Consider the following 72,089-nt stretch of genomic DNA (forward strand, 5'->3'; position numbering starts at 1 on the left):
GGGCCAGGTAGCCTGGAGACACCGTGCCGAACGGAAGTGTGTCTCCGTCAGCAAAGCACTACAGCGGAAAGATATGTTTGACTTTTGAAGTACCGGGTGATCAAAAAGTCAGTATAAATTTGAAAACTTAATAAACCACGGAATAATGTAGATGGAGAGGTAAAAATTGACACACATGCTTGGAATGACATGGGGTTTTATTAGAACCACCCCATATTGCTAGACGCGTGAAAAATCTCTTGCATGTGTCGTTTGGTGATGATCGTGTTCTCTTTCGTTATGCTTGGCCTCCGAGGTCCCCAGACCTCAGTCCGTGTGATTATTGGCTTTGGGGTTACCTGACGTCGCAAGTGTATCTTGATCGACCGACATCTCTAGGGTTGCTGAAAGACAACATCCGACGCCAATGCCTCACCATAACTCTGGACATGCTTTACAGGGCTGTTTACAACATTATTCCTCGACTACAGCTGTTGTTGAGGAATGATGGTGGACATATTGAGCATTTCCTGTAAAGATCATCATCTTTGCGTAGTCTTACTTTGTTATGCTAATTATTGCTATTCTGAACAGATGAAGCTCCATCTGTCGGACATTTTTTGTTTTGTATTTTTTTGGTTCTTATGAAACCCCATGTCATTCCAAGCATGTGTGTCAAATTGTACCTCTCTATCTACATTATTCCGTGATTTATTCAGTTTTCAAATTTATACTGTCTTTTTGATCACCCAGTACTATGGAATAGCACCTTGTACATTACGGAATAAAATATTTTTACTTAACAACTTGTATTCCGTGATTGTGCAGAGGAACGGAGGAGGGCAGTGACTCCTCTCGCACTACACAAACAAAACACCATCCCAAAAGACCCTGAAGACCCAACGGCGCCGACCGGCCGCCGTATCATCCTCAGACCTTAGGCACTACCGGATGCGGATACGGAGGGTCGCGTAGCCAGCACAACGCTCTTCCGACCGTTGTCGGTTTTCGTGACCTTTGCCCTCACTTCTCAGTCAAGTAGCTCTTTAATTGGCCTCACAAGGACCGAGCGCAGCCCCCTTGCCAACAGCACTTGGGAGACCCGGACAGTGACCCATCCGAGTGCGTGGCAAGCAATACAGCACTTAATTTCGGTGATCCGACAGGAACCGGTGTTATACTACGGCGGCAAGGTGGTGGTGGTGGTTAGTGTTTAACGTCCCGTCGACTACGAGGTCATTAGAGACGGAGCGCAAGCTCGGGTTAGGGAAGGATTGGGAAGGAAATCGGCCGTGCCCTTTCAAAGGAACCATCCCGGCATTTGCCTGAAACGATTTAGGGAAATCACGGAAAACCTAAATCAGGATGGCTGTAGACGGGATTGAACCGTCGTCCTCCCGAATGCGAGTCCAGTGTGCTACCACTGCACGGCGGCAAGGCCATTGGCATATGCGTACTACACACTGGAAACTTAAATATACGAATGAGTGACCAGAGGCTTGCAAGCGAACCGCGTAAGGATGCGTTGTTGAGAAAATGGTTCCCAGTCCGCAGGCCAGTGAATGCGAGCACGTAGTGGCTTTCGCCATCATTGTCTGACGTAATCCCCCCCCCCTCCCAACACCAACATAGCTCGTTTTTGTTTTAACTTGTGACTAAATATACAGAAAAATATGCATCGTCTGAAGAAAAAAGAATGTTCCAGATGAAAAGTTAATACACTCACGGAAATAAAATGCAACATCAGGAAATAATTAATACAGAGTAATGAAAATTCGGAAATGCGTTTCTCTAGATAGCAAATTTAAATAATTAACGTTGCAGCTTCACAGGTTAATGCAACCACGAGCAAAGCCGCTGCAGATGTGAAGCGCTGGTACATAACAGCTAATATAATCGCCAGAATGATGAAAGCATGCAAACATACATGCATTGCTTCATGCAGGGCGGCCGCGGTGGCCGAACGGTTCTACATGCTTCAGTCCGGAACCGCGCGACTGCTACGGTCGTAGGTTCGAATCCTGCCTCGGGCATGGATGTGTGTGATGTCGTTAGGTTAGTTAGTTTTAAGTAGTTCTACGTTCTAGGAGAGTGATGACCTCAGATGTTAAGTCCCATAGTGCTCAGAGCCATTGCTTGATGCAATAATTTACCAACAGCCGTATGTATTGTAGAAATTTATTTTATGAACTTCTTATATGCTCCCAGTTTCGGCATTACATTGATGCCATCTTCAGGTCCCACACGTCATAGTCGTAAAGTAGCTATACACGGAAGGAGCCATATAACTGGGTCAGTGAATCAAATCGCTTTGCAACAGCGATACGCCAAATTTGCACCTGTTGGCCAAAATTGGAACTAATTGTTTTCCGGCTTAAATCTGATACACATTAATGCATTAGAATATCTACCAATTTGTGGTGCCAAACGATAATTGCAACCTTCACTGGACAACCATGAGCAGCCGCAACTTAATTACAACCACCCGGAACTACACAACATATTAGTTACGAGGCTGAAGCGAAAAAATGCACAGCTACAGGAATTTAACACAATTCACTAGTTCTTCAGGATCTGCAACGAGGAACTGCAAGTTTCTGGGGCTACTGGACCTGGTTTATTGTTACATGCATGTATGCACGTTATGATACGCCGAAATCGTTGTATCCTTGTTTCAGCTGTTGGAGGACAATGAACGTCTTGTTGCACAGGGGAAGAAGAAACGAAAAATTGACAGTTGGCAATCGCCAATAGACACCTGTCACTGCATCAGGCCAGATTGCGGTTGGTTGCCTGCAACCGATACCGCTTCTCTCTACCGACCTACTAAGCGACTCCTCGACCTCCGGGAATGATCATATTTCTACCACGCGAGCAGTTCACCGAACCCAGTGTATTCTGAGGCGGAGGCAGCTTTCGAAACCGAATCGCTTTCTTTCACGTCCTCTGGGAAGCCACAAGCGTTGAAGCTGAGGACCTAGCGTCTCGAAAAGGCCAGGGTCAAACTCCGACGGAAGTGTCAACTGCCAACGAGGCCGGGCAGAGACGAACAGCCTCTAATTGCCGATGTCTCTCCGTGTTTGCTCTGCTGGAATTGGATCAATAAGCTGCAATTGGAGTTCATAATCTCGGTGACGCTACGGCGAAACAGGGACGATAGTGCGATGTGACCTACAAACATGACATCTCTGTCGGGAAAAGCTGTATTTGCTCTTACTTGCCGATAGTCGTCGCTGGGTATCCTCGTGCGACGATGAGCGCTGTAAACTATATGATCACAATTTTTTGCTTACGTTCATTCCTCTTTATTTTCATTCCCCTTAAGATGTCAGTACTTCTTCTAAAGTTCAAATTTTCCTTGCAATTTACTTCGTGTCTTGTATTATTAAAAATGTACGGTGGTCTTCGTATATTTAAGACGGTGAAACACGAAAGGAAGTTTAACGTGAGGCATCATATGCTGAAAAGAACTTTTACCTTCAAAGTTTAACTGATTGTGGGCACAGAGGGAATACTAACAATCAAAGTCTACCTCACCATCTCAGTTACAATGACAAACCACTCTTAAAAGTCATGAGCTGGAACATAAGGATTTGTCAGTCGCAAGCACCTGTGAACCTCGGTGACAATTTTGATGATTTTTTCAGAGGAGAAAAATATTTACTATCCCGTGGGCGACGTGGTCATTAGAAATTTAACATGCTGGCAATCAGCAAAAAGCAGCATCTGATTCACACACAGAAAGATATAAAGAGGTTAAAGCTATAGTCTTTAAAAGCAAGGTTTGACGACTCCAACGTCATTTACATGAATGGGTAAAGAAGTTTGCCTAAGAATGCACTACGTAAAAACGTATGTGTTATATATTTTACATTGCAGAATATACTCGTAAATTTGTATCGTTTTGGTGTTCACTCTACACTAATTATCTTTATTTGTTAATTTACTAAACTGTAGACTAGTTCGATGCGGCCCACCATCATTCCCATCTTTTTCCAATCTTTCGAATTTTCGTAACTACTAAACTTTATATTCTGATTTGCGTTTTCCATTCTGTCTGCTCCTACTATGTTTCCCCTCCACTGCTCCTTCCAGGGCCGGTTCACTGTGCTTGGATGGTGCAGCAGATGTCCGACAAGCCTGCCCCTTTCCTGGTACGAGTCCTCCATAAATTATTCCATGTGTTTTTTTTTTTTTCATACTTCTTCATTTCGTATTGTCCACGTAATTTTTAACATTTTTCGGTACAACCACATGTCAAAAGGCTCCAGTTTCTTCTTCTCCGAGTTCGAGATGGTCCACATTTTATTACAATTCAACACTGCCCAGCTGTTTTACTCTTCTACTAACTTCCTCATCGTTCCCACACTACTGTCTGTTATCAGCAGCGCTTTTTTTCCTTTTCTTTTTTTCCAAGGAAGCTTTCTTCGGCTGTGCAAGTCTACTTCGCTTCTGCCATCGTGTGTCATTTCCTTCGAGACAGAAGTACTTTTTTCCTTCTTCAAAGGCGTTGCTCCCTAATTTGATGTTAAGCAAATCGTTATTCACATTTCTAATATCCGCCATCATATTCGTCTTTGATCTGTTTATTCTTAAGCCATATTATCTGTCACGTATATTCTGCGTCCCTCTGGACAGGTCTAGCTCTAAGTCACATTCGGCCTAAGGACAATGGCGTTTTTCGAAGCGGCAGGACCTTCTCATGAAATTTCGGTCAGAGTGTGAAGGTAGTTTGTTGGCGTCCACCAACATGGGGTGAAATGATAACCACAGTAAAATAGGAGGAATCAGAGCTCGCACAGGCAGATTTACGTGCTTGCTTTTCTGGCGCGGTGTTCGAGAGTGTTCGAGAAGTAGCTTAAAGGTAGTTGTGGAACTTACTTGTAAACTGCAGAGTAATCACATGGTTGCAGATGTCGTCTACGAATCTAAGCAGTTGTTTCTCTCACCCTTTTACATTTTTTCCAAATTTATTTTCACAGCCTTCGTTCATTCTTGAACATACAGGTTGAAAAAACAATGGTGATAACCTGCAAACATGCCTTATACAGGTTAAAAAAAAAAACAGAAAATATTACAGGCACTCTAAGACAGGCAATCCAACGGCCTGAGGGGCAGATAAGTTGCGTTGGGTTGCCTGCATGAAATATTTTCCGGGTCAGTTTATTTCGCCCACCTTGTACTAGTCGTAACCAGCCTCTCTCTACCTACCACTTTTGTTTTGTTGATGTTGTGGACCTATCTGCCTGTCTCTGCATTTTACCCTCTGTTGTACATGACGAAATAACACTCCTCAAAACAGTGCTGGGTTTATAGCTTTACTCCTGGAGCGACCTATATTATACTACAACACTTAGATCACATCCAGAATGAAATTTTTCACTCTGCAGCCTAGTGGGCACTTACGTGAAACTTCTTGGTAGTTCAAAACTGTGTGCCTGACCGAGACTCGAACTTGGGACTTTTGTCTTTCGCGGGAAAGTGCTCTACCGATGACTCACGACGCATCCTCGCAGCCTTACTCCTGTTAGTACCTCGTCTCCTACCTTCCACACTTCACCGTGGTTGGGTAGTTCAGTAGGTAGAGCCCTTGCTCGCGAAAGGCAAAGCTCCCTAATTCGAGTCTTGGTTCGGCACACAGTTATTAGATTTGTTTATTACAACTTGAACAAGATGAAATACTTAGCTTTGTTACAGTGGGTGTCCACGGGAATGTCATGAATATTTGTACTAACACAGAACATTGATGTATCACTAGACAATAGTCTCTCTTCGTAAATACAGCTGACTATGAATTTTTATGCAGAGGTCTGTCTAATACAATTGCGCTGCTGGGTCCGTAGGCAGACGATGCTATAGCCTTCGGCGATGATGGTTGACTGGACTGAGAGGCACTGCGGTCAGACGTAATGAACCAAGCTGATGCGGTGGTGTATGGGAATTTTTCTTGGAGTCTCTCATTCGTCGTTTCTTCTGGCACCGCCTAAGTTTAGTCGTGGTTTCATGGCGAGGTACCGACCATAGCATGGTACGTCGTTCTTCCGACGACACAGCATAAACCTGATGATCGTGAACATAATATTCCTCCTTAGATCGACGCAAACTTTCTCTAGGTCCACAAATCCTTCTTCAGCCTACCTTCCACAACGAAGTTCAATGTCATAATTTTTTCTGCGGTACTTCTTCCCCTCCCTGATATCAAACTGATCTTTTTCCAGTGAGTCTTCAACTTTTCCTTATACGTGGGCGGTTCAGAAAGTAACCTCCGATTGGTCACAGTGCGGGTTGTGGGGGGAGTAGCGACGCCATCTGTGCGTTCACGCACTCAACAGGTCAGTCGGCATCAAGCCGTGGTCGAGTGAACGTCGTACCTGCGCTAGTTTAGTTCAAATGGTTCAAATGGCTCTGAGCACTATGGGACTCAACTGCTGTGGTCATAAGTCCCCTAGAACTTAGAACTACTTAAACCTAACTAACCTAAGGACAGCACACAACACCCAGCCATCACGAGGCAGAGAAAATCCCTGACCCCGCCGGGAATCGAACCCGGGCGTGGGAAGCGAGAACGCTACCGCACGACCACGAGATGCGGGCGCTAGTTTAGTTTTTGTGGCAGTTTGAAATGTGTGCTGCAATAGAAAACCCCGCCAAATGTGAAGTGCGTGCTGTCATAAGGTTTTTTACAGCCAAGGATATTCTGCAGCAGCTATTCATCGTGAGCTTTGTGCCGTGTACGGACCAAGAGTTATGAGTGAAGGAGTTGTCCGTGAATGGGTACGTTTATTTAAAAGTGGACGAGACAACGTTCATGATGAAGAGAGGAGTGGTAGACCATCATTGGTGACTGATGAACTCGTTCAGACAGTTGATGCAAAAGTTCGTGAAAATCGACGTTTCTCAATGTCGGAGTTGTCTACTGGTTTTCCACAGATTTCTAAGACTCTCTTGTACGAGATAGTGACAGCAAGATTGGGTTACCGTAAGTTCTGTGCACGATGGGTGCCCAAAATTCTTACCGACCACCACAAAACTCAAAGAATGGCCTCTGCATTAGACTTTCTGTCACGTTATGAGGACGAAGGAGAACCATTGTTAAACAGAATCGTGACCGGTGACGAAACCTGGATTAAGTACGTGAACCCTGAGACAAAAGAACAATCAAAGATGTGGGCACATTCAAATTCGCCTACCAAACCAAGAAAAGCCTCGCAAGATTTTTCTGCCAGAAAACTGATGGCAACGGTGTTTTGGGATGCCAAAGGGGTGTTGTTGGTTGAATTCATGGAACGTGGTACGACCATTAATCAAGACGTGTACTGTGAAACAATAAAAAAGTTACGACGGGCTATACAGAACAAACGCCGTGGTATGCTGACTTCCGGTATCGTTTTTTTGCACGATAACGCCCGTCCTCACTCTGCTCGCAGGACAACGGCCCTTCTTGAGTCCTTCAAGTGGGAAGTTATCAACCATCCACCTTACAGCCCAGACCTGGCGCCAAGTGATTATCACCTCTACATGCATTTGAAGAAATGGCTCGGGTCACAGCGGTTTGATGACGACGAAGAGCTCAAAGATGCGGTCACAGGCTGGCTCCAGGCACAAGCGGGTGATTTTTATGCAGAAGGAATTTCAAAGCTTGTGAAGAGATACGATAAGTGCCTCAATCGCTATGGAGACTATGTAGAAAAATAGTGCAAAGATGTAGTTGTAAGATGTATATATTAAAATATTTTTATTTAACTTGGTGTATTTTTTTAAATCAACCGGAGGTTACTTTCTGAACGGCCGTCGTATTTATTATCTTCGTCAGTTGCCTACAACCAGGACTTGTCAGACCCACTACCGATTTAGTCTCAACATTTGGCTTCTCTGCGGATCGTCGTTTCTCTGAATGTCGGGAAGAATTCTCGAGCACACTGTACCTCTCGTAGGTTGCAGAGATAAATTTCGGAGTCTGGAAATTCCGTGAGCAGAGAGGGCCGAGCTGCGCTGTATGTGCTGTGTGGGGTTTAGCATGGTGGTGGTGGTGGTGGTGGTCGTGGTGGTGGCGGCGCGGGCAGACCCCGGCCTAAGCCGCGTCCACTCTGCTAATTGCTGGCCCTGCCGGCGGCTTACCGGTACCAGTTCGCCCATCCAACGCCGCCGCCGACTAATCAAGCGCGCTCCTAAGCCCGGCGCCGGGTGGAGGTGTTTTTCTCGTGTTCCCCACCGTGCGGTTCTCCCTCATCGCGTTCACTGCAGTGCTAAATCCCTAGAGCAGCAGCTACGACCAGCCTTAAAAGCGAGGTTTACGAACGTCCACAACTCTTGGAAAATAATCGAAGGTTTATTTCCACGTTCTCGTTTTTTGCAATGAAAGGTACCTGGTAATTAAAACTGCGCCGTCGCAAAAAGTTTTGTAAAGTACTTAAATTTGTCGTTTACAGACAAGGACACTTTAGAGCGGACCAATCCTTTTTATTGCCAATGTGGTGGCCTAATCGTTCTGGGCTGACGAGTCGAGCGGAGAAGACTCAGAGAAGACCCACTAAATTTCGACCGTACAACCGCAGAGACCCTATTTCTTCTTCTGATATTTCTGCTGTTTACCTTTCGGCCATCTTGTGAATAAGCCGACTAACTGAAACTACAGCACTCTCTCCTTCCTTGTTAACGAGCGGACGGCACCTCTGCGACTGCGCCACGGGTACACAAGCGCCACGGTCGTCGTTAGGCGGCAAATAATCGTGGAGGTATAAGAACGGGAGAGTACACGGCGAGCTACTACGGACGATAAATACCCATTTGCGACGTGCTACGGTCTCTCTCTATGCGCGAGATCGGGAGAAACACACTGGTTGAACTGGGTGATCACAATAATTTCACTGGGCAACAACCAAAAAAACGTCATGGGTTTCTCAGCTGATTTAGACTAATTTTGGTGTTCTGAGTCCGAATATCACATTGATTTTGCTCTATCAGGTCAACTTTTTGAGATACAGCCATAGGCCTACATGACCATTTTTCCCTGAAATGTAAGCCTTTTTATAGGCTTCAATATGCTAATATTAGGGGTTTTAAGGGGATTATTCAGGACATATGAAAACAAAAGAAGCCTTTAAGATTGTAACAGTTAATCATTCCAATAGATGCCTTTTTTTCTTACTATAGTATAAAATTTATTCTAATTTTTATTGTCTGACAGTCAACTGCATATTGCTATTACTATTTCAGATTGATATGGCTTCTGCGCGACGTTCATGCATGAATAATCCAGACGTTTTCTGCTACATCTGCGGAGAATACACGCTTTCAGTGGACAGGAAGAACATCACGGGATTTGTGAAGAACGCCTACCAGACTTACTTTCATGTCAAGCTGGGTGACCAAGATAAGCCCTGGGCACCGCACACGGTCTGCAAGAAGTGCGTGGAATACCTCCGGCGGTGCACGAAGGGCACGAAAACTTCACTGAAGTTTGGGATTCCGATGGTTTGGAGGGAGCCCTTTGACCATGCATCGGATTGTTACTTCTGCGCCATCAATACTACTGGCATCAACCGGAAGAATCGGCACAGCCTCCAGTACCCCGACCTTCCATCTGCCCGCCGTCCAGTTGCTCACTGCGAAGAAATTCCTGTACCAGCGTTCACAGAGCTTCCTAACATCGACGACGAGGCCACCACTGCAGACGAGGGAGGATATATAGCAGACGAGGAGTATGAAGCACAAGATGGTCGGCAGCTCTTTTCACAATGTGAGCTTAATGATCTTGTTCGGGATCTCAGCTTGTCGAAGACTTCATCCGAGCTGTTGGTCTCCAGACTCAAAGAGAAAAATCTACTTGGCGAGGACGCGCGTATCACTTTCTTTCGTAGAAGGCATGAGGACTACATGGGCTACTTCTGCCAGGAGGAAGACCTAGTGTACTGCCGAGATGTCGCCGGTCTTCTTGTAAAACTCGGGGCTCCTACATACGATCCGAGAGATTGGCGACTCTTTATTGACAGCTGCAAGCGCTCTTTGAAGTGTGTGCTCCTCCACAACGGGAACGAGTTCGCCTCAATCCCTCTTGCTCACTCCACAACTCTCGTAGAGAAATATGAAGCAGTGAAGTACGTGCTCGACAAAATCCAATATGAGCAGCACCAATGGATCATCTGCGTCGACTTCAAGATGGTGAACTTTCTACCCATGCTTTATATGTACGTGGGACAGTCGAGACAGAGCCCAGCACTATGTAAAGAAAGTGTGGCCGCCACGAGAGCAGTTAGTACCTGGTGCGAGAAACATCATAAACGAACCTCTTGTTGACCGGGAGAAGATATTGATCCCACCGCTACACATGAAGCTTGGGTTAATGAAACAGTTCACGCGTGCTCTGGACAAGGATGGGAGGTGCTTCCACTACCTGTGCCGAGCCTTTCCGCGACTGACCATTGAGAAGCTGAAGGCCGGCATTTTCGATGGGCCACAGATACGGCAGCTCATAAAGGACACAGAGTTCGAAAACTCCATGAACACGTTAGAGTGCGCCGCGTGGAAATCGTTTGTGCAGGTGGTGAACAACTTCCTGGGGAACACGAAGGCAGCAAACCACGCCAGACTCATCAGCAGCATGATAGAGGCCTTTCAAAAGCTCGGGTGTTTGATGAGTATAAAGATGCACTTCCTGTACTCACACATGGAGAAGTTTCCTGAAAACCTTGGGGCGATGAGCGACGAGCAGGGAGAAAGGTTCCATCAGGACATGCGCCAAATGGAGGATAGGTACCAGGGGAGGTGGGACGCAGTCATGATGGCGGACTACTGCTGGATGCTGAAGAGAGACAACCCAGCAGCTGCTCACAAACGGGAATCGAAGAAACGCCGATTCATGCCGTGAACTCTGAACTTTTGTGTCACGTAACGCTCATTGTTATACTAATATTATGATAAATATGCTTATTTAATTTGATGGAGTAAATAAAAACTTAATGAATTTGCATACGTTGACTTTTATTTCTTGAGGAAAACGGAAAAAATCTTCCGGGGTTTCTCAGCAGATGATACAAAGAAATTTGTTTTTTTACGGAAAATCGATTTTTAAAAATTTCTGTAGCAAAAAATCCTGACCTGATAGAACAAAACCAAGGTCATTTTCGGACTCAGGGCATCAAAATTAGTCTAATTCAGCGGGAAAACCCTAGACTTTTTTTAAAAAAATCTTTTTTTGTTGCCCAGTGTTTTAGTTCAAAGTCAGTTATCTAGTAAAACTAGATGGCTCGAGCCCCCACGTGCTTCTGCACGAAAAAATAAAATAAAAAAAAAACAATCATCACCCAAGCACCTACATAGCATGCATCCCATTGGGATTCCGTAAAATGTGGTGGGACTTAGGCTACGTTAGGTATGAGGGGTGCCAACCACATCCGCTGCACTATCCCCAGTAATTTTAAATTAATGTCAAGTTTATAAAAACAAATGTTAGCAGACAGGAATAATTTTTAGTCAACACGACACAGTTTAAGTTAATTGGAGTTTATTTTAACTTGTTCACGGCAGATATGACTGAAATACTGTTGAGTGTTCTTCATTTTACCTCAGATATTTACCGAGTTAGTTTAACAGTGCCACTCAAATATTAATCACAATCATTCAGCAATTATTCATTTAATATTTCTTTTAAAATAGCTGAAACCCCAAGATGAACAAAGTTCCGAGCGGAGAATACTTCTCGAAAAATAATAATAAACCAAACACAATCCGAAGTCCAACCGCAAGCTGAAATCACTGTTCCACAGCGGTTCTTCAGAGTTAAAGTTCGACACGACTTCGCGGTACGAAAATATTCTAAGGTCAACTGGTGCTCGAAATTTTCTACAAGTCTCACAAACGCACCACAGAGAATTCTTCGAAGTCCAGCAGCATCCAACTGCTAAAAGTCACAAGTTCCACGCGACTTCGCGGTACGAAAATATTCTAAGTCCAATTCGTGCACGGACTTTTGCCAGTCACACGTGCTACCCCTTCCAACTCAACTAAAGGACTGCCCCGTACCACAGAAAATGCTTGCCCTTAAAAGCCCTCGGTCTGAACACTCCTAAGTCAAATCAAGTTTGTCTGCTCATAAAATTTATTTTTGCACTTAATACAGAAAGAATAAAATGCATGTAACACTTCAGACGGAAATTTTGCGCTGAATTCAGATTCATCATCAGAATTTCTGTATGGGACCTTATTCTCATATTATTAAAATTTATGTGTTCTTCATATAGAACTTTTCATTATTTCAAATACTTTCAATGCATAAATAACTGATATTATTATTGTATTACCTATTTCCTTATGTCTACTTTTCTGTACTACCGCTATCTTCATAGATATTATTTTTTATTTATCTCAATTCATCATTTTTAATCACGAAAACAGCATTCTGGCTCCTCATTTGAATTTTTAAAACATGTAAGAAAAGTTCCATAAATGTCTTAATACTACTCATTCAGGCATTTCATTTGACACCTCGTTCGTAAAATTTTATAAGCCTCTCCAAGATGTCCAATTTACAGTCTTACTTAGTTATTAAAATATTCAATTTATTATAATTCAAAAACTATCAGGGCGACTGGAAGCGCGTTTATAAGAGCACAACTGGCTAATTTTCTGTTTTAAAATGAGCCTACAAGCTCCTTTTTGGCACATTGGGAACAGTTTTTAATTATTTCTACGTCATACATTCACTTTAGCTCTTTGCTAAAAGCGGACCGGAGAAAGCCCGCCATTAGCCAGCGTGCCGGCCGTTGAGTTTCCCCGTCACGTGGCTGGACGCCAAACAGACCGTACTCATTTTAAAGTACTGCCATCTGTCGGTCAGTGCCGAAGCTAGGACGATTCTGCTGCTGTCAAGACGGCTGACACATACCCATCTTAGATGTAAACACGCCAGATTCTCGACTGCCACTTTGCCGCGATTTTTACTACAGAAACTGCGGTCTTCACATCCGCCCCCCAAAGCCTGTCACATCACAACACTACCAACGAACTAACATTTCAGAGAGTGGCTACACGTCCGCCATCTTTGAAGCAGAATTCAGCCATTTTTGCTTTATTCAAGAGTATCGTCTGAATTTGACTGGAATACTCTCTTTCAAATTCTAAAGGTGGCAGGGGTAAAATACAGGGAGCGAAAGGCTATTTACAATTTGTACAGCAACCAGATGGCAGTTATAAGACTCGAGGGACATGAAAGAGAAGCAGTGGTTGGGAAGGGAGTGAGACAGGGTTGTAGCTTCTCCCCGAGGTCATTCAATCTCTATATTGAGCAAGCAGTAAACGAAACAAAAGAAAAATTCGGAGTAGGTATTAAAATCCGTGGAGAAGAAATAAAAACTTTGAGGTTCGCCGAGGACATTGTAATGCTGTTAGAGACAGCAAAGGACCTGGAAGAGCAACTGAACGGAATGGACAGTGTCTTGAAAGGAGGATATAAGATGAATATCAACAAAAGCAAAACAAGGATGATGGAATGTAGTCGTATTAAATCGGGTGATGCTGCGGAATTAGATTAGGAAAAGAGACACTTAAAGTAGTATAGGAGTTTTGCTATTTGGGGAGCAAAATAACTGATGATGGTCGAAGTAGAGAGGATATAAAATGTAGACTGACAATGGCAGGGAAAGCGTTTCTGAAGAAGAGAAATTTGTTAACATCGAGTATAGATTTAAGTGTCAGGAAGTCGTTTCTGAAAGTATTTGTATGGAGTGTAGCCACCTATGGAAGTGCAACATGGACGATGAATAGTTTAGACAAGAAGAGAATAGAAGCTTTTGAAATGTGGTGCTGCAGAAGAATGCTGAAGATTAGATGGGTAGATCACATAAGTAATGAGGAGGTATTGAATAGAATTGGGGAGAAGAGGAGTTTGTAGCACAACTTGACAAGAAGAAGGGACCGGTTGGTAGGACATGTTCTGAGGCATCAAGGGATCACAAATTTAGCATTGGAGGGCAGCGTGGAGGGTAAAAATCGTAGAGGGAGACCAAGAGATGAATACACTAAGCAGATTCAAAAGGATGTAGGTTGCAGTAAGTACTGGGAGATGAAGAAGCTTGCACAGGATAGAGTAACATGGAGAGCTGCATCAAACCAGTCTCTGGACTGATGACCACAACAACAACATCGTCTGAATTGTTATGCTCCTTGAATTATTTATTTCTCAAAAGAAAGGAACAATAAACATCTATGATTTCTTTGCACACTGGCAGGAACAAGTAAAGCTTTCAAAGCAGCTAAAACTGCAAGATGACTCAAAACATATTCCTCTACTCATTATAACTTCCAGGAGCTCGCAATCTGAACGAAAATCAAAGCAGTTTCAGCGGTCGCCACCTAATGATTATGTAGTAAATTTCGGAACACCCTATGGTTGCCTAATAGAAACGGTGAGTAGCGCACAAATTCTGTATTTTTGTTTGTATTTTAAGCATACAGTGACAGCCTCATAAACCAGTTCACTATGGACGAATATATTTTAAAAAATTCTGTTACAACTACCTGACACAGGTAGTTCAATAATAATGATGATGATAATGATGATGATGACTTACTAGACAGTAAAACGACTTACTGCCATTTCATTTTTACAATCTTTTATTACCATTTCACTTCTAAAATGTTTTCATGGGCATTTCATTTTTATATTGTTTCCATTTATAAGGAGGCAGAATAAATGAAGGTCAATTCTGCATCTTACATAAAAGTTTAATGCATCGTAATGAGAAGGTGAATATGACACCTAACTTCCTTCGGTGGTAATGCACAGAGTGTAACGTAAAAGGCATGACACCTTATCGACGGTATTAACATACAACACCTATATAATACATGTCAATGAGCACAAGGTGAAACAAGCAGCGAGAGGAAACGTTTTGTGTGGAAACCAGCATGGGCAGATGCAGAGGCACTACAGACAGCTCTTAAGGGGGGTGTCTCACAGTGGGAGTCAGCGATCGAACAGGTGACACATACTGCAGAGCGAGTATCGGGCCACAAGAAATAGGACAGAAAGAAGCTTTAGAAAACTGTGTTTCGGAATTCCAAATGGACATGAACAAAACCAGTGACGCAGTTGATCACATGAGCAGCGAATGCTACACATGTGAGAGGGCACGAAACGTCCGACTGGGGGAAACGAACTAGGAAAGAGTAAAGTGCTGAGATTTCGACGCAGTTCAAAGGTAGGGCCCTTGCGATTGGTGGAGCGAGTTTCCACGTAATAAGAGGAACGCTCCTATTGGTCGAAAATAGCCGTGACGTGGAGAACGAAAGAACCCAGGTGGGGAGGGAGTTCGGCTACGCAAAAGACGAGAGCGAAAATTTTGGTGGACTCTCCTCTGAACTGGCGTCAAGTGCAGAACGGGGCGCCTAACTCTCTGTACGAAGCAGAGGAGAAATTTGTGTAAATACTGCGTTCACTGCGGCTAACACTGAGCTAGTTATTAGCTGAGGCGTCATTGAGCTCCTACTGTGGAGAAACGAACCAGCCAGTTAGTTAATTGTCCTTGCGAGGGCTGAGAGGGCATTTCAATACGCACGGTGCTCCAGCCATGTGCGTGCATATCGCCATATTCCAAGACTATGGATGAGTGCATGTTTTCTCGCATAACGAGAAACATAGGGAAAGTTTCAACTGGGAAAATCAGTAGAGGCTTAATTAGTTTTTATAGGAATTTCAATGGGCGAGAGCAGCCATGCAGACAATAGCACATCGCAGCTAAGGTAAATAACGCCCACAGAGGCGTAAACTTGTTGGTTCATCAGCTTGCGTCCACTGTAAACTCGAGCGGCCTTGGGTAATCTTTTGCTCAACTTGTTACAAAACTAACCATCCTCCACAGACTTGATTGTCATCGTAAACGGTACCGAGCTTTGAACCGGAATCGGATGATTGATCGTGGTACTGGCCAACATCATGACGTAGTCGTAAGAATAATTTTCTAAAGAAACTTCTAGTTAAAATTTACCATTGTTGTGTTTAGGATGATTTCACTTTCTGAGGACGAGATGTGTTCGTTTGACAACTGTCGTAACATCGTCACATTGTCAACTGTGTAGACGCGAGTATTTCTGTGATAAGCTTGCAACATTAAACCAAAGTTCATTACAGCTTATACAGCCGTTGTTGATCATACACGAACCATACACATTGACAATCTATTTTTGTTATTTTTCATCGACTTTTAAAAGAAACAAGCTTGGCATGTAGTTGTCTTGCAACTGTCTGATCAAAAGATTTAGATTTACAAAAATGATTTATTCTATAGATAAAGTAACTTTTGAGGTGCAGATTTATATTTCATATAACGCGCTTCTTCCCCAAATTCAGCTGCTGTAAAAGCTGGCTATTGTTCATAAATAAAGAACTTCTCAGTAATTGCAATGAAGTGTTCTTGGTTGAGATAATTTCCCAAACTTTCGAAAGTAGCTACATGCCTTATCGGAATAAAAATATACGGTCAGATCCCACTTCCTTATTTTCTGAGAATATTGTGACACTTAACCAATAGCTTGAAGTTCCAAAGCTCCTTCAACGGATCCGTTATGTTTTCACTATTTAACATATAAAAACATGAATTACATAGTTTTTTCCTTCAAACCAGAAACTCAAATTTGTAACTGCGCTATTGCTCATTTGTGTCGCGCACTATGTTGCTTCATATGCTTCTTCAGTACCACATTCTCTGCTTTTACTGTCATATTGTGCTTTCAGCTTTTTTAGGACTTGGAAGACCCTAACTGTGATAATCGTAAACAGGTGAACTACGCACCAAAAGAATAAGTTACATCATAAGATTGTAACTCCCTGGGCTCCTCTTGCTGTTCTGATCACCGTGGAAATGGCGGCCGAGTTAACTCTGGTGTCCGCAAAGAGCGATGTAACTCACGTGTTTACCACTCTATGAAATTCTAACTCGTTGGGCTCTATGAGTGACGCTGTAAATTGGTTTAAAGCCGACGATGCCACACTGGATGCCCCTAAACATTAACAGACTACTGTTTGCGACTGTTTCTTGTTCTTTATTTCTGTCATGTGCACACACCACTTGTTTTATAGTAAATGATACGTAGTTCTAGTCTTAAATGCAAATTTGATCAAGTAATTCAACGCATATAGCTTCGTCTGTGTAAGTGTGGCTTTGGTATACGTTTAGAATAAACCAGGAGAGAAGTATGTAATGAGAGAAAGTCGATTTCGCAACGTTGTGATGACGAGTTTAGTGTTAGTTTGTGTGACGCCAGGTTCTACGAAATGTCAAAATTCTCACATTTTCTGAAAAAAATAAATCAAGAAGTGATGTCATTGTGTAGGAGGCAGTCAAATGAAAACTAGACAGATAGAAAATAAGTGAGGAAACAGTTTACTATGTCAAAAGTAATTCCCGTAATTGTTAATACATTTATCCCACGGTGAGGCAAAGAGGTCGATGCGTTCATGGAAAAATGACTGCGGTCGTCTACGGAAAAATTATCGAACCCAGGCGTGCAGTTCTTGGTCCGAAGCAAACCGACCGCCACCACTGTCTTTCTTCAGAGCTCCAAAAATATGGAAATCGCATGGGGAGTGATGGATGGGGACTTGATGGAGGATGTGTAAGGGCTTCCCAGTCAAACTTCTGCAGCATAGTCAAAACAACCTTCTCAACTTGTGGGTCGGCTCATCCTCCATACAATCCCGATATCTCCAATGCTGTAATGTCCCAGAAAGTGTCCTGTCAACCGATCCCTTCTTTTAGTCATATTGCGCCAGAGATTCCTTTTTTTAGCAGTTCGGTTCAGTACCTCCCCATTGGTTAAGTGATCTACCCGTCTAACTTTCATTATCCTTCTATAGCAGTACATTTCAAAATCTTCTGTTCTCTTCCCATTTGCACTGCTTATTGCCCAGTTTCACTTCCATACAAGATCACACTCCAGACAAATAGCTCCAGAAATACTTCCTAACACTTAAATTTATGTTAGATAAAGAATTACTCCTTTTCACAAGTGATTTCACTTGTTACAGGTGCCCCACATTTCATATCCTCTGAACTTCGACCATAATCAGTTACTTTCCTGTCAGCACCAGTTTTCTTTGGAATTCGAATTATTCTTCTTGAAGTCTGAGGGTATTTCGTCCGTCTCATGTATATTACGGATACTAATAGATCTGTCATTACCAAGTGTCTTAATGACTCTGAGGAAATGTTGTCTACTTCAGGGGTCTTGTTTCAACTTAGCTTTTCAGTGCTCTGTCAAATTGTTTTCGCAGAATCATATCTCCTATGTCATCTTCATCTACTTTCTATTCCTTTTCTATTGCGTTTAACCCTAGCTTATTAAACCCTCGTATAATTTACGACTGCAGTACGGTACAAAAAAAGGACATTTTGCATGTAATTTGGTATGTAACATACCACTGGAGATCTGATAATTGTAACTAATTAATAGGAAACTTATACATTACGTCCTTTTTTGAATAAAAGTTGTAGTACTGTTTACGGCCGTTAATACAAGGTGAGGCAAATAAAAGTAGTTCGGACGTTTTGAAACCATTTGTGGCAACATTAAAGGAGGAGGAAATGAGCAACAGTTACTTTGGAAATTTGTGGTCTTATGGGACCAAACTGTTGAGGTCATGGGCCCCTAGGCCCACACACAACCTAACTTAAAATAACTTACGCTATGGACAACACACACACCCATGCCCGAGGGGGGACCCGAACTCCGACGGGGGGAACCGCACGGAAAATGACAAGGCGCCTAAGACCGCGCGGCTACCCCGAGTGTCAAACAGTTACTTCGAGCATGATGGAGCAACTGCCCATACAGCCGGTCGAGCCTTGGAGCACATTTACACAATATTCGTTCCTGAAAGAGTTGTTAGCAGAGGTCAGTCTGGTCGCAGCCCTCGCTGGCCAGAAATGGCTCTAAGCACTACGGGACTTAACATCTGAGGTCATCAGACTCCTAGACTTAGAACTACTTAAACCTAACTAACCTAAGGACATCACACACAGCCATGCCCGAGGCAGGATTCGAACCCGCGACCGTAGCAGCAGCGCGGTTCCGGACTGAAGCGCCTAGACCCACTCGGCCACAGCGGCCGGCTCCTAGCTGGCCACCGAGGTCAGCTGATCTATCAATGTGCGGTTACTTGTGTGAGGAGTCCTCAAGTCTAAGGTGTTTCGCAGCAACCCTCATTGTCTTCGAGAACTGCTGCAGAACACTTGGGATGAGACTCCAACAATGCCAGCAGTCCAGCTTCAATTCGTCTTCAGCAGCTTGTTGCTCAGGACCAGAAAGTGCCAGGAGATGAATGGTGGTCACTTTCAACTTTGCTATATTCCGGTTAGTACTCTATTTCCTTTCCTCTGGTTGGTTTCTTTGTAGCCTGGAACCATGTTCTCAGGCCACTTTTATATGCTCCACCCGGTAGCGGTGTAACCCCCCCCCCCCCCCCCCCCCTCTTTAGCGATCTAGACTTCATTTCCCTTGTGGAATCCTATATATTCGTCCCGCCTTTCAGCTTTCACTTCATTTTCTTAGTACTGGCTTGCTGTGTGAACTCTCGATGTTCATAAGCTGCTCCTCTCTTGTCCAAGTGTCTCTTTAACCTTCCTGTAGGTGGTATCTATCTTCCCCCTAGTCATGTATGGCTCTACGCCCTTCCAGCTTTCCTCTACAGATTCAGGCTTGGTCATTTGCACTTTCTGTCAATCTCATTTCTTGACTGTGTCTCATTTTTTAGACTATCTTGCAATTCCTGTCGAACATTTCTGTGTATGTTACATGCTTTGTCGTTACATTGATTTGAGTCCCATCTAAGATACAGGAGACTGGCAGTAACAGAACACAAAACAAGGAAAGCAAGATCCTTTCTAGTTTGGGTGTTCTTTTTCGGATAGGAGCGTTGGTCTTGAATAATTCAAAGTAAAGTGCGGCGAATGTTCAACAGAATGATGAAGTTATACGTTTGATAAAAGCAGTAAAAGGGAAGTAGACGTGAACGGAACATCTTGTTCTACTTCGTCTGAGAATGAACAAGCCTGACAGGAAACGAAGCATCTGGCCAGATGATGAGAACCGGCTGAGACGGTGGGGGCAGTGTTGCAGTAGCAGAAGGGACACAGCAGGCCGCAAGACTTCTTGTTGGCCTCTGGTTCTTCCTCTGGTGTTACCTTCCCAAAATATTTATGTCTAAAGCCCCTTTTATTTATCTTCTTCCTGCACTGTTTTCAAGAATTCTGGAACATCAAAAATTTTCAAATGTGTGTGAAATCTTATGGTACTTAACTGCTAAGGTTATCAGTCCCTAAGCTTACACACTACTTAACGTAAATTATCCTAATGACAAACACACACACACACCCATGCCCGAGGGAGGACTCGAACCTCCGCCGGGACCAGCCGCACAGTCTGGAATATCTTTTTTTATTTAATAAAGTACATTGGTATCCAGAATTAAAGCAACAAACAGAAATTTTGCAGAGTTGCTTTTATTTTGCCACAAAGAAGTATAAACAGTTGATACTAAAGTAGAAACAGTGTAAAGAACACAGAACGTAAACAACTGCAACATGCATAACAGTAGACAAAACTGGTCTATATTTTTCCAACACAGCGTCTTTGCACATACACATTCCGACAACTTTTGACAGTGCTCATTATTGGGTGTGACCACTTCTGACAGCAATACAGGCCTGACAACGATGGGACATGCTGTGAATTATGTCATCAACCTCATCTTGAGGCAATAACGCCGATACTTACTGCAGAGCTGCCCGCAAGTCTTAGAGAGTGGTTGGTGGATTCTGACGTAATGCAACACGTCCCCCCCCCCCCCCCCCCGAGTGCATCCGTGCATCCCAGACAGGCTCTATGGGATTGAAATCGGGAAAGCGTGAAGGCCACGCCATGTGTGCAATATCTTCCGTTTCCAAGAAAACATCACCACCCGTACTCTGTAAGGTCGAGCACTTTCGTCCATCAGTATGACGACTGGCCCCACAGCACACCGCAAAAACAACACATGAGGTCGCAAGATCTCGTCACGATACCTGACAACAGTTCAACCTTGCCGATTTACCCGTACAGTTTCCTGAAGAGGTGTTCGAGTGACCAGCGTAATCCCTGTCCACACCGTTAGGAATTCTCTTAGATATCGCCGGCAGGAGTGGCCGTGCGGTTCTAGGCGCTACAGTCTGGAACCGAGCGACCGCTAGGGTCGCAGGTTCGAATCCTGCCTCGGGCATGGGTGTGTGGAGGAGGAGGAGGAGATTACTGTTTAACGTCCCGTCGACAACGAGGTCATTAGAGACAGAGCACAAGCTCGTATTAGGGAAGGATGAGGAAGGAAATCGGCCGTGCCCTTTCTGAGGAACCATCCCGGAATTTGCCTGAAGCGATTTAGGGAAATCACGGAAAACCTAAATCAGGATGGCCGGACGCGGGAATGGATATGTGTCCTGTCTTTAGGTTAGTTAGGTTTAATTAGTTCTAAGTTCTAGACCTCTGAAGTTCAGTCGCATAGTGCTCAGAGCCATTTGATCCATCTCTTGATATCGGTCTCTTTCAGCAATGTTTGGGTTCCGAAATCGTGTTTCACGTTCCCTCCAGGTACGAATCGGTCGAGAATCACTCTCCAGGCCAAATCGGCAATCATCTATGGTTCAAATGGCTCTGAGCACTATGGGACTCAACTGCTGAACTTAGAACTACTTAAACCTAACTAACCTAAGGACATCACAAACATCCATGCCCGAGGCAGGATTCGAACCTGCGACCGTAGCGGTCTTGCGGTTCCAGACTGCAGCGCCTTTAACCGCACGGCCACTTCGGCCGGCAATCATCTGTGCAAAGAACATTGGCGCACTGTCCGACTGTCCAGGTGGCATGTTGACGACTCCACTCTAGACATTCCCTTTGTGAAGACGCATCAGAGGTATATATACAGAAGGTCTCCGACAATAAAGGCCATTCTGCCGAAACCTTCTGTACACCGTCTGCTTCGATACAACGCGTCCAGTGGATGCTGCGAGGTCAGATGCCACTTGCCGTGCAGTACTAATGTGGTACCGTCGTTACCTTACAGCCAAATAACAGTCCACTCTGTATTTCTGATGTTAAACGTGGTCGGCTCTGCCCTTGTCTTCGGGATACAGTTTCGGTCTCTGTAAGCTGTCGCCACATCCGAGAAACAACACATCATCCACAATGAGCTATCGGGCCGTATCAGTTTCCGACTGTCCTGCTTCCATTCTTTCTATGACCCTCCACTGTAGAGAGTTTGGTAGCCGTCTTCTCTGTGCCGTACTGTACCGTCTGTAACTGTGTAGATAGCGATTGTGAATGTGGGACTATCCGGCAAACAGTACCCCGTTTTATAGTTGCCCTGACGTCACCGTTGGCGTGGTTGTACGTTTACCAGAAGCCATGTTCCGTGCAGAACATGACCCAACGGACATCTATTGACGCCGGCCGAAGTGGCCGTGCGGTTCTAGGCGCTGCAGTCTGGAACCGCGAAACCACTGCGATCACAGGTTCGAATCCTACCTCGGGCATGGATGTGTGTGATGTCCTTAGGTTAGTGAGGTTTAACTAGTTCTAAGTTCTAGGGGACTAATGACCTCAGAAGTTGAGTCCCATAGTGCTCAGAGCCATTTGAACCATTTTTTTGAACATCTGTTGACAGTTTGTATGATTATATCGTGAATTAGACACAGAACGGGGAAACAGCGGTTTGTTGCTTTAATTTTGGACTGCAGTGTATTTAATGCAACTTTTATTGAAGCATGAAACCGCGAAAAATTGAGAGAAAAACATATTTGTATTTATGTAAGTCTGCAGGATTTCGTGGCCGTTGTCACTAAAGTTAAAATCTTCTGGGTTGTTAGGCCGCGTCATATTTGCTCTAAAATAAACGATGTTTCAACCCCTGTGCTGGAATCTTCTTCAGGATCTTCCGGTGTCCACTATTGCTAAAACACTGTCGGAGACTAGTGTGGCGTTCTCTTATAAAGGGGAGTTTTCCGACGTTTCTGCTCGAGGAGTAGGAGTATTGGTTAAAATTCTTGTGGCTACCATTGGTATGTATTTGAAGACTTGCTTTGTATCGAATTGTTTTCGAAGGTTTGAGTTTTATTGTTGTCATTGATACGTCTTATGACAGCGTTGTAAGTTTCTAAGCAAGAGATCAAGACCTAACTATAACACAATGCACAGGTACAACTGCTCATGTAGCCAACATTCTCTGAGCTGTTCTTCCTATAATCGAATAACTTTACAAGTATACAACTGAAGTAGGGCGTAGACCATCTAACATCTGTTCAGATCTCGAAAGCTACATGTATCTGACACAAAAAATTAATTTAGGATTATTTCTTTAATGTTGTTTGCCGGCCGCTGTGGTCGAGCGGTCCTAGGCGCTTCAGTCTTGAACCGATCTGCTGCTACGGTCGCTCGTTCGAATCCTGCCTCGGGCATGGATGTGTGTGATATCCTTAGCATAGTTAGGTTTAAGTAGTCCTAAGTCTAGGGGACTGATGACCTCAGATGTTAAGTCCCATAGTGCTTAGAGCCATTTGAACCATTTTTACTGTTGTTTGCCGAATTATGTTACTTGTTTTATTATCCACTTTGAATTACTACAGAAATTGAGATAAAGATGTACTTTCAACACGAACATATGCTTTTTCGAAGGCCACATATACAACACAGACATACCTTTTATTCGTAGCTCCTAATCCTTTTTTTTTATTCGTTTCTGGCACAGACTGTATGAGCGTTCGAGAGGACGACGGTTCAATCCCGCGTCCGGCCGTCCTGGTTTAGGTTTTCCGTGATTTCCCTAAATCGCTTCAATCAAATACCGGGATGGTTTCTTTGACAGGGCACGGCCGACTTCCTTCCCCATCCTTCCCTAATCCGATGGGACCAATGACCTCGCTGTTTGGTCCTGTTCCCCAAATCAACCCAACAAGCCTGGATTAGCAGATGATTTAACGATCAAACAGAACTTTCATTGGCCTTGTCGACAAAATATAAAAGAAAACGGACTATTTAAAACCAAATTACAAGAAGATTAGCGAGAGATCAATTATAAGAGATAATTAGTAAACAATACAGTTTTCAGACAGTGCAGATACTATGAAACACAATTTTTAATATAAATAAAATAATATAAGTAAATTTGAAAGGAAAGCTTGCATAACTAGGGCAGAGAGGTCATCTGGTAATGAGTGTAACTTACCAGAGGTAAAATAATGTTTCTGAAAAGGAGGAGAGAACCTGGATTATAAGTGTCATAAAACTGAGAGCACTGGTTTAAAACCAATAAGAAAAGTACAATTGAAAAATAGAAATGTCTTTAATGCTTTTAAACCAGTACTCTCAGTTTTATGACACTTATAATCCAGGTTCTCTCCTCCTTTTCAGAAACATTGTTTTACCTCTGGTAAGTTACACTCATTACCAGATGACCTCCGGGCCCTAGTTATGCAAGCTTTCCTTTTAAATTTTGTGTCGTATAATGAACTGATGTTCTTCATTACGTATGTAATTCCAGTCGCATTTAACTCAGGTTCTACTTGTGCTACGTAAAACGTAGCGAACTTTGTACTATTTTATCCCGTTCGAAGCTCATTTATAAATGTTACTCAATAATTTGTAAAATTAATTTTTGTTTAAAGCTGTGTTGGCTATACGTGTGATTTACTTCAGAAAATGTGTAATATACAAAATTGTTTTGCTCACGTCACTAGTGGTCCCCTTGTGGCGCGCCCTACATTACGTTTACTTGGCAGCGTGACTAGTTGCCACACAGTCAGTCTCCTCACACCACACCGGTGTTATTTATGTTTTAATGTTTGACCTTTTGAAGAACATTATGTTTTATATTTTAATGTATGACTTGAGCAGCTCACCTCTTAAATCACTGTACGTCTTTGACGATATGTTCTTCATGTAATTACTAATTGTTTCACACTCGTTTACATTAATATAACTTTTATTAGATAAGAATTTAATCTATCATTTTATCCCGGGTTCCCTCCCCCCCCCCTTCCATCCTCTTTTTTTCCCCACCTCCCCTCTCTCTGCCCCCTTCTCTTCCCAGAGTCCTTTTGCATTTCCCTCCTCTGCCTCTTCTCATTCCCTCTCGCGTCTGCCCTGCCTCTCCCCCCCTCCCTTTATGAGTCCTCTCTCTCCTTGTTTCCCCCTCCCCCTTTTCGTTTTTTCCTCTCCTCCCACCTTGTTTTTCCCCCTCTTCCAGGTCCCCCCCCCCCATCTGCCTTTGGCTAGGGAGTGTCATATTTGTGCCGCCATTTTCGTGCAGTGTTTTATGGTGAGTGTTTTTACAGTGTGTTCCGTGTTGTGTCTTTTGGGAAGTGTTGCGAACAGCCATCATACTGTCGCTGGGTATGATTTTTTATCTCTTGCGAACAGAAACCAGACTGTCGCCATGTTTTTTAATTGTGTGTCTACTATGTTACTTGTCTGATTCCTGTGTATTTTATTATTATTATTATTATTTATTTTATGGCCTTCATTGGACCACTGTAGTCAAAAATACAAAGTTCTAAACAAGTTGTTACACATGGATACAATTTGGTTCAACAATAACTTAATATATTTAGGTAATATAATTATTAGAGGCTATTCTTATATGAAACGTGTTTTGATCTTCTGTCTGCCCAATATTTCTTCATTCTTTCAGATATTTTCTGTCTTTCTCCATCTGAGACAACTCTTCCTGTGTATTTTATCAACAATGCCAACCCCTTTTGCTTTCTGCTTTAACTTTCCGCATTTTTCCGCCATTTTACACTTTAAGTCACCGTTTTATCGCCTGTTTTTATTGTTTATTTCTCCTTCCTTTTTTTGAAAAAAAAGTGTAGGCTGTAGAGCAGCGTACTAACAAGGGAACCTCCCCATCGCACCCCCCTCAGATTTAGTTATAAGTTGGCACAGTGGATAGGTCTTGATAAACTGAACACAGATCAATTGAGAAAACAGGAAGAAGTTGTGTGGAACTGTGAAAAAATAAGCAAAATATACAAACTGAGTTCACGGGAAGATAAGCAACATCAAGGACACTGGGAACTCGGGAGCGCCGTGGTCTCGTGGTAACGTGAGCAGCTGCGGAACGCAAGGTCCTTGGTTCAAATCTTCCATCGGGTGAAAAGTTTAATTTTTTATTTTCAGTTTATGTGACAAACTCTTATGTTTTCATCACTTTTTTGGGAGTGATTATCACATCCACAAGAAAACCTAAATCGGGCAAGGTAGAAGAATCTTTTTACCCATTCGCCAAGTGTACAAGTTATGTGGGTCGACAACATATTCCTGTCATGTGACGCACATGCCGTTACCAGTGTCGTATAGAATATATCAGATGTGTTTTCCCGTGGATGAATCGGTTGACCTATGACCTTGCGATCAAATGTTTTCGGTTCCCATTGGAGAGGCACGTCCTTTCGTCTAGTAATCACACGGTTTTGCGATGCGGTCGCAAAACACAGACACTAAACTTATTACAGTGAACAGAGACGTCAATGAACGAACGGACAGATAATAACTATGCAAAAATAAAGAAAGTAAATTTTCACTCTAGGGAAGACTTGAACCAAGGACCTCTCGTTTTGCAGCTGCACACGTTACCACGGGACCACGGCGCTCCTGAGGTCAAATTGTCCATGATGTTGCATATGTGGCACACGGACTACTCAGTTTGTATATTTTGCTTATTTTTTCACAGTTCCACACAACTTCTTCCTGTTTTCTCAATTGATCTGTGTTCAGTTTATCAAGGCCTATCCACTGTGCCAACTTATAACTAAATCTGAGGGGGGTGCGATGGGGAGGTTCCCTTGTAAGCTGCTGCCAGCCCACCCCCTTCGGGGGAATTGAAAATCAAGAATGAAAAAAATAATCATTTTAGGTAATTACCTTACCTTCTGATGAAGTCATCCTTAGAGGTGACGCAACCTGGTGAAGTTATATAGAAAACGTATGCAACCGGTTGGATGATTTTTACATATTTTTCAAAAAATATAATTATCTGGTATTTGCTTTCTCGTGTGTTGATTTGCGTTTGCCTGTGTGACTACCTGCGGTATAGTCTTTTAAGCCTGCTATAAAGGAGGGTAAAGGAGTCCAGTATAACGAGTGGGTGCGCTACAAGCTTCGCCGCTTACGGACTGCGCCACGGCGCTGTCAGAGCTCCGGCAGGCGCAGCTTCGGACCACGGGGCGTCGAAGCAGCGTGGGCGGGTGGGAAAAACGGCGTGTTTGTGCTGCCGGCGTGTCCGCTGTTTGCGCTGCGGAAACAAACAGGCGGCGCAAACCGGCGCCCTATCCTCCGCCCACGGCACACAGCTCGCAGCTCAGCCCGGGCCGGCCACTGCGCATGCGCCAGGCCGCCTGGACCCATCACCGAGCAGAGGCGGCAGTTCCGCTGGTCCCCCAGGACGGCTGTTTGGCTGTAGTCGCGGTCGCGCCGCCTGCCCAGCGCGCATCCGTCCTGCTACGCAGTCCTCATTGCCATCAGACAGCTAGGGTGCGTCCGTGCAGCGGAATTTCGAGCTGAACCTCCGCTCAGTCTTCGGTTCGTCAAAATTTATCACAAACTTCCAGAGATTAATCGTTACTACTACTTACAAGTTTGGTTACGTTTAACGTTGTTGCAAAATACCTCAAAAATATCTTGATTAATTTACTTTAAATTATTACACGATGCTCTCATATACACTTGGACTGAGAACCTTCGGTTCGCGAAATTTAGCACAAAATTCTTCATCTAATCTTTTAACTCAGTGGAAGCCGACTGCGAGAAAGAAAACGCTGTTTCGTGAAAATGTGCGGTTTCGATTTCTTCCTCACTGTCGGGTTTGACTACGATAGTAGGGCATTTAAATCATTAGGCATTTTTTTTCTGAATGATACACTGAAGCGCCAAAGAAACTGGTATAGGATTGTGTATTTAAATACAGAGATATGTAAACAAGCAAAATACGGCACTGGGGTCGGCAGCGTCTGTATAAGACACCAAGTATGGCGCAGTTGTTATACAGGGTGAAAAGTATTTAAACTGTCAAACTCTGGGAGGTTGTAGGGGACATCAAAACATTTTTCCCTATTGTCATTTTTTCCTATGAGGAGTATTTAAACCAGTGGAGGAAGATTTCTCTAGTGACAGATTAACTAAGCCAACAAACACTTTTGCATTTTTTATGACCAAGAGACAACACATTAACACAACCCAATTTCAAATGGCTCTGAGCACTATGGGACTTAACATCTATGGTCATCAGTCCCCTAGAACTTAGAACTACTTAAACCTAACTAATCTAAGGACATCACACAACACCCAGTCATCACGAGGCAGAGAAAATCCCTGACCCCGCCGGGAATCGAACCCGGGAACCCGGGCGCGGGAAGCGAGAAAGCTACCGCACGACCACGAGCTGCGGACAACCCAATTTCATTTACAGTAGATTTTCAAAAATGCCTCCATTCACACGTAAACAAAGGTTACACCGTCGGATCATGTTCTGTCTGTCACGGGCAAAAACCCCAGGAGTATCCTGAATTGTTCGTGGTGCTGCTGCTACTATCCGTGCAACCAGATCCCCTTCTGATGTAACAGGGGTTGCGTAAACAAGATTGCGCATCTCTCCCCACACAAAAATGTCCAAAGGGGACATATCTGGGGATCGAGCAGGCCATGGTACAGGACCACCTCCGACAAGCCACGTTTCTGGGAACCGTCGGTCCAGGAATCGACGCACATGACGACTGGAATGTGCCGGCGCCCCGCCATGTTGGAACCACATGCGTTGTCTTGTAGGGAGCGGGACGTCTTCCAGCAATTCTGGCAATGCTCTGGAGAGAAAATTGTAATAGCGCCTGCCATTTAATGAACTAGGTAGCAGATAAGGCCCAATTAAACAGTCCCCAACAACACAAACCCACACGTTAATAAAGAACCGCACTTGATGAGCGCTAGTAACTGTGGCATGTGGATTATCCTCACTCCAAACATGTGAATTGTCCATGTTGAAGACTCCATCACGCCCGAACGTTACTTCATCGGTAAACAACACAGAGGATGGAAATGTAGGATGCATTTCACACTGTTCCAGGTACCACTACGAAATCTGTGCTCTGGATGGATAATCAACTGGTTCCAGGTTGTGGACACGCTGTAAATGAAATGGTCGTAACAATTGCTCTCGAAGGACTGTTCTTACATTCGTCTCATTCGTCCCCATGTTACGTGCAAGTGCACGATTGCTGATTGAAGGTTCCCGCTCCACATGCTGCAAAACAGCTTCCTTAAATTGCAGCGTCTTACCGAGCGACGGCATCCCTGTCCAGGTAATCTGCTAAATGACCCGGTCTCACGCAGGCGTTGGTACACAGCATCCAAGGTCGTATAATGCGGGATACGGCGATTAGGATGTTGTTGCTGATAAACCCGCTGTGCTGCTCGTCCGTTGTGGTGCGCTACGTAGTACGCACCAACCAGATCAGTGTACTCACTCCAGGTGTGTCCCTCCATTAGTAAACAGAGACAATGCACTACTACTCTGGTGGACAGCAGTTGCCTACAACTGAAGAGCGTAATACGCTCTCTAAAAACTGAAAATTGTAATACGGCCTCTAACAACTGAAGAGCGTAATATGGCCTCCATCAGTTTAAATAATCCTCATAGGAAAAAATGACATTAGGGAAAAATATTTGTTTTGATGATCCCTACAACCTCCCAGAGTTTGTCGGTTTAAATACTTTTCACCCTGTATCGCTTACTGCTGCTACTATGGCAACTTACCAAGATTTAACTGAGTCTGAACGTGGTGTTATAGTCGGCGCACAAACGATGGGACACGGCATCTCAGAGGTAGCGATGAAGTGGGGATTTTCCCGTGCGACAATTTTACGAGTGTACCGTGAATATCAGGAATCCGGTAAAACATTAAATCTCCAACATCGCTGCGGCCGGAAAAAAAATCCTGCAAGAACGGGACCAACGACGACTGAAGAGAGTCGTTCAACGTGACAGAACCCTTTCGAAACTGTTGCAGATTTCAGTACTGGGCCATCAACAAGTGCCACCGTGCAAACCATTCAACGGAACATCTTCGATATGGGCTTTCGGAGCCGAAAGCCCACTGGTGTACCGTGTACCCTTGATGACTGCACGACACGAAGCATTGGACTGTTGATGACTGGAAACACCTCGCCTGGTCGAACGAGCCTCGTTTCAAATTGTATCGATCGGATGGACTTGTATGGGTATGGAGACAACCTCATGAATCCATGGACCCTGCATGTGAGCAGGGGACTGTTCAAACTGGTGGAGGCTCTGTTACGGTGTGGAGCACGTGCATTTGGAGTAATATGGGACCCCTGATACATTTAGGTACTACTCTGACAGGTGACACGAAGGTAAGCAAGCATCCTGTCTGATGACCTGCATCCATTCATGTCCACTGTGCAATTCGAAGGACTTGGACAATTTCAGCAGGACAATGCGATACCCCACACATCCAGATTTGCTACATAGCGGCTTCGGGAACACACTTCTGAGTTTAGACACTTCCGCTGGACACCGAACTGCCCATACATGAAAAAATCTGAAAAATAGCAGGGCAAAAAATTAAATCATTGTATGGGCTGCACGATTTGTTCTCTTACTTGCGTATTACAAATCATTAGACTTTTCTGATACCTTTAGACTGATACTTTGTCGGATACTTGTACTTTTATTGTGCTTTAATGAGTTGATAACGACGTAAGGGCGAAATCTAGATCATGAAATTAAACCTGTTTTACCCTCAAGTGGCAGTCATATCTTTCGGAAAGTTTTATACGACTGTGGCTCCATACAAAAGTAAAATCATTAGTTGGGCATATTGTTTCCCCCACATATTTTACTTCTCGATGTATACAGGGTGAAGAGAAATTAGCGCTTCGCAGCGTGACGCCTTACATGCAATCGATAAAAAAGAAGTGTCTGTCACAAAATTTCGTCCGGTGAGTACACTGAGGGAAAAAGGACGTCAAAGGGTGGCATTCTGGCAAACCCGTAACCACATGTATTGTAACTACCTCTGTCAGTACATATTACACGTGCTGTACAGTTCGTGCAGTGGATGAAGTTTTGGGTTATCATGCAGGAGTTCGACGGTTCGATTCTGGTTTGAGGCATATATTTTTTATTTGGTAAATGTAGTCCAAATGGTACGGTATCTGGCATCTTAATTGTCAACAGCGATTGCAACGGGTCCTCTACAGAACGTAATACTACAGTTGTAGAAATGGAAGAAGCCCTTTCCACGTCGAGGGCGTGAATTTATTTGCACCACTTCATCTACTAGATGCGAAACCTGTTTTCCTTGTACCCTGCTCCAATGGTCCCATAAATTAGTACCAACTATTATTCTTGCCTTGCAGATCCATTACATTCCGTTAGGGTCTTACGTTACCAGTGGAACTAGCAAAGTGCCTTCCGAATAATGTCCACACTCGGTTACTATTTATATGTGTTATCACCATGGTCCCACTAATTATGCCTTTCAGCACTGAGTCTGATAATCGCATGCTGTTTAGAACGTATTTCAATGCATTATTATTATTATTTCTTTCTTGTCTCAGACGTTATGTCTGGTTAAAAATGGAAAGTGACGCGGACCTTGATCAAGCGTGACTTCCTTTTAACTGTACGGTATATGTTACATTGCATTTAGGAACTATCGGGTAATTGAACAAGTGTCAATAATTACAGATTTCTGTAGTTGTATATATAAGTTTGGATGTAGCTGTATTGCATTGATGTACTGGTGGATATTGTGTGGTATGACTCCTGTAGTTGATAGTATAATTGGTATAATGTCAACTTTATCCTGATGCCACATGTCCTTGACTTCCTCAGCCAGTTGGATGTATTTTTCAATTTTTTCTCCTGTTTTCTTTTGTATATTTGTTGTATTGGGTATGGATATTTCGATTAGTTGTGTTAATTTCTTTTTATTGGTGAGTATGATGTCAGGTTTGTTATGTGGTGTTGTTTTATCTGTTATAATGGTTCTGTTCCAGTATAATTTGTATTCATCGTTCTTCAGTACATTTTGTGGTGCATACTTGTATGTGGGAACATGTTGTTTTAAAAGTTTATGTTGTAAGGCAAGCTGTAGATGTATTATTTTTGCTACATTGTCATGTCTTCTGGGGTATTCTGTATTTGCTAGTATTGTACATCCACTTGTGATGTGATCTACTGTTTCTATTTGTTGTTTGCAAAGTCTGCATTTATCTGTTGTGGTATTGGGATCTTTAATAATATGCTTGCTGTAATATCTGGTGTTTATTGTTTGATCCTGTATTGCAATCATGAATCCTTCCGTCTCACTGTATATATTGCCTTTTCTTAGCCATGTATTGGATGCGTCTTGATCGATGTGTGGCTGTGTTAGATGATACGGGTGCTTGCCATGTAGTGTTTTCTTTTCCCAATTTACTTTCTTCGTATCTGTTGATGTTATGTGATCTAAAGGGTTGTAGAAGTGGTTATGAAATTGCAGTGGTGTAGCCGATGTATTTATGTGAGTGATTGCTTTGTGTATTTTGCTAGTTTCTGCTCGTTCTATAAACAATTTTCTTAAATTGTCTACCTGTCCATAATGTAGGTTTTTTATGTCGATAAATCCCCTTCCTCCTTCCTTTCTGCTTAATGTGAATCATTCAGTTGCTGAATGTATGTGATGTATTCTATATTTGTGGCATTGTGATCGTGTATGTGTATTGAGTGCTTCTAGGTCTGTGTTACTCCATTTCACTACTCCAAATGAGTAGGTCAATATTGGTATAGCATAAGTATTTATAGCTTTTGTCTTGTTTCTTGCTGTCAATTCTGTTTTCAGTATTTTTGTTAGTCTTTGTCTATATTTTTCTTTTAGTTCTTCTTTAATATTTGTATTATCTATTCCTCTTTTTTGTCTGTATCCTAGATATTTATAGGCATCTGTTTTTTCCATCGCTTCTATGCAGTCGCTGTGGTTATCCAATATGTAATCTTCTTGTTTAGTGTGTTTTCCCTTGACTATGCTATTTTTCTTACATTTGTCTGTTCCAAAAGCCATATTTATATCATTGCTGAATACTTCTGTTATCTTTAGTAATTGGTTGAGTTGTTGATTTGTTGCTGCCAGTAGTTTTAGATCATCCATGTATAGCATGATGTGTGATTTTGTGTGGGTATGTTCCAGTAATATTGTATCCATAATTTGTATTATTTAGCATGTTGGATAGTGGGTTCAGAGCAAGGCAGAACCATATTATTATTATTATTATTATTATTATTATTTCTTTACTTTCTGAGACATTAAGTCTGGTTAAGAATGGAAAGTGACGCGGACCTTGATCAAGCGTCACATCCTATTAACTGTACGGTATGTGTTATATTGCATTTATGAACTTTCGGGTAATTGAACATATATCAATAATTACGGATTTCTGTAGTTGTATATATATGGTTGGATGTAGCTGTATTGCATTGATGTACTGGTGGATATTGTGTGGTATGACTCCTGTAGTTGATAGTATAATTGGTATGATGTCAACTTTATCCTGATGCCACATGTCTTTGACTTCCTCAGCCAGTTGGATGTATTTTTCAATTTTTTCTCCTGTTTTCTTTTGTATATTTGTTGTATTGGGTATGGATATTTCGATTAGTTGTGTTAATTTCTTCTTTTTATTGGTGAGTATGATGTCAGGTTTGTTATGTGGCGTTGTTTTATCTGTTATAATGGTTCTGTTCCAGTGTAATTTGTATTCATCATTCTCCAGTACATTTTGTGGTGCATACTTGTATGTAGGAACTTGTTGTTTTAAAAGTTTATGTTGTAAGGCAAGCTGTTGATGTATTATTTTTGCGACATTGTCATGTCTTCTGGGGTATTCTGTATTTGCTAGTATTGTACATCCGCTTGTGATGTGATCTACTGTTTCTATTTGTTGTTTACAAAGTCTGCATTTATTGTTGTGGTATTGGGATCTTTAATAATATGCTTGCTGTAATATCTGGTGTTTATTGTTTGATCCTGTATTGCAATCATGAATCCTTCCGTCTCACTGTATATATTGCCTTTTCTTAGCCATGTGTTGGATGCGTCTTGATCGATGTGTGGCTGTGTTAGATGATACGGGTGCTTGCCATGTAGTGTTTTCTTTTTCCAATTTACTTTCTTCGTATCTGTTGATGTTATGTGATCTAAAGGGTTGTAGAAGTGGTTATGAAATTGCAGTGGTGTAGCCGATGTATTTATATGAGTGATTGCTTTGTGTATTTTGCTAGTTTCTGCTCGTTCTATAAAGAATTTTCTTAAATTGTCTACCTGTCCATAATGTAGGTTTTTTATGTCGATAAATCCCCTTCCTCCTTCCTTTCTGCTTAATATGAATCTTTCAGTTGCTGAATGTATGTGATGTATTCTATATTTGTGGCATTGTGATCGTGTAAGTGTATTGAGTGCTTCTAGGTCTGTGTTACTCCATTTCACTACTCCAAATGAGTAGGTCAATATTGGTATAGCATAAGTATTTATAGCTTTTGTCTTGTTTCTTGCTGTCAATTCTGTTTTCAGTATTTTTGTTAGTCTTTGTCTATATTTTTCTTTTAGTTCTTCTTTAATATTTGTACTATCTATTCCTATTTTTTGTCTGTATCCTAGATATTTATAGGCATCTATTTTTTCCATCGCTTCTATGCAGTCGCTGTGGTTATCCAATATGTAATCTCCTTGTTTAGTGTGTTTTCCCTTGACTATGCTATTTTTCTTACATTTGTCTGTTCCAAAAGCCATATTTATATCATTGCTGAATACTTCTGTTATCTTTAGTAATTGGTTGAGTTGTTGATTTGTTGCTGCCAGTAGTTTTAGATCATCCATGTATAGCAGATGTGTGATTTTGTGTGGGTATGTTCCAGTAATATTGTATCCATAATTTGTATTATTTAGCATGTTGGATAGTGGGTTCAGAGCAAGGCAGAACCATATTATTATTATTATTATTAGTCTGTCAATGGGACTGTGGAAACATCACGCCTATTGCCGTCAGGGAAGCAGTGTAATTCGAAACCGAACATTTCACAATTAGCGGTGTCGGGATGAATCATGCAGAACAATATCTGTCAGAGGGGTAATGCGCGTTAGGTGGAACAGCACGTAGGAATGACGGCGTGTTTATACTGTATGAGATGTCCACTAGACAGGGACTAGTTGCGAGCGGAGTAATGCGCCCGTGACAGACTCCAATGTACATGCGTACACGTATCGAGCTTTCTCAATGTAAACCTCTAAACTAGTGTGGCAGACGTATGGCATACACAAACGATGAATATGTATATATGCTTCTGGACCTTGGAGCATCTGATAAGTGGACTGGTGTTGTCGCTCGTCAATATGCTTCTAGGTATCCTCGTAGACGCCACCCAGATTTCGTCGTCTGGAGCTGCGGCTTCGGGAGTCAGGTTCTCTCCTTCCATCATCTGACAATGGTTGTTCACGAACTCGCGGTACTCCAGCCGCTGAGGAAGTTATTCTGGAGGTCGTACACCAAGAATCTCAGCGAAGCACACGTAGCGTAGCAAGGTAGCTGCGTGTCTCGCAATGCATGGTTGTTAACGTGATGCACAAGCATGGGCTGCGTCCCTATCATTTGCCATTTTCTCTGCCTCGTGATGACAGGGTGTTGTGTGATGTCCTTAGGTTAGTTAGGTTTAAGTAGTTCTAAGTTCTAGGGGACTGATGACCATAGATGTTAAGTCCCATAGTGCTCAGAGCCATTTATCATTTGCTTTCACGCAACACCTGCATCCTGCAGATCGCCATCAGCGGAAGCAGTTCGTTCTGTGAATGGTTCCAACAACGACAGGAAGCCAACGATGACTTCGTGAACAACGTAATAGGGTCGGCTGAAGCAGCATTCACTCGTGATGGTGTCTTCAATATGCACAATGCCCGTCATTGGTGTGAGGTTAACCCGCACGTCACCAGCGCCCGTGCATATCAAGTTCGTTTTGGTATCAACGTCTGGGCTGGAATACTGGGCGACAGGTGTTTGGGTCCCTACTTGTTGCCTGACCGGTTGGCTGCATTCTTCTCAAAATATCTGTCTGATGCGCTGGACGATGATCCAGTACATGTCCGGCAGAAGATATGGGTCCAACATGATGGTACACCTCCACACCCTGGAATTAATGCGCAACAGTATTTGGACAGAACATTTCCAGGGAAATGACTCCGATGTGGAGGTCCAGTTGTACGGCCACCTCGTTCACCTTGAGAGGCACCCACATGCCTTGCTCATACTGTGGCATCAAGCAGTCAGGCCTGCAAGATGAGTGGTCTGCCAAGCGAGTGGATTCATTCTTATTTATCGAGTAACATGAACTCTAGTACTCACACTTAAGTTACAAGTTATCCTCCTATATGATTAATACGCAACGGAAACACGCATCTGACTATCAGTAATTTACAGAACTCTGACTGTACACTACGCACTGGCAATACCACATTTTCTTTTTGTCTTTTTTATTTAACGGCTTTTGTCAACACGTGGCCACCGCACTGAATATGAATGGCGCACACATTAAAAATTCGGGACATTACGACAACATACAATTCGAAGGAAAAGTCCACCAATCTTTTTCTTTTCACTACCTTATTTATTCCGATAAATTCTCTAACCTAAACACACAAATTCTCTAACCTACAACAATAACACATGAGAAATTCCGCCCAGTGGGCATGGCTTTACATTGGTGAATCTCTATATTATGGTCTCGTAATTATTTAACGCTACAGTGCACTTTCTGGATAGGATGATGGATCTTTTATTATACCTCACACTTCGACTCTCACAATCATCATCACGAAACTTTCCTCCAGACCGAGCAGTACAGAAGGAACAAGCATAACCCACTAATCTTTTGAAACTACCTTGCTACTCTCCCATGCAAACCATACATACCCAAATTACATGACATACACCACACTACGACATGAAATACAAAACACTAAATAGTCACAACATTATCACTTTCAGCTTTCCCACTTCAATTAATATTTATCCCAGTTTCACACGACACTGCCCCACTTCGTAATTCTACTTTCCTACTATGAACTCTGGAGATATATGCACGTCTTCCTGTGCAATGCAAGCCAAGTGGCGTTGCTGGATAGACGGCTGACTCACCTTGCTTCTCTCTCAGAGTTTGAATCTAGCGTCACACGGAATCATATCACGCAAAGTAATGTTAAGAACGTATTCATCACACACGCGAGTCCTCAACTGATACCATGGACGAGTACTTCTCTTTATCTTTTGTCTCATACACAGTTTGAGACTCACACAGTACTCACCACGTGGAAGTACTCGTCTCTAATTTCAAGTCCTGCACACGCCATTTCGTAAATATTTCAACTTATGGTACACACGCTGTTTCTTAAATATTTCAACTTATTGTACACACGCTAGTAATTCAGCTTAACTTAAGCACACGGAAGTATTTCAACTTATTGCTACACGTGGTTTCATTGTGACCGTTGGTCACTTCCGAAGATTACTACAATCCCATTAATATTACCTGCCTGACAATTCTCCCCACAAAAGTTCCTGAAATAGAGAAATTATTATTTCAAACTACTCTTAAATATTCCACATGCATACCATGTCTCCACTATTTTGTCATTACGGAGCACAACTAAAAAAGGTCTTAACAGCACAAGATTCAGCGGCAGAGTGCTGAAACATGGCCGTTCTCTAGGTCCTCTCACACCTCTGTCGAAGTAGGGGAGCAACTTGCTACCGTATTGGTCAGCCACATTTCAGGCGCTCAAAGCTCAGGTAAATTTCATCTCTTTGGTCCCACCAAAGGTGGCCAAAGGATCGTCTCGAAGATGATGATATATTCACATTCACTATCTGCGGTTAGCAGACGACCATACATTCATTCATTTCACAGATCTCACCAAACTGGATGTAGGGATTTACTTTGTGGGAGTGCACATGTGATCAATTAAATAAATAAATTGTCATTATTTCCCACACTGGTATCCGGCTTCGCTGTATTAATTGAAATTGAGTTATTTTACAAAAAAAAAAAAAGTGTTGTTCTGACAAAAATAATGAAGTATGTTCTACCTATTTTCAATGTAGGGCGGTACTGTACTCTTTCAACCTGACCTAAATCCCCTGGATTTCTTCCTGTGGGGACACCTGAAGGAGCACATGTACTGTACTACTCCGACGAATGTGGAAGAATTGGTAGCATGTGTTCATGCTCTCTTGTTACTGTGGACACAGCTTTGCTGCGAAGGGTCCAGAGCTGTATGATCCGGCGACTTGCGCAATGTTTGGAGCTGCAGGGAGGTCGCTTTGAGCTTCTGTTGTTCTGAGGACAACGTATTGTGTTGTGAAGGTCATGTGGTCATTAATATGGACATTATTATTGTCACTGGTTGCTAATGTACTTTTGAGCGCTCATATTACATGTAGTATGAATGACAAGTTGATGTTATTGTACTTTGCTATCATCTTTAGCTTCTCGAAATTGATATATTTTGTAATTATTCTGTCCTATGACAGGTCATTTGTTTTAACTGTCCGTTTATTATTTCTCTAACCACGATTTGTTATGTTCAGCGCTACAAAACGTTCTAAATTTAGGATACATATGACCTAACCATCGGTGTGTATTACATTATGAAATGTCAGAATGAAATTAGCAAATAAAAAATTGCGCACCAACCCACGATCGAACCCTCGACCTCCTGCATGCTAACCCAAAAGTGTATTCACTGCACCAACTGTACAGCACGACTAACAATTGCTGACAGAAGTAGTTACCATATATGTGGTTACAGTGTTGCCAGATTGCAACCCTTTAACGCCCTTATTCTGCCGGATGTACTCTCCGGACGAAATTTTGTGAGACTTTTTTTATCACTGGCATGTGAGGAGTCGCGCTGCAAAGCCCGAGTCAGCGAATCTCGCTTCACCCTGTAGAATTTTATATCAAAATTGTTTACAGAATAAAGTGACATTATCTTTTCTTCATGGCAGTCCGTTTTAAATGAAAACATGTATTCTGTGAAAGTTGTATTTCAGGCTTATCGGCTTACGACTGGAATATTGCTACGCACTTTGAATCGTTCCGAACCTTGTAATGCTACCCGTTCGCAGAGGGGTGCGGCACGTAAAAGCGACCCGTAAAGGCAACATACGTACCAACGTAACTGACGATACTGACGCGGCTCTTCTGTCAAGTTTGAATAAAACTCCTCCAGGATTCCCAAATATGCGTCAGTGTTCACTGTCGTCTCAAAGAATATGTGCCCCATTACACGTGTGGCTGTGTGACTGGATTCGTGATTTCCTCTCAGAGAGGTCACAGTTGGTAGTGATAGACGATAAATCGTCGAGTAGAACAGAAGTGACATCTGGCGTTCCGCGAGGTAGTGTCACAGGCCCTCTGCTGTTCCTGATTTACATAAATGATCTAGGTGATAATCTGAGCAGCCCCCTTAGTTTGTTTGCAGATGGCGCTGTAATTTTCCATCTAGTAAAATCATCAGATGATCAGTTTCAATTACAAAATGATCTAGAGAGAATTTCTGTGTGGTGCGAAAAGTGGCAATTGGCACTAAACAAAGAAAAATGCGAGGTCATCCACGTGGGTACTAAAAGAAATCCGATAAATTTTGGGTATGCGATAAATCGTACAAATCTATGGGCTGTCAATTCGTCTAAATACCTAGGAATTACAATTACGAGCAACTTAAATTGGAAAGACGACATAGATAATATTGTGAGGAAAGCGAAACAAAGACTGAGCTTTGTTGGCAGAACACTTAGAAGATGCGACAAACCCACTAAAGAGACAGCCTACATTACACTTTTCCGTCCTCTGCTGGAATATTGCTGCGCGGTGTGGGATCCTTACCAGGTAGGATTGATGGAGGACATCGAGAAAATGCAAAGAATGGCAGCTCGTTTCGAGTTATCGCGCAATAGGGGCGAGAGTGTCACTGATATGATACGCGAGTTGGGGTGGCAGTCCTTGAAACAAAGGCGGTTTCCTTTGCGGCGGGATCTATTTACAAAATTTCAATCACCAACTTTCTATTTCGAAAGCGAAAATATTTTGTTGACACCCACCTACGTAGGGAGAAATTATCATCATAATAAAATAAGAGAAATCAGAGCTCGAAGGGAAAGATTTAGGTGTTCCTTTTTCCCACGCTCCATTCGAGAGTGGTATGGTAGAGACGTAGTATGAAAATGGTTCGATGAACCGTCTGCCAGGCAAAGTACACGTGTGAATTGCAAAGTAACCATGTAGATGTAGATGTAGAAATGGTGCACCACAAACCAATCTTCTCGTCATGCTGGGGTACCTGGTACATGGCGACCAGTACCGGTTGTTTTGGGAATTGATGTACACAGACAGGTGGAATCGCGCCTCGTCAGTCATGATTAGCCTTAGTTGGTATAAGACACCACTGGCAACATTTATCAACAGCCATGAACAGAAATGCACTCTCTTCTGCAGGTTAGGATCCTTCAGTTCTTGCACAACACTTATCTGGTGCTGTTTTAACTTCTGTCCCCTTAAAACACGTCTGCGACCTCTCTCACTCGCATGAACCTGTTAACCCTATCTCCTGGCTGACTTACAAGGGATTCTTGTCATCACCTCCTGCACCTGGCTCTTTAATTCACTTGTCCACACAGGTGATGGTCTGTTTTCTGGAAGCATTTTGAACCGATCCTGTACGCCGCTGTCTTTCAATCAATTCCTTTATGGAGCTTTTTGCTGGCACAGGATGCCCTGGAAATTTCTCCTGAAACAAATTCTTTGTTTTCACAAAAGATGCAGTGCGAATGAAGGCTTCAAGAACGGCAGCACACTAGGGTAATGAATACGGTATTATCACACACTCGCACTTCCCCGGCTTCACACAACGAGGCCTTTTTCTCAACTGGTTTCGACAAGTTTCACTGGCTGCGGCTGTAGCTGCGTTACACAACAACAGACTTCCGCGCAGTGTCGGTACATCAGAGAAAATAATTAGTTCGTGCGCGTTGCGTACGATGGCCCGGTTTTACATGCTGCACCCTGTAACACGTGTACTAATGATCCCAACCGATTTACTTATTCATTTTAAGCGACTTCATATTCCAACCACAGTTTAGTTTGCAATATCAACAAACATGGCTCATGGTCGAAGAGAGGGGGGAAGAGGAGGTGGACAGAAAGTGGAAAACAAAACGGACACAAGACGGGGAAGGAGGATACGGACAGAGAGAGGGAGACGGACAGAAAGACAGAAGGCTCAAATGGCTCTGAGCACTATGGGACTTCAGTCTCCTAGAACTTAGAACTACTTAAACATAACTGCAGAGACAGAAGGGGGAGGAGGACAAAGGGGGAGGAAGTGATGGCCAGAGAATGCGGGAGGAAGAGGTGATGGTTACTGAGAGGAAAACACCGGACTCCGGACTGCCACGCGCACTACTGAGAGGTAAGACAGTAGGGTTCGCTTACGGCTGTGGCACATCATTGCATCTTCAGCAGCAATTACAGCTGCAGTTAACACCACAGTGACACAACGAACTGTTACAAATCGGTTACTTGAAAGAAAGCTACGTGCCAGACACCCTGTAGCGTACATTCATTGACCCAAACCATCCCTGTTTGCAACTGCAGTGGTGTCAAGCGAGAGCTCATTTGGGGGGCAGGGTGGTGGTCTGTTGCGTTTTCTGATGAAAGCTGGTTCTAATTTTTTTTTTAAATTCAGTCTTAATCACACCACGTATGTTACAAGAACATAGTCACCTATGTCATATCACATGACCATCATCAGACCCATGGCATCCTCCGAAGATGGTAAGTGGAGCACTCTTCTCGGCTGCTATGATGTCAACTGTTACACAACAACAAACTTCCGCGCAGTGTCGGTACATCAGTGAAAATAATTAGTTCGTGCGCGTTGCGTACGATGGCCCGGTTTTACATGCTGCACCCTGTAACACGTGTACTAATGATCCCAACCGATTTACTTATTCATTTTAAGCGACTTCAAATTACAATCACAGTTTCGTTTGCAATTTCAATAAACATGGCTCATGGTCAGAGAGAAGTCGAAAGAGGAGGTGAACAGAAAGTGGAAAACAAAATGGACACAAGATGGTTGACATCCCAGCAGCCGAGAAGAGTGCTCCACCTACCATCTTCGAAGGATGCCATGGGTCTGATGATGGTCATGTGATATGACCGAAACCGATCACCTATGTTCTTGTAACATACGTGGTGTGATTAAGACTGAATTTTACGAACAAAAAAATTTAAAAAATTTTAATCACTGTCCCAAAAATGTTTATTAAAACTGTTCAGAGCTGGTTCTGCCTCGATGCCAGTGATGGCCGTGTTTTGGATAAGAGGAGTCCAGGTGAGCGCCTGCAACCACCCTGTCTGCTGCCTAGGCACACTGGACGTTGTTGTTGTTGTTGTTGTGGTCTTCAGTCCTGAGACTGGTTTGATGCAGCTCTCCATGCTACTCTATCCTGTGCAAGCTTCTTCATCTCCCAGTACCTACTGCAACCTACATCCTTCTGAATCTGCTTAGTGTATTCATCTCTTGGTCTCCCTCTACGATTTTTACCCTCCACGCTGCCCTCCAGTACTGAATTGGTGATCCCTTGATGCCTCAGAACATGTCCTACCAACCGGTCCCTTCTTCTTGTCAAGTTGTGCTACAAACTCCTCTTCTCCCCAATTCTATTCAATACCTCCTCATTAGTTATGTGATCTACCCATCTAATCTTCAGCATTCTTCTGTAGCACCACATTTCAAAAGCTTCTATTCTCTTCTTGTCTAAACTATTCATCGTCCATGTTGCACTTCCATACGTGGCTACACTCCATACAAATACTTTCAGAAACGACTTCCTAACACTTAAATCTATACTCGATGTTAACAAATTTCTCTTCTTCAGAAACGATTTCCTTACCATTGCCAGTCTACATTTTATATCCTCTCTAGTTCGACCATCATCAGTTATTTTACTCCCTAAATAGCAAAACTCCTTTACTACTTTAAGTGTCTCATTTCCTAATCTAATCCCCTCAGCATCACCCGATTTAATCTGACTACATTCCATTATCCTCGTTTTGCTTTTGTTGATGTTCATCTTATATCCTCCTTTCAAGACACTGTCCATTCCGTTCAATTGCTCTTCCAGTTCCTTTGCTGTCTCTGACAGAATTACAATGTCATCGGCGAACCTCAAAGTTTTTACTTCTTCTCCATGAATTTTAACACCTATACACACTGGACATACACTTGGAATTATGGTCTCCAGCTTGATTTCATATGACAGCAGGAGCACTCTAGTGGTTATCCGAAGCACCTTGACTGTAAATTTATACAAAAGTGTGGTGATTCGACCTGTTGTGCTGCCATTCACTAACAGCATTCCAAGGGGTGTTTTCCAAAAGGATAACGCTCACCCACATACCGTTGTTGTAACCGAACATGTTCTAAGTGTGTCGACGTGTTGCTTTGGCCTGCTTGATCATCAGATGTGTCTCCAATGGTGAAGATATGGCACCTCCAGCGTCATTCACAAACAAAATTAAACGTTTCTGTACTGACCGACCAAGAGCAACGGGCGTGGAATTCCATCCCACAAACTGGTATCCGGGACCTGTACAACACAATGTATACACGTTTGCATGCTTCCATTCAACATTCTGGCTCTTACACCGGTTATTAAAGTACTTGCATTTCAGATTTGAAATGGCTTATCTTCCGCTTACATTAACCTGTGATCTTGCAATCTTAATCACTTATTTATATTACCTACACAAATAAATTCCCGGATTCTCACTGCCCTGCAGTAATAATTTTTTTGTATTGCGACTTTTTTTACCATCAGTATATATGAGAGTGCAGGACAGACTTCGCACTTGCATATGTTGTGCTAGTGATTGTATCAATGACATTTATAGGGTGAAAAAACTGACTAACCAATACTGTATGTGTGTGTGTGTGTGTGTGTGTGTGTGTGTGTGTGTGTGTTTATCGGATGGTGAGAAGCGAGTGCATATGGCGACCCGGTTTCCTTTTTGCCGAGATCGGCCTGTCACGGCAGCCGTCCAGCGGTCATACGCTGGCCACGCTCCACTTTCCGCTGAGCCGAAGTACTTACAAGTGGAGCTGCGTCAACTGATTCATCTTCACTGGACACCGTGACATGCTAGTGTTAGGAACGATGAATTTGCAGACAGATTGGCGAATATGGTGCAGCATCTACTTTCCATCGAGTTATCCCTACCATACTTCCGTAATCTTTGTGGCAGCCAGGCAAGTACGGAATGGATAATCTTCGTGGAGACAGACTGTTACATCATAGGCACATGGTAGTGGGCGATTCAGCTATAGATTCCACGCCACCCTTGGTTTATGAATTCGGCGCTCAGGAGAAATGAACTTATTATTATATCAGGCCGCATGAACACTAACGAAATTAGACTTTCCTTAAAATTAATAACTTCTACAAGCTGTTATTCCTGCCTCATTGATAAGGACCTTGTACATATAATAACACAAACGGGCTTCATAAAAAAAGTTACGCGTGTAGTCCCACACTAAGACTATTGCGCAACAAGGGTGGCACAATGTTAGAAAGGAGTGCTTGTTCCAGATTTCCACCAGACAGTTCTACTGCGACAGAGATAACATGTGATGGCAGTGTGCGAATGTACGAGGGCGTTTGAAAAGTCCGTGCAGAGTCCGAGAGATGGCACCACCGGCGCGTATCGATGTCATCTTTAGTTAGTAGCGTCTTTGGAAATAACGCACACCAAGTTTCAGCCATATTGGTCTATTTCGTTTTGTTTGGCATTCGTGTGAATCATGGAAGTCGAGTGATTGTCAAAAAATGGACGAAAAAGAATTTCGTGTGGTGATTAAACATTACTTTATGAAAGGCAAAACGCCTCAGGAGACTAAAGAGAAGGTTGGTAAACATTACGGTGACTCTACACCTTCCGATTAGAAAACAATTTCTAAATGGTTTCAAAATTTTCGGAGTGGCCATATGGGCACAAGCGATGCTGAACGTTCTGGACGCCCTGTGGAGGTTACGACTCCAGAAATCATTGATAAAAACCATTATATGGTGATGGATGACAGAAGAGTTAAAGTGCGTGAGATTGCTAGTGCTGTGGGCATCTCGAATGGACGGGTACATAATATTTTGCTTAAACATTTGGACATGAGAAAGCTATCCGCAAGATGGGTTCCGCGATTGATCACCTTGACCAAAAACGGAATCGTGTGAAGTGTTGCAAGGATGGTTTGCAGCTGTTCAGGAAGAATCCACAGGACTTTAAGCGTCCTTTCGTCACTGGATGAAATATGGATACATTACTATACTCCTGAGACCAAAGAATAATCTAAACAATGGGTTACCAAGGTCTCTCTGCACCAAAAAAGGCGAAGAACATTCCTTCGGCCGGGAAGATTCTGGGGACTGTCTTTTGGGATTCGCAAGGGATAATCCTCATCAACTATCTGGAAAAGGTTAAAACTATTACAGGTGCATATTATTCATCGTTATTGGAACGTTTGAAATCCGAGCTGCAAGAAAAACGCCTGCAATTGGACCGCAAATAAGTCCTTTTCCATCTCGACAATGCACCAAGCACACACCTCAGCAGTTGTGGTCGCAAAGTTAATGGAAATAGGATCCCAAATCGTTTCACATCCCTCCTATTCTGCAGACTTGGCTCCCTTGGGCTACTATTTGTGTCCCAATTTGAAGAAATGGCTGACGGGACAAAGATTTTATTGAAATGAGGAGGTGATTGCAGCAACTAATAGCTATTTTTCAGATTTGGACAATTCCTATTATTCGGAAGATATCAACAAATTAGAATAGCGTTGGAGGAAGTGTGTAAGTCTAACACGAGACCATGTCGAAGAATAAAAAAGGTTTACGCCAAAAACGTAAGTAGTTTTTATTTTTGCACTGACTTTTCAAACGCCCCTCGTAATGGCGCGGCAACTGGAAACGTGTTCTGAAGTTGATGTATGCTGGACAGGACGATTCTTGTGGGCAAAACGCCGAAATTGCAACAGACTGACCGTGAAATTATAGACTAAATCCAATGTCGAGCACAGCTTTAGTGGAACGGTTGCAGCAGCGCGACGAATGCCGCACAGACGTGTGTGATGCCGATGTAAAAGGAAGGCCATCAAAGGCGACAGCAGATGACGATGTCCAGGCAGTCGAGGAAGAACGTTTGGGCAGAAACAGATATCCCTACGATGAGGACGTTCATCTACATCTACATCATTACTCTGCAATTCATATTTAAGTGCTTGGCAGAGGGTACATCGAACCACAATCATACTATCTCTCTACCACTCCACTCCCGAACAGCGCGCGGGAAAAACGAACACCTAAACCGAGCTCTGATTTCTCTTATTTTATTTTGATGATCATTCCTATCTATGTAGGTTGGGCTGAACAAAATATTTTCGCATTCGGAAGAGAAAGTTGGAGACTGAAATTTCGTAAATAGATCTCGCCGCGACGAAAAACGTCTTTGCTTTAATGACTTCCATCCCAACTTGCGTATAATATCTGCCACACTCTCTCCCCTATCACGTGATAATACAAAACGAGCTGCCCTTTTTTGCACCCTTTCGATGTCCTCCGTCAAGCCCACCTGATAAGGATCCCACACCGCGCAGCAATATTCTAACAGAGGACGAACGAGTTTAGTGTAAGCTGTCTCTTTAGTGGACTTGTAGCATCTTCTAAGTGTCCTGCCAATGAATCGCAACCTTTGGCTCGCATTCCCCACAATATTATCTATGTGGTCTTTCCAACTGAAGTTGTTCGTAATTTTAACACCCAGGTACCTAGTTGAATTGACAGCCTTGAGAATTGTACTATTTATCGAGTAATCGAATTCCAACGGATTTGTTTTGGAACTCATGTGGATCACCTCACACTTTTCGTTATTTAGCTTCAACTGCCACCTGCCACACCATACAGCAATCTTTTCTAAATCGCTTTGCAACTGATACTGGTCTTCGGATGACCTTACTAGACGGTAAATTACAGCATCATCTGCGAACAACCCAAGAGAACTGCTCAGATTGTCACCCAGGTCATTTATGTAGATCAGGAACAGCAGAGGTCCCAGGACGCTTCCCTGGGGAACACCTGATATCACTTCAGTTTTACACATAGCGGCTCTCGAATACCACTATGACCAAAGAGCGGGTTTCTATCACCGAAGAACTGAACGATGGCGAGAATGTTCCTACCGTCGTTTACAGAGATTTGGTAACTATCTTCGAAAATGATGTTATGTATTTGGGTCACTTTGAAGTCCAGTGCAGCATTCAATAAAAACTTGGCCTGCCACAATAGCGTTTAACTTACTTCTTGACGTCCTCTCTGGTGTTTCGGCAGATATTTGCAATTTCGTTGTTTTAATTTCTAGCTGCAGTCAAGCCAGACAAACAATGCTCATTACGTATTTCATGAGACGTCCACCGTGAATAGGAAGAATCAGTTTGTTTCCCGTTTAAAACAAAATTACTTTTAAAGCGGAATTTCACGTGCCCATCACATAGAGCTGTTCCAGATTAGTCTTCATGCGATATTCGTGTTATCCACAATGTTTTAACAGGGCCAGTGAAAGACAAGGAGTAACCAGTACTCCAGCAGCAGCTTAGCAGAGCTGGTACTGCATGGCGGCAGCAGTCAGCGTGGACGAGGGCAGTATCACCAACTGATCCCTCCTCCGTTCTGTTCCACTCGCGAATGGCGCGCGTGTATATATAAATACACTCCTGGAAATTGAAATAAGAACACCGTGAATTCATTGTCCCAGGAAGGGGAAACTTTATTGACACATTCCTGGGGTCAGATACATCACATGATCACACCGACAGAACCACAGGCACATAGACACAGGCAACAGAGCATGCACAATGTCGGCACTAGTACAGTGTATATCCACCTTTCGCAGCAATGCAGCCTGCTATTCTCCCATGGAGACGATCGTAGAGATGCTGGATGTAGTCCTGTGGAACGGCTTGCCATGCCATTTCCACCTGGCGCCTCAGTTGGACCAGCGTTCGTGCTGGACGTGCAGACCGCGTGAGACGACGCTTCATCCAGTCCCAAACATGCTCAATGGGGGACAGATCGGGAGATCTTGCTGGCCAGGGTAGTTGACTTACACCTTCTAGAGCACGTTGGGTGGCACGGGATACATGCAGACGTGCATTGTCCTGTTGGAACAGCAAGTTCCTTGCCGGTCTAGGAATGGTAGAACGATGGGTTCGATGACGGTTTGTATGTACCGTGCACTATTCAGTGTCCCCTCGACGATCACCAGTGGTGTACGGCCAGTGTAGGAGATCGCTCCCCACACCATGATGCCGGGTGTTGGCCCTGTGTGCCTCGGTCGTATGCAGTCCTGATTGTGGCGCTCACCTGCACGGCGCCAAACACGTATACGACCATCATTGGCACCAAGGCAGAAGCGACTCTCATCGCTGAAGACGACACGTCTCCATTCGTCCCTCCATTCACGCCTGTCGCGACACCACTGGAGGCGGGCTGCACGATGTTGGGGCGTGAGCGGAAGACGGCCTAACGGTGTGCGGGACCGTAGCCCAGCTTCATGGAGACGGTTGCGAATGGTCCTCGCCGATACCCCAGGAGCAACAGTGTCCCTAATTTGCTGGGAAGTGGCGGTGCGGTCCCCTACGGCACTGCGTAGGATCCTACGGTCTTGGCGTGCATCCGTGCGTCGCTGCGGTCCGGTCCCAGGTCGACGGGCACGTGCACCTTCCGCCGACCACTGGCGACAACATCGATGTACTGTGGAGACCTCACGCCCCACGTGTTGAGCAATTCGGCGGTACGTCCACCCGGCCTCCCGCATGCCCACTATACGCCCTCGCTCAAAGTCCGTCAACTGCACATACGGTTCACGTCCACGCTGTCGCGACATGCTACCAGTGTTAAAGACTGCGATGGAGCTCCGTATGCCACGGCAAACTGGCTGACACTGACGGTGGCGGTGCACAAATGCTGCGCAGCTAGCGCCATTCGACGGCCAACACCGCGGTTCCTGGTGTGTCCGCTGTGCCGTGCGTGTGATCATTGCTTGTACAGCCCTCTCGCAGTGTCCGGAGCAAGTATGGTGGGTCTGACACACCGGTGTCAATGTGTTCTTTTTTCCATTTCCAGGAGTGTATGTTATAAATTTGTTTTTTAATTATAATGATAGATTAATGTGTTTGTAGACTAGTTATGTCGCACAATTGTGTTTTATTTTTTGGAACGGAATTAGAAAAATGTCCTTTCTGTATCATTATGTAACATAATTGTATATGGTGAACTGGGCTCTGCCTGAAACCAATTTAAAAAAAAAGTACATCTACCTCTGATAGTGTGACAACCTCCAGTCGCTGGTACCAGCTGTGCCTACCTGAGCAAGGTCAGCTGCATTAGCACACTGAATTCGCAGTCGGGAGAACGGTTCCAACCTGCGTCCAGCCATCCAGAGTTAGGTTTCCCATCATTTCCCTAAGTCGCTGCAGGAAAATACCGGAATGGTTTCTTTGAAAAGGGCACTGCCGATTATCATCCTCATGCTTCACACAATCCAAGCTTGTGCTCCGTCTCTAATGATCAAGATGCCGACGGGACGTAAAACTCAACCTTCCTTCCTTCCGTCTTTAAGCTGCATTATCCCTAGGTCGGGTAACAAATACGAAAATTCCACTGTGTCTTGATACTTGTCTGCACTTGACAGAATGAGTTTTTTTTAGACAGCCTAACGTGTAACTGCAAGCTTGCTTAGCATACATGATCAAGCACTTTGTGCAAGCATGCTTGATCGTGTGTGCGGTAATTTAACGCAAGTATTAGAAATGCCGATGCCGCTCGAACGCTTTTCAATGGCTCAGGCTTGACAAGAGTACCTAAGTACCGAAAAAAAGCAGGCTTGTACAAGGAAATGTCAAGTGGAGCATTCTTTGTAGCGCCACTACATCGGGTGACATGAAGTAAATCAAACACATACGAGTATAAAACTATTAGAGTGAGAGCTTATGTTAGGAAGGAAAAGACGGATGTTCCGTACGCTATATCTTTAACAAAATACAAACAAGTGGCCCTGACGTATATAAAAGTATAATTGAAAAGACAAATTCTCCCAAAAGCAACTATAGAAGGAAAAAAAATGAAATATTTATTAATCTGATATAGGAAAAGATTAAGTACATACATAAAACCCGCGTATTATAAATGTGTACAGGCGCGTGATTACCGTCAGATTTTCGTGTGATGTTGCATTTTATCTCCTTAAAGTGTTCCGCTTTTTAACCGTAGATGTTGCAAGAAATAGAAGTTTCAAATATCGTTCTGCACCCATCCTGAAATAATAATACGAATCATGTGCACATTATCTTCAGGTCAGAGTAACTCATTATGAGAATACCTTGTTTCATTTCATTACGCAGTCTTTCTTTCCCTTATAAAGGCGCAGTTGGCCATATATCTACATCATAATCCTCAAGCCACCTAACGCTGTGTGGCGTAGGTACTTCTGGTACCATTAACTGAGCCACCCACCCCTGCCCTCGTCCAATCGCGAATGGCGCGTGGGAATAATTGTCGGTAATCCGATACGTATCAACTCGTTTTCGCCCGAACTTCACATATTCGAGCATGATTTGATGGTTGTACAAGTATGTTTGGACTGTGCGGAGTCGAATGATATTTGAACATGCTTACACAAAACCCTTGTTTGTGTATGCTTAACAAGCTTGCAGTTACATGTGTTTTGGTAGAACAAACTGTCGTTTACCACCTACCTTATGCCGTCTGTATATGGTACGCCAATGTTATCACTTCTCCAGCGCGCAGTGATCTAATTTCTGTGCACATCTGGGGCTAATATAGCAAAATTTCACAATACGCTGTTCCCTGCCATGGCGACAGCTCGATGAATCATTGCGGTCTGCTCCAAAACTTTCAAAAATTTATACGTGATCGTAGCATCATCCAGGGCAACATGTGATCATGTCGGCCATCAAACGTCACAACCGGTGAAAGGGCACCAGTTGGTGATGAATTCAACTGAAAGGGCTATGACTCGACCATAGACAAATAATGGTCCAATGACTGGGACACAAAAGACAAAAATCTACACTTACATAGATTTAGACAAAATGGATGTCGTGACTCAGGAATCTTTCAACGATTTGCTGCAGAGTTGTCGCAGAGATTGTCCACAGTGCTCTCATACTACCTGGAAGGGTCTAAAAGTCCTTTTGGCATCATGAAGCCGGTGGCTTGATTCTACGAGGCACCGAAAGGAATGGAAAGCCACTGAAGCATCATCGCGCAACTGCTGCTCACTGCTCAAGGATGATGATGATGATGATTTTGGTCTGTGGCGCGCTCAACGACGCAGTTCTCAGCGCCCGAACAATTACGAAATCATTTCGCTGTCCAGTGTCGCCATGTTCCTAAATGATGATGAAATGACGAGAACAACACTAATACCTAGTCCCCAGGCGCAGAAAATCCCCGACCCGTCCAGGAATCGAACCCGGGAATCCAGGATTAAGAGACAGAAACGCTAACCATTAGACCACGAGCTGCGGAGTGGCGTCAGCTGGGTTTTAGACCTTACTGCGTACCGGATATGATCAATAGAACTGAGATCAGATGAACCAGACAAGCTATAAGAGCATCTTCATGTGCTTGTAGAGTTTTCCAATCTTGAGGACGTTCACACAGCGGTCCTCGAATAGCATCGCCCGGAGCCGATCTTCTTCGTCGACGAAATGAAAAGTTGGAGGAACACTTCGACCGCTGTTGATACTTGGTGACTCGAGAAATAGTGTCACCTAGCTATTTGCGTCAGTCTGAAGGGTAGTTCAGCATTCGATAACAGTTACTTGGCCTGGCTTTAACCCTTCCTTGCAAAAATCGGGGACTACGGGGTGGTTAATCGTCTTGCTTTTCGGTACAGGTGACTACGGGGTTTGAGGTCAGCACCGAATTCAAATGATCCAATTGTAAGTTCCATTAAATATCGGCCGTCAAAGACAGGTAATATACATCGTACTGAAACGGGTCAATTGGGAGTTTATTATTTACATTTCTGGAATTTGTACATCCAAGTATGTCTGAAACGCTAAGCGACAATCTTTAATTGCTTATTATTCGCATTATATGTGCATTTGTTTTTAAGTAAAATTATTTCTGTTTGAATATTTGTGAAACAGAGGAGAAAGATTCAATTAGTGATTTAGAATGAAATGACATGCAATAAGATTGTAAAATCTATGAAGAGGGATGAAGGTAATATTTTTTATGTAGTTACACTGCAGTTGCGCGTAGTTTGGATCCATTGTTGAATGAGACATACATATTAGGGAACTTTAGATTTTGCATTAAAGATTGAGAAACTCTCACTGAAAGGTATTTTTCGAATTTGTTAATTATTTGTGTAACATTTGTGACAGTAAGTTTGATATCAATGTCTCCCTTTGTCAATGGTAATGAGTGTCGTAACATGAATTGCATAGATGTAATAATATATCAGATACTTTAAAAACAGTTTGCTAAAGAAGTATCTCGCCAAAGAACATTGTCCACATCCTCGACCCAAGTCATTGTTATTTAAGAAGTGTCTCACTTAATGATGTGTATAAAATAGTTTCCTTGTTGTCGGGAGCATTGCACTAAGCTCTCATCAACCTCAGTTAGAAACTTTTCAGCTGATGCACAGAAAGCAGCAAACACCACGTTTCCAATTACTGTAAGAGCTAAGATATTCTCATTTCAGGCTCAGTTTGCTACGGAAATTATCAACTGACAGGCGCTATTTCATGAACAGCATTATTAGGGAGATCATTAACGCACAGGAACAACTTTGTTTAATTAAAGAGATTAATAGTAAAGATGAGGATTTAATCAGTTCGCACATTCTTAAAAAGATTTATAAAACTGTGCGGAATTCATATATTCCCGCAGGGAGGTTTCTCTCACAGTTGGAAATGGACATAGTCAACAAAGCTAAACAACAGTGAAGTTACAACCAACCAACCAACCAAGACAGTACGAGTTCAAAAACAAAACGGAAATAATTTTTAAAAGAAACTTTCAATACTGCACCCAAATAAGCGTCGAATTGTACTACTGAAATGTTAACAATTCGAGAATGATCGGTTTACAACGGATACTGATCTCAACGAATTCTAGAAGAACGGATAGAAACACCACACCGCTAAGCAAGCACTCCTGATTGTATATCCCATCAGTCCAAAATGTTTCGAGACTGGATTAATGAAAATAGAGAAACATTAAGATGGTGGCCTTAGGTAGTCTAGATAGTCTATCCCTACTTGAGTACAGCACTCAGAACGTTCATACAGCAACGTGCAACTGTAAGAAATGTTCTTCTTTGGGATGTTAGGCAACTCGCGCTTCACATTGTGTTGAATGTCTGTCAAATTGACAAAGTGTTGACTCTGTATGTGAATTTGTACACACTGTCGTCGTGTGGTACGTTCGTTTTGATATCACCAATTCTCGTAAGCAATTATGATGTTTTCCAGAAAGTAATTAACCTGTTTTGCAGCTCAGTCAAGCTGCGGCAGGGGTCCACGCGTCGTTCTTTCTGTTCGGGAGTCAAGGGTTGCCGGACAACCTTTGCACACACTTTCCTCTTCTTATAAAAATTGTGGAGTATTTCTTGGACACATGATTTAGATACGTTGTTCTACTGTGATTTGAGATATAACAGCGTTAACATACTACGGCCGCACGTCCACTACTTAACACTGAATACCCACAACGGACTGGTCGAATGCATATTATTTCGTTCTTTGCAATTGCTAGTTCAAGTTGCCACTGTAGTTACTCTGCAGACGTCTCTTGGATGGCAGGAATACAATCTATCTCAGAACCTTTTGAACGAATACATGTAGCATAGATTCGTAGAGAGTTTCATTTATACTGCGAGATACAGGGTGACAATTTTTAACTATATGAAAAAAAATGTAAATTAGTTACGAACTACGGCGTGCACACACTTTATTCAACATGTAAACGTCACTACAGATATTATGATTTAGGTTATGACATGTTCTATATGCCTACCATCGTTGGAGATGATGTGGCGCAGACGAACAGTGAAATTCTGCATGACCCGCTGAAGTATCGGAACATCGATGCCGTCGATGATCTCCTGAATGGCTGTTTCAACTGAGCAGTGGTTTTGACGTTACTGCTCTACACCTTGTCGTTAACATAGCCCCACAAAAAGAAAACGCATGTGTTCAGATCCGGAGAATATGGCGGCCAATCGAGGCCCATGCCAGTGGCGTCTGGGTACCCCAGAGCCAGAATGCGATCCCCAAAGTGCATCTGCAAGACATCAAATACTCTCCTGCTTCCATGGGGTGGACTTCGACTCGCATGGACAACACCTTGTCGAAATCTAGGTCACTTTGGATAATGGTGATGAAATCATCTTCCAAAACTTTCAAGTACCGTTCGGTAGTGAACTTGCCATCAACAAATATCGCACCGGTTATTCCGTGACATGACATTACACACAACACAGTCACCCGTTGAGGGTGAAGAGACTTCACGATCGCGAAATGCAGATTCTCAGTCTCCAAAATGTGCCAATTTTGCTTATCGACGAACCCATCCAAATGAAAGTGGGCTTCGTCGCTAAACCAAACCATACAACGCATACTAATTTCCATCACGCCCCGCGGCCAATAGTGCAGTTTGAACGTCCTAACGCAAACCGTTCGGAAGTTACGATAATTTTATTTTCTGCAGTTCAATAAGTGTCATCCTATTTATCAGCATTAACGCTAATTTCATGTGTGTCAGACGGCACCTGGCTATCATAAGCAAGGTCAACAGAACTTACCCCATGCCTTGAACGTCCCACTACGGTTTTCGTACACCTTTTCTAAATCCTGTGAACTTCTATTTGGAGTGATCAAAGGTACACGTATGGCATGGAGGTTTCCATACCTTATAGCCAGAAGATGGTACTGTATGGTACGTTTGCTCACCAGTTGAAGAGGCGAGTGATTTCGTGTTACGTGGCCAATCCGTCCGCATTTAGAATCAACTTAGTGTTGTCCACCTTTAATGTAATATATCGGTTTCTCCCTAACAGTGCTCTTCATACTATTCTAGCCTGCAAGGTCTTTCAGGATCTAGCCGGTGTCAAATACTTCCTTATCACATGTCTTGCTGCTCTGTATACTTTAGTGCTTCATTGTCTGTAGACATCCAGATCACACGACACACCGAACTACTCCGTCGCCCTATTATTGTGAACACTGTCTCCCCAATACATCAGCTAGCTCAGTGTACGCCGTATGAAGCAGTTACGGTTCTGGCTCACTGGACACAATTAAAATGGCGCAAGTAATGCAACGATCAACAGCGAGACAGAGGTCAAATGGCGAAACCTGGTTTGCCGACAGTTCGATGTACCGACTCTCATTGAAGGCACGTGGCTCCTCAATCACAGCACGTATTTCCCCCTAATTAAAATAATTCGAGTTCACAGATCCTCGTTTTTATTGTACCACCGCTATGTGCTTGGCTCCCTTGGAAGATACCCTGCAGCCTAGGATGAAAACGATATTCATGTACATGAAAAAAAGAGGCAATTGTCTGTCAGATGCTTCATTTACCAGCTTTGCCTAGTGATACTGAAATAAGGTTTTACTTCTGTCTGCCACACTTCATTGTCGATCCAGCAGGCAAGGAGGAGTGTGTATGTATTACACAACTCTTTTGCGTATAATAACCAAACGATATTTCCGTACAGCTTGCGCCTCTAATGAATCTCATCTGAAAGCTAGGCTTACGCGGCTTGGAAATTAGAAGCAATTTTGCAAAGTTTCAAATCTTATTATCCCAGCTCATCTAACAGCGATCCCCGCCGATAATAAAGGATTCGCTATTATGTACGAGATTACACAGATATTAAGACAAGTGAAGGGAAATTATCTTCAAAGCTCAGATTTCTTTTAATTTGTGCTGCCTTGGGACGCAGCGTTTGGGCGAAAACGGACACGAGTAAAACAAGCAGTGTGCACGAGAAAGAAATCAGCACATGTTATAACTGTACCGTTTATTCTGCTTTTCTGTAGGTTCTTAGTAATTTATTCCCGTTACTTATATGCACTTCTGGAGCAAAACTGCATTCACAAGCCATACATTAAATTTCAAGCAAATACACAACGATCACTAGAAGTGTTATCCTCTTCGTAATAACTGATTTTATTTGCTGGTCAATTCGAAATTACTAACGTACAGCCATGTATGAGAGTTTATAAGTACAGTTCTGTCAACTCTGTCACACGTATTTCGGCTAACCATCTTTCAAAACATTTTTAGGAGAAACTCATTTTCTTTATATGCTAAGTACGGTATATTAAAGACACATTGTCCTTTTACTTGCATAGTCTGTCTTCAGACTGTTGAAAATTAACATTTACATATTAGGATAACAATTTCCTAACTATAGCACGTGAATTTTGATTTTAACAATTCACTCCATATGAGAAACGTATGTCATCTACTTATTCCAGGAATTGGTTGGTCAGCGTTAACGCCACTAATCTTGCCGTAGGCTTGGGTGGTACCTATGAAACAAACAACATTTACGTAAAGCATGGTAGTGTAAAAAAGGCGAAATATTTATGAATTCCAATCTTACCTAGTTTCTTTCAGAACTTCGTCTTCAAATTGGAAGTTGAAACGGCACATTCTGAAACCGGAAAGTCCGGCACGAATCATCGGTGTGGAAATGATCATGGTACTCCCTATTCTGTTTCTGTACGAACTTTTGGCTGTATTCATTTTGTTGTGAATTGGCAGGAGCCAATTCACGGGGTTTGGAGGAAGCCGAAAGGCACGCGTTTAAGCTCACGCAGGCTGGCGTGAGGTCTGGAACAGGTAAAGTAATTATACTATCAAGAAAAGTACGTAGCTGCTGGAATACTTAACTTTAATCCATAATTGGTGAACATCGGTCTGACTGTACATGCATCCCAAGATAAATAACAAATGATAATGGCGCCTTGCTAGGTCGTAGCAAATGACGTAGCTAAAGGCTATGCTAACTATCGTCTCGGCAAATGAGAGCGTAATTTGTCAGTGAACCATCGCTAGCAAAGTCGGCTGTACAACTGGGGCGAGTGCTAGGACGTCTCTCTAGACCTGCCGTGTGGCGGCGCTCGGTCTGCAATCACTGACAGTGGCGACACGCGGGTCCGACGTATACTAACGGACCGCGGCCTATTTAAAGGCTACCACCTAGCAAGTGTGGTGTCTGGCGGTGACACCACACATTTCACTAAAGTAGCTCTCTACTTCTGCATTTGACCAAGGAAACAGTAGAAGTATTCTAGCCAAATTGCAGATTTCACATAAAGGCTTCTGTTTACTTGCATCCTCATAATTTGACACTTCGGACCAAAATAAAACCAAGTTTTTCACATTCCCTCATTCCACACAGTTTATTTTCTGCCACTAGAGTTCCCCATAAAACAAGATGGCCGTTCTGATACCTATTTCCAAAGCTAATGATGTGATGCTGTACTTTACTCTTTTTAAACAGTTTTCTGGTGCTGTAGATGATACCTTGTTCAGCACTTCAACATTCTTCTGGAGAAGGGATTGGAGCTCACTGGCAACGCGTACAGTAAAGTTAATGCAAATATTCCTAATTCTTAATTTAAGTATCCACAGTCATTCTACCGCTGATAAGCAAAATTCCTACTTTCTTTTCAAAAGCGAAAACCAGAATTGGCTTAGGATGAAAATTTTTTAAGTTATACGAAAAGCAGACACTCTTGACACCCTTCTACGGTTACCCCTTGCACAAACGTTCCAATTAAAATACTGAGATGTTGCAGCAGCTTGTTGGAGTCGGTAGATCTAGGCTGAAGCACCTTATTAACTACGTCGCACTCTCGTGGAATTGGTCGTAGAAATATGAAAACCACTTTGTTGTTATTGCCTTTATACATTGTATGTAGTGTCTGAACGGTATAAAACCAGTCACTCAGACTTCCCTGAAGTACATTGTTAAAGTCCCTCACTGACAATAAGTACGTGTCCACAGACGGGCTCTATTAAGATCCATCGTGCTCCTGCGATTTGTATCATCTTCAAGGGATCTTCCTCATGAAGTGTATTACACGCATCATTGTAGGCCTTGTGCCTTATCGAGGTGCTGTGAAGCCAATTGTATGTATTAAAAAAAAAAAGAGAACAAAAATAGTCCAAATGTGCTGGTAAATCTTCTTTACGAGAATAGGAAAGGTCTAACTGGATAGAGTGACTCGAACACGGTAGCAGGATTAGGTGTGCACTTTCTCGCTCAAGGAGAGCATAGATTGCATCGCCTTTGCGGACCACAACAGATGCTTTGTATGTGCCTATATCAGACTTTCTGCAAATTCATTTCGAAGTCAGCTGATACTGCTTTGCCACTGTCAGCAATTGTTTTTGCATCACCCGAATCAATAAAAAATGTTGAAACTACACACACTTTGTCTACTGAGAAGTGCAAAATACAAACACGTAGCTGTTTCGTAATAGTAATATCGGTTTTCAAGTATGTTACACAACTATCACCATCCTTATTTTTCAACAAAACTTTGAAGTTTGGATATATTACATTTTTGATCACTCCACTGTATTTTTGGTTATACTCTTTCAAATCCCTTATTTGAAAACATCTTTTGTTCAGCTCGCTGAGATGGCGAACGCACTGCATAGCACAATGCGTACTCGACTCTCGCTGTTGCGACTGACGGAACTTTAGGCTGAATCTTCAGTTTAGACTGTCTAGCGCAAGAAAATGGTTTAGCAGCTTTCTTCTGCTTGTCGAGTTTGGAATGATCTCTTAGTCCCCAAATACTTGCATCTGGGAAGTCACTGACAAAAGCGACGTCGCGCCTTTGTTTTATCTTTCAGCATCTTTTGAATCCAGTCTTTTGGGGTTTCATCTTTTAACAGTTCTTCTCAAAATTGTTGCATACATGGAGGTTTCTTCTGCATTGGCCGGGGGTTACTGAACGCCTTGCCCACACTTCTCTTTTCGTAAGTATGAATAAAGTTTTTTGCTATTTAGAAACTGAAGAAGACGTGGTGACAAAATACGTATACTTCTGAGATTTTAGTTTTCTTCAAGTCATCAGTGGCGCAATGGCATCAGACTGGCAAGTCACCATAGCATGTGTGGTTTAAGTTCCATCCGTGGATAGTGCTCGTTTTCCAGCAATGATTACAGCAGTGTCTCATGGAATGAGGGCACGTAACACCTCTGATGGTGACCCGTCCGTTGGATACGGACGTTAAGCTCGGGGACCCCGTTGATGCTATTACGGGGGATTACGCTTTGTGCCGTCATTGGGTTTCATTCACTCCCGTATCTCTCATAGTTATCAGCAACACGAAGTGACACTATAAACTCCACCCGTGAACTCATCGCAGTCTCCTTTACTGGATAAATTCGCTGGAAACCCAGTATTTAGCACTTGGCAAGGAGAATAAGGTGGTAGGCGAAGAAGGGAAAGCTTTCAATACAGGCGGCTGGACAAACACTGGCGCGTCTCCCAATCAACGATGCCAAACGACTTCACCCCTTCATTACGTAAAGTATACACTCTTTGATCTAAAGAATCTGGACAAACTGATTCTGTGCGTGACTGTTACGCCCGGTTGTGAATTTCCTGGGTAACACTATTTCGTGAAGACGTTGCAGGAGTATTGTATGAGGCAAATTTCCTGTATGTGATTTAACGAAGCATTTGCACCTGCAAGACGAAATGATTTTATGGATAAATTAGTAGAGATGGTTCTGCTGTTAATTCTGATGCTCATTTTTTTGTGTCGTTTCGTGTGACTTGATAGCACGTCAAGGTTGTTGTTGTTGTGGTCCTGAGACTGGTTTGATGCAGCTCTCCATGCTACTCTATGCTGTGCAAGCTTCTTCATCTCCCAGTAACTACTGCAACCTACATCCTTCTGAATCTGCTTAGTGTATTCATCTCCTGGTTTCCCTCTACGATTTTTACCCTCCACGCTGCCCTCCAATACTAAATTGGTGATCCCTTGATGCCTCAGAACATATCCTACCAACCGATCCCTTCTTCTAGTCAAGTTGTGCCACAAACTTCTCCTTCCCCAATCCTATTCAATACCTCCTCATTAGTTATGTGATCTACCCATCTAATCTTCAGCATTCTTCTGTAGCACCACATTTCAAAAGCTTATATTCTCTTCTTGTCCAAACTATTTATCGTCCATGTTTCACTTCCATACATGGCTACACTCCATACAAATACTTTCAGAAACGACTTCCTGACACTTAAATCTACACTCGATGCTAACAAATTTCTGTTCTTCAGAAACGCTTTCCTTGTCATTGCCAGTCTACATTTTATACCCTCTCTACTTCGACCATCATCAGTTATTTTGCTCCCCAAATAGCAAAACCCCTTTACTACTTTGAGTGTCTCATTTCCCAATCTAATTCCCTCAGCATCACCCGACGTAAATCGACTGCTGTGCATTTGCTCGCTAGGGTGTAGGGTCAATAAATTTGCTGTTGTAGTATCGTGAGCATTGATATTTTATTACAAAATTTTATTTACTCGTTGTGAATTGTTATTCTTTAGCTAGAGATGACGGATACAGTAAAATATGTACAAGAACCAAGAGGAAACAATAAGACTGGAAGCCGACCGCGGTGGCCACGCGGTTCTAGGCGCTGCAGTCCGGAACCGTGCGGCTGCTACGGTCGTAGGTTCGAATCCTGCCTCGGGCATGGATGTGTGTGATGTCCTTAGGTTAGTTAGGTTTAAGTAGTTCTAAGTTCTAGGGGACTGATGACCTCAGATGTTAAGTCCCATAGTGCTCAGAGCCATTTGAACCAATAAGACAGGAAGAGAGAAAAAAAAACAACTGGTATCAAACATAAGTCTGAGTTTGAGGAAGAAATTTCTGAGAATTTACTTTTGAAGCACCGCATTATATGATTGTGAAACATGCACTGCGTGAAATCTGAAACGAAAGAGAATCTAAGCAGAAGAATGTAGTAAATACGGTGGACTGGTAAGGTGAACAATGAGGAGGTTCTCTGTAGAATAGACGAAGAAAGGAATATGTGGAAAACACTGACGAAGAGGGTCAGGATGGTAGGATATCTGCTAAGACATCATGGAATAACTTCCATGATAGTAGAGGGAGGTATACAGTGTAAAAACAGTAGACGAAGACAGAGATTGTAGTACATCCAGTAAATAATAGAGGACTTGGGTTGCAAGTGCTACTGTGAGATGAAGAGGATGGCACAGGACAGGAATTCGTGGTGGCCGTATCAAACCAGTCAGAAGACGGATGACTCAGAAATATTATTTTGCCATGGTCGAGCGTAAATTAATTCTACTGTTCCTAGTGGCACTAGTATTGTCCTTTTCTTCTGTAGATCGTTGTAAGTAGGCTGTTTATGTTTTCTTATTGGTAACGGCACGCAGCGCTCTGTATGAAAATCACTGGCTGTGCTGTGTACAGTCTGTGGCTAGTTTGCATTGTTGTCTGCCACTGTAGCGTTGGGCAGTTGGCTGTTAACAGCGCGTAGCGTTGCGCAGTTGGAGGTGAGCCGCCAGCAGTGGTGGATGTGGGGAGAGAGATGGCGGAGTTTTAAAATTTGTAATACTGGATATCGTGAACTGCTATATACATTATGACTTTTGAACACTATTGAGGTACATACATTGTTTGTTCAAGTGTGGTGTCTAACTTTTGAAGATTTTGTTCCATTCTGTCTAACTTTTGAAGATTTTGTCCCATTTGTTTCTGATTTTGTTCAAGCGTTGTGTCTAACTTTTGAAGATTTTGTTCCATTGTGTCTAACTTTTGTAGCCTTTGTCCCATTTGTTGCATTAACTGTAATAACAATGCACTGGTGTCTGAAACATGTTCCTCTGTGCTTTTCGGCAGTTAAGTTGCACCGGCAACATTCACATTTTGACAAGCAGAAAATGTGTCTTGACTCATTTGAGGAAACGGTGAGAACCCAAAACCTGAGTCTACAGTATTTGCAATATTGTGTTCTGTCATTCCCGATTCCTGAGGCGAGCTGTTGCCGACCGATCGATCGATAATGCTTCCCTGTTCACTACCTGTTTCACTGTCAACACCATTATTTGACGCCCACTCCGTTTCCCTATGCACAGTTACCAAATTACTACTTTGACTGTCTGTTAATTCATTACACAGCGGTGCTGGTAAGCTACACTCGTCGTCACTATTATTTCTCAGTTTACTTTGGAGCCTAGTGTTACGTTTTTCACACGCCATTATTGTCACAGTATTTCACACGATAACACAGAAAAGCACAATTTGAAGAGCAAAAATAAGAGAACACATTAACATAACACTGAAAATAATTTCTAGTTAATTGCAGCTGCGAAATACTTGGTGCAAATCTACATGCATGCCACAACTGTTTTACTGTACAACAATGAAAGACTGCAACTACAAAGGAGATTTTCTCTACAATTACCCGCTAGCAATAAACAATATCTACACTAATTACACAAACTACAAGAAAAAAATCAGAAGATTCCAGTGAGGTATCCTCGGCTAAGGGTCGACATCTGAAACGTCCCCTTTGAAAAATTACTGACACACAATGTTTTTAGCGCAACGCAATCTGACTTTCAATAATCCCTACAAAAGAATAGCCCTGACTAACATTAACCTATACCTTTCACAAATCACTTACCTCACAAAAATCTTCGTTACTCAAACTACTGCAATACAACGAGCGCCACTACTGCCAGCTAAATAAAAGATTCAAACTACTGAAGGCACTAACTACTGATAGGCATAGTTAGCAAATGAAAGATTTTAATTGAGAACAAACAATGTATTTACCTCAATAGTGTTCAAAAGTCATAATGTATATAGCAGTTCATGATATCCAGTATTACAAATTTCAAAACTCCGCCATCTCTCTCCCCATATCCACCACTGCTGGCGGCTCACCTCCAACTGCGCAACGCTACGCGCTGTTAACAGCCAACTGCCCAACGCTACAGTGGCAGACAACAATGCAAACTAGCCACAGACTGCACACAGCACAGCCAGTAATTTTCATACAGAGCGCTACGTGGCGTTACCAATAAGAAAACGTAAACAGCCTACTTACATCATGTTCTTTCATTTTGGATTTTAACTAGAGATGGACTGGTTCTTGATATTTTTCATTACTTGAAATTTTCTATTCTTGCTTACGAATTTCTCTTAACGTTATGCATTTATAGTGAAGTGTATTACCTGCTGCAAATTATCTTTTGGAAGTCTATGTCTATATGGTCTATACATAAAGAAATGTTGTGACCGATTCACTGACTCATCGCGAGGTGGCGCAGTGGTTAGCACACTGGACTCGCATTCGGGAGGACGACGGTTCGATCCCGTCTCCAGCCATCCTGATTTAGGTTTTCCGTGATTTCCCTAAATCGTTTCAGGCAAATGCCGGGATGGTTCCTTTGAAAGGGCACAGCCGATTTCATTCCCCATCCTTCCCTACCCCGAGCTTGCGCTCCGTCTCTAATGACCTCGTTGTCGACGGGACGTTAAACACTAACCTCCTCCTCCTGCTCCTGCCACTGACTCATCTTCGCCCAGCCCAAACCGCTAAGGATAGAAACTTGGTATCTGGAGCAGGTGCTGTTCTTATACTGTAAGCATCGTTTAAGAAGACAGTTTTAGAAATAGGGGATGAAAGGTTTTTAAAAATATGTTGCTATTAAGGCAATTTTGAAACTAGAAACGCGAAAATTGCTATTCGGTTTGTCGGTCAGAAAAAAAAGTACGTGTTTCAAAACTTTTTGAAAATAAATAATCATTTAATAACTACTAAAGCATTTTTAAAGTTGCTGTATGGAAACTGGTGTTTGACTTCTCGCTTAGAAATTAAAAAAAATAGTTATGAGAGTGTTTTTGGAAGTTCAACCCCTAAGGGGGTGAAATAGAGAATGAAACATTTTATGAAAATGTCTCATTATGAAACCCTTTTTGAAGCTAAATCAGTGAAAATCTGTATTTGGCTTCTGCGCTAGAAACAACAAAATCCGCAGTTTCAGTGTTTTAAGAAATGCAACTCGAAAGGGTGTGAAATCGGGGATGAAAACTTATGAAAATATTTCATTTTTTATTTTATTTTCGTATCGACCCGCTGGGGTCATGAAACAACCTCAGTTCCTCTTCTTTCCTTAGTGTCTTCTATGAAAATATTTCATTGCATTAAAACATTTTTAAAACCAAACCTATGACAACTGTGATATGCCTTCTCGGTTAGATGCAAGGAAACATTTGTTAGGGGATGAAAGTTTCTATGGAACTATCACACAAGAAATCAAAAGGAAGGATTAACAAAAACCTCCAACCCCAGCTATCAGAATCGTTTTTTGTCCAGAATTACATTCAGGAAACCATGCTTCTACGTCCTTAATTAGCGTGAAAAATTTAGAAGGTTTTGCAATTTGTGAACTAAATCAAAGAAAGTTGTTCAACAGTCACAGATCGGTTTTGTCAGAGGTGCATAGAAAAAAACGGGTCTTTAATACATTAATTTTTCAGTAGACCTAATATGATGATGATGATGAGGTCCTATACTCCGAGGAGCGTAGGGGACGATGCGGAAGAACCGCACCGCTGTGCTAGGCAAGGTCCTAGTGGAGGTGGTTTGCCATTGCCTTCCTCCAACCGTAATGGGGATGAATGATGATGATGAAGACGACACAACAACACTCAGTCATCTCGAGGCAGGAAAAATTCCTGACCCCGCCGTGAAGCGAAGCCGGGACCCCGAGCGCGGGAAGCGAGAACGCTACCGCAAGACCACGAGCTGAGGACTAGACCTAGTATATCTTTCTAAAATTATTTTTGTTGCAATTACTGTTCAAACTAATGACAAAACAGATACCATGATTAAATGCGATTCCATGTACAGGAATATCCGTTTGAAATACCCAGGTACACTGCTTCTACACTTTTGATCTGTACATGAGCAATGTGAGTAAGAATATATAAATTCAATTAAATATTTTTTAGACAGTGAAAAATCTTTTACATAGAATTGCTTTATTAAATTTTAATACCCTGTCTTCAGCTTTGTCTGCGTGGACTATACACACCTTTTGAACAGAGTGTAGTTTTATACATGAGCAGTGGGCGTAATAACATACAAATCCGATTAAAGAAAACCAAAAGAATCTGTAGAGAGCACAGTGTCTACGTGAGTGAAGCAGCGCTCCCTAAGCAAGTTTGAATAAACTGTGTAGTCTAATAAAGTCAGTTCGACGGTTTAGCTTATGTAGGTAATAAATTCATCTTATAATTTCCATTACTATTTACATACACCCATATCAGTATCGCTCGTAATTATGATGCACATTATTTATTTGGACTACTAGCAACGCCTTTTATACGTCACCTTTACAGCAAACAAGTAAAATCCAACTCTGTCGTATTCCGTGCATTTCCATCAGCATGCGACGAAGGAATGATGGCGGCTATTTCAGTGCTTGCGTCATCACTCCTGAGACATATTGGAAATTTCAGACCGGCCAGTCTCAATTACACCGTGCCGTTAGTGCTACACTTGGGAGTCAACGCACGCAACCTCAAGAAAATTGCTGGAAGCACATTTGGTAAGTCTATTTAGGTCACCTAATTATGTGCAGTGGAAGAGAACCTATTTGAAAACGTTATGGAGGCAACACACCGTATTTATTACCTCAAGAGAAAATTCCAGAATGAAAAATGCGAGAAAATTATAGCGTTCGGCGCGGAATAGTTCTGCTGATTCACGGACCAACGGCACCGTAATTGCAGCCCACTGCGAAAGGTTTGTTTGTGGAAGGGGAGCGGCGTGGAATGAGAAAAGTGAATAAAGCAAGATAAACACGGCAAGAAAAAAGAGGTCGAAGTGAATAACAAAAAATTATGAAATTTGCGTTGCTGGCCCCAGCGTTTTATTGGTTTTAACAAACGCCGTCAGTGAGAGAAAAGAGAAGCGGTATCAGCGCTTGGACGCGCTGCAAAAGGCCGTGTCATAGGGCGGTCACTTTTATTAAGCAGACACCGCCGAATACCGCGCAATCAAAGAAGATTTTATTCACCGTTCTGTTTTGATTCTTTCGTATATTCTTCAAGATATTCCCCTTGGTACAATATGCCGATTCTAGCGCCATTTCTAATTTAATTATCTGCAGTTTATGGCAAATCTCTTTCGTAAAGGAAGGAAAAGGAGTACAATTTAACGAACACATCGCCTGAGAGTATTTAGAGTTAGGACAAAGACGTAGCAGGAAATAGACAACGGCCCCTGTTAAGGATATTTTTCGCCATCGCCTGAACTGTAATACCGGTAGTTAAGATCTGCGAGGGTATGTAAAATGCTGCTCGCATCCACAAGACCCTTATCGGCATCCACAAGTCTCATAAAAGGTTACTGAAAAACTTAAGCACTTTCAGCCATTCGGAACGCTGGAGTTCTGACGGTAGCCTTGCTTGAATTTTCGTTCGCTGAATTCGTATCTTGTAATTCTCATTCCATAAACAACGTAGAGGCACAACAAGGCAGAATTTTAATACAACAATGTCTGTCACCTTCTTGATACTTTCCTGAAGTTAAGACTTTCTGTCGTTGTTAGTGAAACGGAAATTTTGTGCAGAAAATTTCATAAATATTGGAAAGTCTAATGGTCTCCTGTTACAAGTTGTCGTTACATCTTGAATGCCGTTAAATGTTAATAATATGGTTAGATCAACAAATGTACGTTGATTCTCAGTAATTTTAAATTATGCTAACGTGTTCCCTTCCAATTATAATAAGCTCTGTCTTGTGTATGTGTAAATATAACTATTTCGACTTTATGACCTCTTGAACTCTGCTGGAGACACATTAAATGAGGTGAATGTCTGCGTAGGAATGGCCACCGATTCTTTTTCAAGTGCCCCAACCAGAGAAGGTAGCGATGGTGGACGCTGTGGTATGGAGCTAAGTCGGCCTGCTGAATCAACTCGAAGGTGTCCCATTATGTTCTAATTGGGACTCGGGGCAGCCCAGTCCATTTCAGGAACTTTAAGTTCAAAAATGGCTCTGAGCACTATGGGACTCAACTGCTGTGGTCATAAGTCCCCTAGAACTTAGAACTACTTAAACCTAACTAACCTAAGGACAGCACACAACACCCAGCCATCACGAGGCAGAGAAAATCCCTGACCCCGCCGGAAATCGAACCCGGGAACCCGGGCGTGGGAAGCGAGAACGCTACCGCACGACCACGAGATGCGGGCCGGAACTTTAAGTGTTCATAAGCCATTGTTTCACGCATGATGCCTTATGACATGGTGCATAGTCATGCTGATTCTGTCATCGCCTCAGAACTGTTCCTCTACCGTACGCAGAGTAGACAATTCTGCACATTTCGTTCATATTCTTCCTGTTTTCTCAAGCGCAGTCCAAGGACCACAACGTAAGCACGGAAACCAGTCCCACACTATAACACTACCTCATCCGTACTTTACCATTGAAGCGACACATGCTTGCAGGTAAAGTTCTACACGCATTCGCTCAAACCCAGACCCTCCCATCGGACAGCCACAGTCGACATGGGCAGCTTTAGAAGGGCTGAAATGTCCGTCATGGATGTGATGCTCTGCTGACGTCTAGTGATTAGCCCACTTAGGAAGTCACTAAGCTGTCCTGACTGATTCATTCCGCTGGTGCTGCTTCGTTATTGAGAACACAGTCCTCCCCATCTCCTTCTATACTGGCGAGTTCGCCTTTCCCGACATCTGGTAGTCTGTTCCGTATTACATACGGGTGACCAAGTGTTTTTAATGAGATAGTGTATGTCCGACAATGCGTGTTTTCCTCGCTTATTTTTGAATGTGTCCCGTGACATAATACTTTTATAAAACCGGTTACTGGATCACGTCTTCCTGAAACATGTGTTTTGAAAGCAAATAAATCACACATTTGGACAACTGATTCGTCATGATCTCCATACTGAAAACATTCTTTGTTGTATCTGTATCAAACGAGTTCGTACCTTGAGTGCAGTTGCGCATTTCTTTCTTTCTTAGATTCCTCTTAATTTTCAGTAGGAAAAACAGTCTAGGTTGCAAAAACATTGTAAGTTTCACCTTTTTGAGGTACCTTCAGAATTCGTGTAAGAACTGCAGGTAATTCATTAGTCACAAGTAGTCGAAATTTTGGTGTGCACCTTCGGCGAAGGCATGCTGCTATGCTAAACGGGGCCACACTTCCGCTTAGCATAAATATTGATATACAAATTGTAGTGCCCGTGAATGCATGAGTGCATGTGTGCATACTAGTCTCGCGTCATGAATTCATGGTCACTACAATTTGTATATCAGTATTTATGCAAATATTGTAAGTGTGCCCCTATCTAAGCATAGCTGCATGCCTTCGCTGAAGGTGCGCACCAAAATTTAGATTACTTACAACTAATGGGTTACCCGTAGTTCCTATACGAATTCTGCAGATCCCTCAAAAACGCGAAACGTGTCAATAAGGCTTATGCTGTTGTAAGTAGGCTGTTAAGGTTTTTATGTTGGTAACGTCATGTAGCGCTCTGTATGAAAATCACTGGCTGTGCTGTGCGCAATCTGTGGCTGGTTGGCATTGTTGGAATATTCGCTATTGTAATGTTGGGCAGTTTGATGTGAACTGTGCGTAGCGTTGTGCAGTTGGAGGTGAGCCTCCAGCAGTGGCGGATGTGGGGAGTGAGATGTCAGAGTTTTGAGAGCGGACGATCTGGACGTGTGTCCGTCAGAAAAAAGAAATTTGTAAGACTGGATGTCATGAACTGTGACTTTTGAACACTATTAAGGTAAATACATTGTTTGTTCTCTATCAAAATCTTTAATTTGCTAAGTATGCCTATCAGTAGTTAGAATCTTTCATTTAGTTGGCAGTATTGGCGCTCGCTGTACTGCAGTAGTTCGAATAACGAAGGTTTTTCTGAGGTAAGTGATTCATGAAAGGTATATGTTATTACAAAATTGTTGAGGCTTTCGTGGCCACTTGTTGACAAACTGCCTATTGGCTTCTGTCTCGGGTTCTTCGGCCGACGTTCATCTAATGAACGTTAGATGAACGTCGGCCGAAGAACCCGAGACAGAAGCCAATAGGCAGTTTGTATATGTTATTGTTAGTCAGGGCCATTCTTTTTTAGGGATTATTGAAAGTCAGATTGCTTTGCGCTAAAAAATATTGTGTGTCAGTTTAGTGTTGATTAGAATAAGTAAAGAGAGAAATGTCTGAGTACATTCAGTTTTACTCAGCTGTTTGTAAATCAAATAACGTAGAGGTTTACCAGCACAGTAATTTATAAATTTTTCTAAGGGGATGTTACACTGTTTTTGCAACCTAGACTGATTCTCCTACTGAAAATACACTGTAGAGCCAACGAAACTGGTGCACCTGTCTAATATAGTGTAGGGCGCCGGGAATCACGCAGAAGTGCCGCAACACGACGTGGCATGGAGTTGACTAATGTCCAGAGTAGTGCTGGAGGGAACTAACGCCATGAATCCTGCATGGCTGTCCATAAATCCGTAGGAATACGAGAGCGTGGAGATCTCTTTTTCGACAGCAGGTTGCACGACATCCCAGGTATGCTCAATAATGTTCAAGTCTGGGGCGTTTGCTGCCCAGCGGAAGTATTTAAACTCCAAAGAGTGTCCCTGGAGCCACTCTGTAGCAATTCTGGACGTGTCGGGTGTCGCATTGTCCTGCTGGAACTGCGCAAGTCCGTCGGAATGCTCAGTGGACATAAATGGCTGCAGGCGAGCAGACAGGATGTTCACGTACGTGTCACCTGTCAGAGTCATATCTGGACGTATCAGGGATACAATATCACTCCAACCGCACACGCCCCACACTATTACAGAGTCTCCAACGGCTTGAACAGTCCCCTGCTGACATGCAGGGTGTATGGATTCATGAGGTTGTCTCCATATCTGTATACGTCCATCCGCTCGATACAGTTTGAAACGAGACTCGTCCGACCAGGCGACATGTTTACAGTCATTAACAGTCCAATGTCTCTGTTGACGGTCCCAGGCGAGGCGTAAAGCTTTGTGTCATGCAGTCATTAAGCGTACACTAGTAGGCTTTCGGCTCCGAAAGCCCGAAAGCCCGTTTCGTTGAATGGTTCTCACTCTGACACTTGTGGATGGCCCAGCATTGGAATCTGTAGCACTTTGCAGAAGGGTTGCACTTCTGTCACGTTGAACCATTCTCTTCAGTCGTCGTTGGCCCCGTTCTTGCAGCGTCTTTTTCTGGCCGCAGCGATGTCGAGATTTGATGTTTTATCAAATTCCTGATATTCACGGCACACTCGCGAAATGTTCCTACGGGAAAATCCCCACTTCATCACTACCTCGGAAACGCTGTATCCCATCGCTCGAGCGCCGACTATAACACTACGTTCAAACCCACTTAAATTTAGACAAACTCCCATTGTAGGAGCAGTAACCGATCTAACAACTACGCCAGATACTTGTTGTCTTATATAGGCGTTGCCGATCGCAGCGCCGTATTCTGCCTCTTTACATCTCTCTGAATTTGAATACGCACTCCTACACCAGTTTCTTTGGCGCTTCAGTGTATATCATGGTTGCTGTACCATAGCCGTAGAGTGGAAGGATATATTCCTTATTTAGCCCCATTGATTCAACAGTTCCTTGCAGATGTTCTAGGCCAGTGGTCTCCAACATTTATTAGACCAGTACCCCCTGGTGCGGCCAGACATTAGCTAGTACCCTTTCTCTGTCTCTCCCGCCCCCTCTCCAGCTCGCGACCACCCATCCCCCCTACATTATCACCAACTTTAGCACTAGTAAACATTAGAACGGAAATGAATTTTCTTTCAACACTTTCACAATGTTAAAGGATGTATGATATTTACTTTCTGTGGGTGTTTTATTACGCCACGAACTAGTGAGCCTTCGAAACAGGTGGTCTTATTTATGACTAACAACCTTAATTAAATTTTAGTTGTTCTCAATCAGTGCACATTGCAAATCAGGCTTCAATCCATTCACTTTCTTATTTGTATTTTCATTGCTATCACAGTCAAGGCCAACGGTCTTGCCGCAGTGGTAACACCGGTTCCCGTCAGATCACCGAAGTTTAGCGCTGTCGGGTTGGGCTAGCACTTGGATGCGTGACCATCTGGTCTGCCGAGCGCTCTTGGCAAGCGGGGTGCATTCAGTCCTTGTGAGGCAAATTGAGGAGGTACTTGATTGAGAAGTCGCAGCTGCGGTCTCGTAAACCGACATACGGCCGGGAGAGCGGTATGCTGACCATATACCCCTACATATCTGCTTCCAGTGACGCCTGTGGTGTGAGGATGACACGGCGGCCGTCGGTGCCGTTGGGCCTTGACGACCTGTTCGGGCGGACTTAGTATCAGAGTCAAAAACCTACTTTCACATCTATAAATCTTTAATGACACATTTCTTTTCCTTTTGTTGTGTTTTAGTAATGTGTGTGTGTGTGTGTGTGTGTGTGGGTGGGTGGGTGGGTGGGTGGGTGGGTGTGTGTGTGTGTGAGAGAGAGAGAGAGAGAGAGAGAGAGAGAGAGATGAATTCCCAGTGCGTGGCGAGTGCTGCCTACAACTCCTCCTTATACAACAAAGCTACGTATCCACTGAGAGGGAGGACACTTGTTACAATATATGCTTCTCGTGCACTGGTCCTCTCCCTAGCGGCACTAGCTTCATCTAGAGCCTGCACCGCCATTTAAAATCAATGGAATTAAATGTGTGCACTATACCTACTATCCGTAAATCACTTGATTGCTGGACTCCTTAAAAGTA

The sequence above is a fragment of the Schistocerca nitens genome, chromosome 2, assembly GCF_023898315.1.
Source record: "Schistocerca nitens isolate TAMUIC-IGC-003100 chromosome 2, iqSchNite1.1, whole genome shotgun sequence".
In the NCBI taxonomy this organism is placed as follows: domain Eukaryota; kingdom Metazoa; phylum Arthropoda; class Insecta; order Orthoptera; family Acrididae; genus Schistocerca; species Schistocerca nitens.